General features: G+C 46.3%; 1 protein-coding gene across 1 annotated transcript; it reads right to left on the bottom strand.

Annotated features, from left to right (window-relative positions):
* Positions 1–10149: 10149 nt before the first annotated feature.
* Positions 10150–28244, bottom strand: LOC136579806 (ankyrin repeat and SOCS box protein 12-like). Its single transcript, XM_066579862.1, has 3 exons — positions 27438–28244; positions 23160–23335; positions 10150–10442 (listed from the first exon to the last, which is right to left on the bottom strand). The coding sequence occupies exons 1-3, from the start codon at positions 28045–28047 to the stop codon at positions 10425–10427; spliced, it is 804 nt and encodes a 267-aa protein (XP_066435959.1). The 5' UTR covers positions 28048–28244; the 3' UTR covers positions 10150–10424.
* Positions 28245–72089: the final 43845 nt, after the last annotated feature.

Here is a 72089-nt window from a genome sequence, read left to right on the forward strand (position 1 = left end):
AGAGTAGCCAGTCTCTACTGTCATGATGTCCTCGAAGGTAGGGTCGGCTATTGTCATCATGTCCTTCAAAGTTTTTATTTTAGGGCGTAGGGGGTTAATTATGGGCACGGGGCTAGATGAAGGCTTCCATTCGGGAGCATCTACCATATCGCTTATTTTAAACTTCCCTAAGGGATCTGTCCTCCCGTACCGGAATGTCCCCAAGCAGTAAATCCTCTCGTCCCCTGGGCTTGGATTTTCTATGGTTAGTGTAAGAACCATATTAAAACCAAGCAACATACTAAGTTCAGCCTTCCAATTCCAACTATCCTTATTATTCTTAAGAAGGGTCATACGGCTAATCAGGGATTTCCCGCTCTTATCTTTCTTATTTAAGGCACTTCGCGGTTTACAGGACCAGTCTGTTCCTGTGTTCCATCCCACTGATCCCCAATAGCGGCAGACTTCTCCCCAGATGTTATCGGTGACACAAATATATTGTATTCCCTGGGTATACAAGTCATATAGACAGCTGGACCGGGCTGTATCCGGCCCATTGTGGGGTTTTGTTTCTAGACACGGGACCACAGTACAATAGTCGAAGGAATATATGGCTACTTGAGTGTTAGATGACTTATACCAGATGGTAACAGTACCCTCATATTCCTCTGACCAAGGATTCCAGTTGCCACACTCCTCTCTCGTGATTACTTTTCAAGATCCACCTCCCACTCTGACTAGCCTCAACCAGAGTAATGTCCACAGCATGACTAGACCTGGTCTCCCGGATCTGAGGCTTTCTTACAGTGCAAAGCGTGGATCCAAGTGAGTCTTCTGGCTAGTTTCACAGCTGTGGCAGTAGTCAGAAGCACCAGGTAGGCACCATCAAATCGAGGCTCTAGAGGGTGGTTCCTGAGGAACTTCTTGACATACGCCCAATCCCCAGGCTGCAAGGTATGTGTCCTGATTTCCGCCTCTGGATCTGGAATGGAAGAGAACACCTGTGCGTGGACCTTGGTTAGTTCTTTGGCAAGGGAAGTCACATACTTGGTCAAGACATCAGATTGTAATTGTAACTGTTGGGGATAGTAGCAACCTAGCCTTGGGGCTGACCCAAACAGGATCTCATAGGGGGATAGTGCATGATCCCCCCTGGGTGTATATCTAACACTGAATAGGGCTATTGGGAGACAGTCTGTCCAGGGTAGCCCTGCTTCCTGCGTCATTTTAAGCATCTTGCTTTTTAGCGTGCCATTAAGTCTCTCTACCTTTCCACTACTCTGGGGGTGGTAAGGGGTGTGAAACAGCAGACTGCTACCGGGGGCCTGCCAAATTTCTTTTGGTGACATTGGCAGTGAACGCTGGGCCTTGGTCACTTTCAATGACACCTGGGACTCCGAACCTGCAAATGAGTTCTGAGAGTAGTTTCTTGGTAGTAGTCCTTGCAGTCATGTTGCTCACTGTGTATGCTTATGGCCAGCCAGAGAAGACATCTACCACTACTAGGGCGTATTCGTATCAACCGCTCTTTGGCATCTAGATGTGGTCAATCTGGATCCGTTGAAAGGGGTGCACGGGTCTGGCGAGATGTTTTGCGGGAACCTTCTCCATATGCCCTGGGTTACATTCTGCACAAGTAGCGCACGACTTACAGCATCGGTCAGTCAGAACTGAGATACCAGGGGCCACGTAGTACTTCTGAATGAGGGCGTTCATCAGCATTTTGGATAGGTGCGTGGGTCCATGAGCCCATTGTTCCACTGCTGGGTACAAAGATTTTAGAAGACAGGGTTTCTGTGCTTCTAAGAGGCTTCTTACATCTGGGGTGGTAGATACCTCTGGTCCCATCTGGGGAACCATTTCCATTGGCTGGTCCTCCATCTGAGTCCGACTTCCTCCGTCTGGACCTGCTGCTGCTTCTTTAGCTGCCATGTCAGCTAGATGGTTCCCTCTAGCTTCTGCTGAGTTTAACTTTCCGTGAGCCTTGACCTTCAGCACAGTCACTTGGGTAGGTAGGAGTAGAGCATCCATCAGATCTCTGATAGCTTCATGATGCTTCACTGGAGTACCAGCTGTCATCAGTTTTCCATATTAGTCCAAAGCCGTGGGCCACTCCTAGAGCATACCTGGAGTCTGTGTGGATATTTGCAGTCTTCCCTTTGGCCAATTTACAGGCTGAAATCAGGGCTTGTAGTTCTGCTTCTTGTGCAGACATCGTCGGAGGCAGTCTCTGAACTTGGAGGATGGTGTCTTCCGTAGTGATTGCATACCCCATGGGAAACCTTCCTTTGCTGTCAGCGTACCTGGAGCTGTCAACAAAAATTGTAAGTTCAGGATTCTGCAGAGGGGTATCCAGGACAGTAGGTAGATGTGAGGATTGTTGTTTCATGAGCTCAAAGCAATCATGTTCGGGCACCACCGGATCATTTGTTTCTTCTTCTTGTTTTTCTTCTTCTGACTCTACACCCCCCTCAGGAAGTGGTAGGAGAGTGAAGGGGTTGAGATTACGACATCAGTGTAGAGTCACATTATCCGGCAGGAGGAGCGAACATTGCAGTCTGAGGTGTCTTGCTGCAGAAAGATGTTTTGGTTGCGTTTGATTGAGGATGGCCATAATGTCATGGGGAGCTTGGACAATCAGAGGGTGTCCCAAAACGAGTTCCAAAGTTTTGTCCAACAGGACCTGAGCAGCATAAACGGCCCGTAGGCAGGAGGGCCCTCCGCGGGCTACTGTGTCTAGCTGAGAGGTGTAGTAGCCAACTGGCCTCATTCTGGGGCATATCCCTGCCGTTCGCTGACCAAAAGGTGGAAGTCCTTGTTATAGTCCGGCAGGCCCAATGCAGGGGCCGTGGAGATGGCTGTTTTCAGAAGATAGAAACTTTCCAGCACTGTGGATCCTAGAAGAAAGGGATCCATCTTTAAAGCATCGTACAGATGTTGCATCAGTAGAGAGACTTCTGGGATCCTTGATCTGCAGTAGGAAAGTAGGCCAAGGAAAGCCTGTAACCCCCGCGCAGTTTGGCACTTGTATCCTCTAGACTGCCAGTATCCGTTCGTGGGTGTGGTGCCTGGCCCCTTGCGTGATGCAGTGACCATGGAAAACCACCGAAGTGGAGCACCACTGGAGCTTGGATAGAGATGCTTTGCAACCTTGGTCAACCAGGAAGTGAAGCATGCTTTCCGACGCCGCCTCAGCTGTAGGGAGGTCGTCAGTGTACAGCAAGAGGTCATCAACATATTGTAGGAAAACCACCGTAGTGTGTTCAAGGATGGACGCTATAGCTTTGGCGAACTGGCTGGGAGAATTCTGAACCCCCTGAGGCATCACAGGTCCACATATATTGTCAGCCATCATGGGTGAAGGCAAAGAGAAATTGGCAGGACGGGTCCAACAGAATGCTGAAGAAGGCATTTGCAAGATCCACGACTGTGAAGTATGTGGAGGTGGGCAGTACCCCCGCCAACAGGGTGTGTGGATTAGGCACAAGGGGTGTGTCCAAAATGGTGGCCTCGTTCACTGCTCTGAGGTCCTGCACCATACGCTATTTCACCAGCATCCCCTTGGGTGTCTTCTTTACTGGAAACAATGGGGTATTGGAGGGAGATTCGCAGGGTATGAGTGCCCCATTTTCCAAGAGTGCCTTCACTTGCCCCGCGATGGCCTGTGAGACGGCAAGCTTGAGTGGATATTGCACCCGACGTAGGAGGTTGGCTCCAGGTTTTAGTTTGACTACCACAGGTGGCACTCGGAGTTTACCGATGTCTTCCAGGCCCTTGGACCACAGTTTATCTGGAATTCGCTGCAGGACATGGGCCAGCACTGTATTAGGGTTTTCTGTGCTGACTGCAGGAGTAAAGGTTCTGATGCCAGAATCATCGTATCTTCCTCTGACAAAGGCGATGACACCTTTATTCCTCCATCCTCTGTGTAGGTGATGGTGGCTTGCAGCTTGGATAGCAGGTCTGCTCCCAGCAGGATCACAAACCGTGCTAACACACTAGGGAGAGAGCCAATCTGCAGGGGTTTTGAAAGGGGGTGAGAGGTGGGATGTCCTTCTATGCCCATGGTCAAGATTTCGACATTGTCCAGCAGAGCCTTGAAAGGGAAATCCGCTTCCTTAATCACACTTCTGGCTGCACCTGTGTCCAGGAGGAAGGTAGTGGGACGGCCTGCAACGGAGAGGGTAACCGGGGCTTGTGGAACCGGCAGATCGATGTTGGTACCCCGCTGAGACATTGCCATGATAGACGCAGGCTTGCCACTGTCCTATTGGAGAAGGTCAGTGGCTGGAGAAGGTGGGAGAGGAAGTTGCTCTCTGGTGTGTGGGCCGGAACGTCGCTTCCTTGAGGCGCGGCAGTCACAGCGGAAATGTCCAGGGTGACCATAATTGAAACACGTGCGCACATCCAGTTGTCCAGGCTGTGGCATCCGGAACCTCTGCACGGATGGGTCCTCTGCCAGCATAACCAGTGAGTGTCCTTTTCCTTCTAGTCCTTTCGCTACCAGTAGCAGCATGTTCATGGACAGAGTCTTGTACTCCAAACGAGACGTGATGAGACCTTTCCTTATGGGTTCACAAAGTCCCAGTACAAAGGCAGATGAAAGTATCTGGGAATGCGCTTGGTTTGTGTGGAGAAGCCTAGGTCATTAAACAACTGAATCAGGCGAGTGTGGTACTTCTCCTCAGATTCCCCCATATCCTGGGTGATGTCTTGGATGGTGGTAGCTTGATCTGCAAGACGATTCTGGGCCCACACCTTGATCTGTTCGCAGAACCGGACACCAGATTCATAAGTAATGTCGCTCTCCATCTTCTGTGGGTCTAGGTGCTTTTCAATAACTGGCCAGTAGGTGTCTCCTGCTTTAACTTCAGTAAGGGTTTGGTGGTCCTTCCAGGTGGCACTAAAATTCTTCTGAATTTGCACCAGTCTCCGGTAAAAGGGCAACTGCTGTTTTTCCGGGTCAGGGAGACTGGTCTGAAGGTTGGATGCTTGAGTAAGGGTGAAAGAAACATACAACACAGGAGCGCCAGCTGGAGGCTGGACTCCTGCGGATATGGGGGGCTGTTGGCTATGGGCTAAGAGTGAGGGCCCTGGCATCCGGGCCCGCTGGTCACCACTTGTGTTAATAAAATGTTCAAGGAGATCCTGGGCACTTCGGATATCTCTCTGTACTCCTTGGAATTCCCCCATGAGGTAACATTAGCACTAGAGAGGATGGATTTGCCCATGGGTGGAATCCGTAGCTAGGGGCCAGGCTGGGGGAACCATCTTCCCCTAACATCATCAGGGGAAAGCCGCCGACATTGGACTGGTTAACTGGTTCTACAGCGCCTTTTGAGGACAGAGGCACAGTGTTGGATGGCACATGGAAACAGCCATCTGCATGCAGCACTGGATACAGGGGTGTCGGAGGATTAGGCTTCCCGGGTGTAGCAAGATGGCCACCGGAGGAGGAAGGGCCTGGGGCGGCAAGGCTTCCAGGTGAGGCAAGATGGCCACTGTAGAAGGAAGTGGCGGGCCTGGGGCAGCAGCACTTCCAGGTGAGGCAAGATGGCCCCTGGAGGAGGAAGGGGCAGGGCCTGGTCCTGTCCCGGATGGGGAGGGACTGGAAGTGGGCACAAGGGAGGAAGTGACATCAGGGTAGGGGCGGGGTGCCCCACAATTACTGCAGACATCATGCCATGTGGGATTTTGAACATTGCAAACACGGCAAGTCTAGCAGGGATGGCCGCCATCAAAGGAGGGGGGGGTATTGTGGACACAAAGGCATTACATTGTTCATGATACAAGTAATACACATCCCCCCTTGTTTACCTCCTCCTCCACCCAATTCTGCTTGTGAATCCCTTTTGCTACTCTATACCACCCCTCGGCAGCCTGCAGCACCCCCTGTCTGTCAGAGCCCCCTTTTTATCCCTAAAAACTTTCCTCCATTGTTCTAATCTTCCCCCATCCTGCAGCTTTTCTGATCCTTTCCCATTGTTTAGCAAACTCTGCTCCTTCCCCTTCAGCAACTAAATCATATGCTCTATGCCCCTTATCTTTGCTCACTTTGTTCCCCATTCTCTGGAATTCCTGAATAACCTGGATCTATGCCCAACCTTCTGAATCTGCTCAACTCTATTCTGCCTACTAATTCTATCCTGTCTGAAGTTTCTGGACACAGTAGTACTCCCCTTGTAAAATCTGCCTTCTTCAAATCCTTCCAGTATTACCCCTCCTTTCCCCGCAAATCACAATGCACATTAACTTTATAACACCGAACAAAAGGGACAGATGGGATTACTGGAGAATACCCACAGCGGCTTAAGGTATATGTCTCACCTACCTTTGTAACAGCCTTCCCTCTACTAGTAATCCCAAACAGCACACCCTGCACACAGTTTGGGCATGACATTTGGCTATACACAAAGACTGACGATTATATTCAGTGAGACCTCAACAGTATCTGGATTATCCAGCCGTCACACACCACGGCTATAATCCCTGCGTATCCTTCCTTATGTATAAGAGCATATACCGTGCTCGATCATACAAGTGAATACGCCTATTTTATTTTATTTTTTTCCTGGCCTCGCTCTCCGAGTGTATTAGAGAAAACCACGCACTATTACATAGGAGAGTGTGCCCCGGGGCGTTCCCCCCTTAAAGCGTATAGGAACACACTGTGTCCTACTATACAGCCCAAGTCCACCCTACTACAAATTAACCCTCACAGAATCTGTCTCTTGGTCTTGTGTACACAGTCTTCAATCGTCTCAAACACAACAGTCACAGCATACAGAATACCCCTAGACAGGTTACACGGTGGAAATCTCGAGTAGACAGAACTAAAGCTATTACCTGTCTTTCAGTGATTTGTTAGCAGTCTGGTGTAGGGACAGGCAGACGAACAGTTAAAAGTCAGTTCACACAGGTAGATTAACATAAAGCAATCTTACCGTGCGCTGCAGATTTTCGGGCCCCTGAGTTCTGCGTGTTATCTGCCGATCTCTGTATTTTCCAGACTGTGACTGATCACAATCTACTCGCCCACCCAGGGACGCCACTGATCTGGATACCAATTTCTCCAGCACCCAACACCCAAGATGGATACACTTCTTCAGTCTTACAGTATAGCAATGTGATTTAACCCTTAAGAGGCTGCAGAGGAGCTTTACATTAGACTAATGTTATAGCACACATCTTTCACCATGCCATTGTCCAGCAATTACCATAATGAAATTATGTGACCATTAGCCTCTACAGAGTTAAATCTCTACAGCTGCGTAATACATCTAGTTTATACGAATCAATAGACATTTTATCCTAACTAATCATCATGTATACTACACATTAATACTATTTTGTGATGGGCACAGCATGGGAACTGTTGTGTGGTACATTGAGAGGGCAATGGAGCTTGCAGCAGGATGTACAGTATGTGTATGGATGAGTCTTTGCTGGAACAAGTCCTCATGGTGGTCTGCACCCAGACGAATAAATTACATAAATTTATTACTACCGCGTTTCCAAAAAAATAAGTCCTACCCCGATCATAAGCCCTACCCTGATTTTCAGGAGAGGCTTGAAATATAAGCACTCCCCCACAAATAAGTCCTAGCTAAACTACATGAAAAAAACAAATCAATACTCACCTGGCATGCGGCATCTGAGTCCCTCACGCTGGTGCCCGGTGCTGCGGCAGGCTGCTGTGTCTACTGTGCTGAGATATCACTCTTTTTCTGGTGACGGAGCTTTAAATACCCCGCAACTAGCAAAGCGAGTGCTGTGATTGGATTGAGCGCCAGCCAATGACAGCTGACGCTTGATACAATCACAGCACTTTCTTTGCTTTAGGCGGGGAATTCAAAGCCCCGTCACCAGAGAATGATATCTCAGCACAGAGAACACGGAAGCCCGCCGCAGCACCGCTGGAGACCAGCAGCACGAGGAACCCACACGCCGGGGACCAGGTGAGTATTAGCCCCGCCTCTGAAAATAAGACACTGTGCCTCTGTTGGGGCAAAAATTAATATAAGACAATGTCTTATTTTCAGGAAAACATGGTAGGTCTACAGTGTATAAATATTTATTTCCTGGGACACTATGTGATATACTTTATTACTAGGTCCATAGTGAATTAATAATTATTTCTGGGAGCACAGTAAGTTAGTTTAGGGGGGACACTGTGTGGTGTTAATTATGTTCAGAGGAGTAAAATATGTCTGGCCCACAAACTTCGCATGGGCAACAATTAGCTGGGGAAGTCATGAAGGTTTGAACCAGATGGAGAAGAAAAGGAAGGACTCTAGAGAATGTTACCTGTAAGTCACTCAGTGTCATTGTGTGTTCTCTCTGTGTCAGAGACAGAATACATCAATACTGCACTCACATGTAAGCTCTGGAGCATTTTTGTTTGTGAAACAACAACTCTCAGCATATCCTCGCTTGCAGTTTTACACGGTAAAAACTTTTATATATTAACTGTTTTCCAAGCTTCCTAAGAAAGCTAAAAGATTTTGCTTGTCTATTCATACTAGATGTCTTTATAGGTCATTATTTGTCCCATGTTTGGAAAATTCAATAAAGATAGAATTAAACGAAAGCAATAGCTAGATCTCCCCCTGATGCTGACTAGCCTCTGTTACTATAATGACTGACTTGACTGGTCACCATCATAAATATTATCCTTACCTTCTTCCTATTATTTCTATTGGCAGGACTTGGGGGTGTTCTGGTTCTTGTTAAGGAGACCTAGTTGTGTATGTAGTTTTATTGGCAATGCTTCAGAATTGGATAGAATGGGACAAAAGCCAAAATTATTTCTGAATGGAGGCAAAAGCTGGCATCATTACTGACTGAGCCAAAGTGGGGATCATAACTGAATAAAGACAAAATGGGGCATCATTTTGATTGGAGGCAAGGATGTATTAATATTAAATGGGTCAAAAATGGTATTATTACTGACTGGGGGCCAAATAGGACATAATGGGGTAAAGGGAGCATTATTGCTTGCTGAAAGAAAAGTGGATATTATTACTGGATGGGGACAATAGGGGCATGGTTGCTGAGTGGAGGCATAAAGATGGCAATATTGCTAAGTGGCGGTACTTTTACTGTGGAGGGTTCCTATAAGCAGTACTTACTGTATGGAACCTACAGGAAGCAGAAGAATGGGGATACTACCACTTTGTTTATTATTAATCTCTGGGGCACTATAGAAGGGAGGATTATGTAGAAATGTCGATAACATAAGGAAGGTGCTGAAAAAATGGAGCCAAACATATCTCTGTGTCAAATTCTGCAAAGAAATTTGTGGCTGGGTAAAATCATCATGGCAGTCTGGGTCAGATACAGAAGAAAAAGGAAAGTGAACGACTCCAGACAGAGAGGTCGTCACGTGTGATTACTGGATACAATGGTACTGTAATCCCGTATAAAATTTACAAAGTGCCTGTGTAGAGCTGGTATATACCGCTATATGGTCACTGTATCTTGTTTTCTTTTTTCTGCAACAGTATGGTGGTATTGTGTGGTCAGAGTCTGGGGGATTACTTGTCTCTCATATGGTGTTATTATTGGTAATATTAACCTTTGTATTGATCCTAATTTAATAACAATATGGTAGCTTAAAGGAGATGTCCCGCGCCGCCTCGGGACAACCCCTTTAAAGAGTTAAAAATAGGTGATATCTTAATATATATATCTGCAGTCCTAACATACTCTGTGTTTCACAGAAAATGTGTGTCAGTGAATTATGGATGCTCTATAGCCTTCTTTTCTCCTATGTGGCTGTGGCTTTGATCCGTGCCTACTTGTGTTTGCCCTACTTGCTGCTGCTTTGGGTCCACCTAAAACATAAAGCTTCTATGTAACTTTTTTCCCTGAGCTTCATTAGGTTCCCAATCTGCCTCTGTCAATGTTTTACCTTTTATAGGATATTTCTATCTGAGTCTTTGGTGGCATAATGAACGTATGTGTGCAAATCTGAAAGATTCAGGTCCAAATCTGATAGCTGCAGGTCCTGGTTGAGACTTATGGGAACAGTCAGGCAGGCTTCGCTATTTCGTTTCTCATGGATTTGCGATGAAATTCTTAAACAAATATACCACTTTAAAAAGTCTTACAACATGACTAGTGCTGCTATACGAAGACTAGGGTGTTAGTGAGTCTAAAATAATACACTTTTTGATGTTCTCCAGCTAGGAGTCTTGGTGCGCCCCTTTATTTAGGTGGTGATTGCTGACAAGCATTGTAGCTTTGTGTGATCTTATTGTCATCAGTCCACAATAAATGCAGGATTAGATAGGAAGGTAAAGGCAGTATGATAGGATGTGCACAGTAAGTTAGGGATTCTTTGGTAACAAAATATCAGTATCCCCTCCATCCACGGTGGTTACTATGAGCAGTCACTGGAGGTCCTCTCATCTCTTTGGCTTCCTGGTGGTCCATAAGATGTATTATGGACACACGGAAATCTGTTGAGACAAAAGCAGACATTCAGTTGACGCTAACTGGTGGATGAACAGAAAGAAAAACAGGCGAAAATGGTACAACTAATACTAGTAGATATATGGACCGACAAAGATATGAAGTGGGAAGAAACATGACATCTTATATTACAGATAATCTAAACTTTTACTGTATCTCAGATTACATTCACTCCACGTTTGCATCATGTATGCAGACATTCTGGTATAAATATCTAACATACCTGCAGGCTATCAGTAGCCAAATACAAGTCATACCAGTGACTTTTATCGTACATCTGGATGATATTCTTTGGTGTTGGTTTGTCTAAACTGTATTGAAAATCTATGCTATGGAATATGCAAGTATCCAAAGAGAAATGTGTTGTATGTTTTTTCAATGGGAATCAATGTCAAATGTATACAACTGTACAGATGTAACATGGTATGCCTTACAGTGACTAAATGTGCAAAGTTCATTAGTGAATATATCAAAGTATACAAGATATAGTGTTGGATATATCCACAAGATATGCCATAAATGTCTGATAGGTAGGATTCCAAACTTTGGGATCCTCACCTACTGGTTGTACAGAGACCCCTGACACCTGTTTTGCAGGCTGTTTTGCAGGGTCAGAGAGCCTCCACATTCAGGCAGAGATAGAACTGGAGAGGACTGTGTAATCCCATGGATATGGCATAAATGTGTTTGCTGAGAAAACAAGTACTAAATTGAGAGTACAAAAATACCACCACCACATCTGCAGTGGTTAAAATCAGGTCATTATCCACTCCAGCTGGTGCCATTGGTTCTACAATGCCACAAGAGTATAATAAAACCACTAGTTCACCCCTTCCAGTTGACACAATCCTATCATATTCGCATCACCAAGGTTACCCCACCACCCATTCTTTTTTAGAGTTAACACCCAAACTCTCACATCTTGCTTCAAACAGACTCCATGGAGAATAGAACCTACTTTCCCACAGAGATCAAGACCGAACCTCTGAGGCACAGATACAACAAAAAAATACACAGATAGCTACCATAGGGAGCTCCCCTCCAATAGTACGGGGCAAGATCACACAGTTCTACACACCATCAATGGGAACACAATAGACCTGAAAGAGGGCAGAACAATGAGAAGGAGAAAAAAAGGGGAAGAAATAGGAATAGACCACAACAAATAAAAGACCAACCATCATTACCATTCACTTTGAGTCCAGAATCCTATAAGAAATTTGGTATTTACAATCTATGCAAACACCAATTGAGCACCTTGGAGGTGGAGATTCTGTCCCAAGGCCTATCATTTTGTCCCTCTAGACCCTCAGATCCCTTCCAGCTCTTTGTCAACCTTCGCCAAGTTACAAGAAAACATACTCTACAGAGACATTTTCCAGTCTAATTCAGCTTTGTGTGATGCATCTGTATATCCACAGAAAGAATTTGATTTAATCGACCCTATTCCCATAGACCTGAAGCCAAAAAAGTCACTTTTATCCATTAGATAATAAAGGTCAGTTTATAGAAATGTTTCACAGTCAAGTCATTGAATTCAAGGAATGGCTGAGCACTGCCTCTGATTGGCTGAGCGCTCTGACTAATCACAGGCAGTGCTCAGCTGTCATTCAATGAATGGCTGAGCACTACCTGTGATTGGCTGAGCGCTCACCCAATCAGACCAGCACTTTCAAGAGGTGGGGATTTTAAAATCACCAGCCCAGAGACGCACCAGAGCCCCGACAGCGGAAAAGAGGTGATGTTTTTTTTTTTCCTAATTTTTAACAGCAGCTAGGGATGATTTTCAGGGAAGGGCTGATATTTCAATCCCTTCCCTGAAAATCACTGTGGGGGTTGCCTGCAAATCAATATCGCGTTTCTTTGCCACAGCTGTCATAGCTGTCATAGCTGTGGCAGGGGATTCCTTCATATCCGCAGGGAGTCCCATCATCACTGAACACTGTGACAGTGCTGTTGCAGTGTTTAGTGATGAGGGGACTCCCTACGGGGAATCTTTATGTGCACCTTCCCGGTGCACGGATGTCCTATCTTTTGCAACTGCGAGTATTGCGGCTATAAAAGACAGCCATGTGAACACATCATAGGAAACCAATGGTTCTATCAGCCACGTATTTTCTTGCGCATGTAGGTGCGCACAAAAAACGCTCATCTGACTTTACCCTCAAAAAGAAAGATATGTTCTGGATCTTTTCCCTGATCTGTTTGGTGCCCAAAGGCTTGATCGAAATTGTTGAGAAAATCTGATTTATGATTTACGGGTCATGTCTCTTCTTATTTGTTATGGCATTTTGAAAAAATGTTTTGCAGGATTGAATTAATTTTTATTTTATTTTTTTGTGTTTTTATATATATTCTACATTATTTTTTACATATTTCTTATATATATGAATTATTAAATATATTTCGTCTTTCGGCAATGCTTTTTTATATATTTTTTATATATCCCTATAGGCACTGCTATAATTAATCGACAATGCAATCTTTCTTATTTTTATATATTCAACAATGCAACTGTTTATTCATTTGTCTTTTCTGCATTTAAAAATGATTGTGGCACCAATTCGCCTTTATAATTCAACATTACTAATCATGTGTCTTAATTTATGTGTCATGTGACACTACATCACGCCATAAAATTTTATTTATAAATCCATTTTTCCATCAACCCAGTAGTTTGCTTATATACAAAAACATTTTTTAACCATGTGTTTACAAACATATGGCTTTAACCCCTTAATGACACGGCCTATTTTGGCGTTGGGGACCAAAAGAGTTTTTTTTTTTAAATCTCCATGTCCACGGCCGTATAAGGGCTTGTTTTTTGCGTGGCGAGCTGTAGTTGCTATTGGTACCACTTTTGGTTACATAGACTAGATTGTAAAACTTTTATTATTTTTTTTATGATCGTAGGGAGAGAAAACGCATCAATTCTGCCGTTGTAACCAGTACGGTTACAACAATATCAAAAATCTTATATTTTTGTTAGGTTTTTCTACTTTTCCACAATAAAAACCCTTTTTTTGGAATTTTTTTTTTCTAAACTCACTGCATTCAAAGTGCTATAACTTTTTTATTTTTCCATGGACGGAGCTCTCTGAGGGCTTATTTTTTGCGAGACGAGCTGTAGTTTTTATTGGTACATGTGTTTTCTGATCACTTTTATTGCATTCTTTAGGAGGCAAAATGCAGAAAATTAGCATTTTGCCTCAGTTTTTTAGCATTTTTTTAACAATTTTTTCCGTGCAGGATAAAAAGCATGTTCAATTTATTGTACGCGTCGTTATGGATGAGTTGATACCAAATATGTGGGATCTTTAACTTTAAAAAAAACTTTTTATGCTAACATGAGAAAAAGCATAAAAAAAGTTTTATTAACATTATAATTTTTTGTACTTTATTTTTCTCTTATTTTTACACCATCTGTGTCCCTCTAAGGGACTTACACAGCAGGACTGCAGATCACTGATAATTCTTTCAGCTCTTATTGCATCTAGGGTAGGCCTCAAGGAGAGACCTCCTCCCCCCCCCCCCCACACACACACAATTAGTGTAATGGACTGTAATAAACTAAGTAAAATTCCCATTGCAAATATGTGCCTCTCCTCTACACTAACACAGCTTCTGGTGTGAAAGTGCTGACTAACTACTCCCTCTCCTCACCCCCTCCCACCGTGTTTCTAACATTTTACTAAATATGGCGCCTCCATCCAGGAATGCAACCGAGATAAGACCTCCGCTCCTGGAGGAAGAGACCCATATTAAGGCAATAACCAATCAGCTGCAGATTCGTACTTTATGACGTATTAACCATGCCCACTGTCCATAAAACCCAATGCAGCTTGATTAGAATAAAGAAGTTTCATTTAGCTGAACAGCAGGTTTCAGTGTGATTCTTCCGTGCATGCCCAGGCCGCAGGCCCTATACCTACTAATCAGGAAGGGGGAGGAGATTCATCATTAGTTATATTAGTACTAGAGATGAGCGAGCACCAAAATGCTCGGGTGCTCGTTGCTCGAGTCGAACTTTCCGCGATGCTCAAGGGTTCGTTTCGAGTAACGAACCCCATTGAAGTCAATGGGCGACTCGAGCATTTTTGTATATCGCCGCTGCTCTCTAAGGTTTTCATTGGTGAAAATCTGCAAAACCCAAGAAAGTGCTGGAAACGACACAGAAACGGATAGGGCAGGCGAGGGGCAACATGCTGGGCTGCATTTCAGGTTCCCAGGTCCCACTATTAAGCCACAATAGCGGCAAGAGTGGCCCCCCCCTACCAATTTTTACTTCAGACAAACCCTCATTAGCAAGGCACACCTTAGCTAAGCACCACACTACCTCCAACAAAGCACAATCACTGCCTGCAGGACACACCCCTGCCTCTTCTCCTGGGTTACATGCTGCCCAACCCCCCCCCTCCGCACGACCCAGTGTCCACAGCGCACACCAAAGTGTCCCTGCGCAGCCTTCAGCTGCCCTCATGCCACACGCTGGCCTCACAGCCACACCACCCTCATATCTATTTATAAGTGCGTCAGCCATGAGGAGGAACCGGAGGCACACACTGCAGAGGGTTGGCAGGGCCAGGCAGCGACCCTCTTTAAAAGGGGCAGGGCGATAGCCCACAATGCTGTACAGAACCAATGAGACATCCAATCCTGTGCCACCTCCGTCAGGAGCTGCAAACGTGGGCAGAGCAATGGGGAATCCGTGTACCACACAGTATTCATTCTGTCAAGGTGTCGCATAGCTCAATCCACACTGTAAGGGGAAAGCCGTCTGCGCTCTGCCCCCTACCCAAGTCAGTCAGTGTCTTTGTGCCAGACAGGTCAAACACCGCAATGGGAACTAAGTTTGCACCAACAGCATAGGGGGGTCCTAGGAAGCCCAAGACATGAACAAAAAATTGATCTGAGCGGCCAAACATGGCAGACTTGCACCGCGCCCACGACATAGGCCTCGGCCCACAGCTTCAGCAATCCTAGGCAGGAAGCGGACTGTCACTGCACCAAGGACATAGGCCTCTGCACAAACCCTCAGCAATCGCGGGCCTACAGCGGACTCCTATGCTAGCGTAGCTGTGCACGTCTCATTAGCGCTGTATTGCTCCTGTAGTTTGTCCCATTGCAGTGCCACGGATAGTAGAGCTAACGTCAGATTAAATACAGGTGGGCTTCGGCCCACACTGCATGCCCCAGTCAGACCGGGGTTTTTTATAAATAGTCACAGGCAGGTACAACTCCACAATGGAAATTCCGTGTGCACCCACAGCATGGGTGGCTCCCTGGAACCCACCAGCGGTACATAAATATATCCCATTGCAGTGCCCTGGACAGCAGAGCTAACGTCAGATTAAATGCAGGTGGGTTTCGGCCCACACAGCATGCCCCAGTCAGACTGGGGTTTTTTATAAGTAGACACAGGCAGGTACAACTCCCTATTGTGAAGTCCGTGTGAACCAACAGCATGGGAGGGTCCCAGGAAGCCACCGGCGGTACATAAATAAATCCCATTGCATTGCCCAGCACAGCTGAAGTAACGTCAGATTAAATGCAGGTGGGCTTCGGCCCACATTGCATGCCCAACCTGACCGGGGTTCTTAATACATAGACACAGGCAGGTACAAATCCCCTATGTGAAGTCCCTGTGGACCGACAACATTGGTGGCTCCCTGGAACCCACCGGCGGTACATAAATATATACCATTGCAGTGCTCAGCACAGCTGAGGTAATGTCATGTTTAATGCAGGTGGGCTTCGGCCCACACTGCATGCCCCAGTCAGACTGGGGTTCTTTATAAGTAGACACATGCAGTTACAACTCCGTGTGGACCGACAGCATGGGTGGGTCCCAGGAAGCCACCGGCGGTACATAAATATATCCCATTGCAGTGCCCTGGACAGCAGAGCTAACGTCAGATTAAATGCAGGTGGGCTTCGGCCAAGAATGTTTTCATAGTTGGAGGAGGAGGACGGGAAAGTTTTTGAGGCAGTACGTGTCCTGTCCCCGTCTCCGTGGTTATATGCACCTTCCCAGTGACCGCGTCGCTGAAAAGTTGTCGCGCCTTCGGAACCTAGTAGCGTGGCCTCGCCACCATCATGTCTTTGGGAAGCCTCCGTTTCCACTAACCTGTAACATTACAGTAGCAGCAGTATAGGCAGAGCCGAGAATTAGTAACATTTCAGCGGTAAGAGTATGCACAAACCCCTGTAACATTTCATTGACAGCAGTGAGGACAGACCCCACTAACATTTCATTTGCAGCAGTATACACAGACCCCAGTAACATTTCAGTAGTATCAGTATAGACAGACCCCAGCAACAGCAACGTAGAAGCAGTAGAGACAAAGCAGTAGATTCACCTTTCCCTGGCCAGTGTAGGGAGTGCGTAGTATTGGTAAGATTTCAGTAGTAGGAGTATAGACAGGCCCCAGCAACAGTAACGTAGAAGCAGTATGGGCAAAGCCCACTATTAGTTACATTTCTGTTATAGCAGTATAGACCTGCACCAGTAACATTTCCGTTGAAGCATTATGGGCAGAGCCCAGTATTAGTAAAATTACAGTAGTAACAGTATACACCAACCAAGGTAACATTTCAGGAGCAGAAGTATCGGCAGACCAAAGTAACATTTCTGTTGCTAAAGTATAGTCAGACCCCTGTAGCATTACTGTGGCAGAAGTATAGGTAGGCAGAACAGAGTTACATTTCTGTAGCACAAGTGTAGGCCAACCCCAGACACAGTGGTGTACCATGAGTGCAGGCGAAGCCCATAAAAATTACTTGGATTACATTGTAGGCGAGGGCCTGAAAAATTGTTGTACCGACAGTACAAACGTACCCCAGAAAAATTGCCCATGCCCAACCCAGAGGGCAGGTGAAACCCATTAATCGCTTAGCGTACTGTGGCTTAATTTGTAACTAGGCCTGGAGGCAGCCCAGTCTAAAAAACAAAAGGTTCAGGTGGAAGTTTCAATGCTTTAATGAGAATTGAAACAGATAAATATTATTTAGAAAAGTTATATGAGCCTTTTGGCCCACAGAAAAATTGCCCATTCGCGGTGATTACGAGAGGTTTCAGGAGGAGGAGCCGGAGGAGGAGGACGAATACCATACACAGATTGACAAAGTTCTTTAGGTAGCGCTGCTGTCCGCTGGTGGAGAAGAGAAGTCTGGGGAAATCCAGGCTTTGTTCATCTTTATGAGTGTAAGCCTGTCGGCGCTGTCAGTTGACAGGCAGGTACGCTTGTCCGTGATGATTCCCCCAGCTGCACTAAACACCCTCTCTGACAAGACACTAGCCGCAGGGCACGCCAACACCTCCAGGGCATACAGCGCGAGTTCGGGCCACGTGTCCAGCTTTGACACCCAGTAGTTATACGGAGCAGAGGCGTCACGGAGGACGGTGGTACGATCGGCTGCGTACTCCCTCACCACCATCTTCTTACAGTGCTCCCTCCGACTCAGCCTGGACTGGGGAGGTGTGAGACAGTCTTGCTGGGGAGCCATAAAGCTGGCAAAGGCCTTGGAGAGTGTTCCCCTGCCAGCGCTGAACATGCTGCCTGATCTCCGCGCCTCCCCTTCTACGTGGCCCTCGGAACTGCGCCACTGCCACTAGCGCTGTCAGATGGGAAGTTTACCATCAGTTTGTCCACCAGGGCCCTGTGGTATTGCATCACTCTCAAACCCCTTTCCTCTTCGGGAATGAGAGTGGAAAGGTTCTCCTTATACTGTGGGTCGAGCAGCGTGTACACCTAGTAATCCGTAGTGGCCAGAATGCGTCTAACACGAGGGTCACGAGAAAGGCATGCTAACATAAAGTCAGCCATGTGTGCCAGGGTACCTGGACGCAACATATGGCTGTCCTCACTAGGACGATCACTTTGAGTATCCTCCTCCTCCTCCTCCTCCTCAGGCCATACACGCTGAATGGAGGAGAGGCAAGCTGCATGGGCACCCTCTGCAGTGGGCTCAGCTGTCTCTTCCTCCTCAGGCTCCTCCCCCTCCTCCTCCTCCTCCTCCACGCGCTGAGATATAGACATGAGGGTGCTCTGTCTATCCAGCGACATACTGTCTTCCCCCGCCTCCGTTTCCGCCCGCAAAGCATCAGCCTTTATGCTTTGCAGGGAACTTCTCAACAGGCATAGCAGGGGAATGGTGACGCTAATGATTGCAGCATCGCCGCTCACCATCAGGGTGGACTCCTCAAACTTTCCAAGGACCTGGCAGATATCTGCCATCCAGGCGCACTCCTCTTTAAAGAATTGAGGAGGCTGACTCCCACTACGCCGCCCATGTTGGAGTTGGTATTCTACTATAGCTCTACGCTGCTCATAGAGCCTGGCCAACATGTGGAGCGTAGAGTTCCACCGTGTGGGCACATCGCACAGCAGTCGGTGCACTGGCAGATTAAACCGATGTTGCAGGGTCCGCAAGGTGGCAGCGTCCGTGTTGGACTTGCGGAAATGTGCGCTGACCCGGCGCACCTTTCCGAGCAGGTCTGACAAGTGTGGGTAGCTTTTCAGAAACCGCTGAACCACCAAATTAAAGACGTGGGCCAGGCATGGCACGTGCGTGAGGCTGCCGAGCTGTAGAGCCGCCACCAGATTACGGCCGTTGTCACACACGACCATGCCCGGTTGGAGGCTCAGCGGCGAAAGCCAGCGGTCGGTCTGCTCTGTCAGACCCTGCAGCAGTTCGTGGGCCATGTGCCTCTTCTCTCCTAAGCTGAGTAGTTTCAGCACGGCCTGCTGACGCTTGCCCACCGCTGTGCTGCCACGCCACGCGACACCGACTGCTGGTGACATGCTGCTGCTGACACATCTTGATTGCGAGACAGAGGTTGCGTAGGAGGAGGAGGAGGAAGAGGGTGGTTTAGTGGAGGAAGCATACACCGCCGCAGATACCAGCACTGAGCTGGGGCCCGCAATTCTGGGGTTGGGTAGGACGTGGGCGGTCCCAGGCTCTGACTCAGTCCCAGCCTCCACTAAATTCATCCAATGTACCGTCAGGGAGATATAGTGGCCCTGCCCGCCTGTGCTTGTCCTCGTGTCCGTTGTTAAGTGGACCTTGCCAGTAACCGCGTTGGTGAGGGCGCGTACAATGTTGCGGGAGACGTGGTCGTGCAGGGCTAGGACGGCACATCGGGAAAAGTAGTGGCGACTGGGAACTGAGTAGCGCGGGGCCGCCGCCGCCATCATGTTTTTGAAAGCCTCCGTTTCCACAAGCCTATACGGCAGCATCTCCAGGCTGATCAATTTGGCTATGTGCGCGTTTAACGCTTGAGCGTGCGGGTGCGTGGCGGCGTACTTGCGCTTGCGCTCAAACAGTTGCGCTAGCGATGGCTGGACGCTGCGCTGAGAGACATTGCTGGATGTGGCCGAGGACAGCGGAGGTGAGGGTGTGGGTGCAGGCCGGGAGACGGTCGTGCCTATGTCCTGAGAGGGGGGTTGGATCTTAGTGGCAGGTTGGGGCACAGGGGGAGAGGCAGTGGTGCAAACCAGAGGCGGTGAACGGCCTTCGTCCCACCTTGTGGGGTGCTTGGCCATCATATGCCTGCGCATGCTGTTGGTGGTGAGGCTGGTGGTGGTGGCTCCCCGGCTGATCTTGGCGCAACAAACCTTGCACACCACAGTTCGTCGGTCGTCTGCACTCTCAGTGAAAAACTGCCACACCTTTGAGCACCTCGGCCTTTGCAGGGTGGCATGGCGCGAGGGGACGCTTTGGGAAACGGTGGATTATTCGGTCTGGCCCTGCCTCTACCCCTGGCCACCGCACTGCCTCTTCCAACCTGCCCTTCCGCTGCACTTGCCTCCCCCTCTGAAGACCTGTCCTCAGTAGGCTTAGCAAACCAGGTGGGGTCAGTCACCTCATCGTCCAGCTGCTCTTCGTCCGAATCCTCTGTGCGCTCCTCCCTCGGACTTACTGCAATTACTACTACCTGAGTGATAGACAACTGTGTCTCATCGTCATCGTCCTCCTCACCCACTGAAAGCTCTTGAGACAGTTGCCGGAAGTCCCCAGTCTCCTCACCCGGATCCCGGGAACTTTCCAAAGGTTTGGCATCGGTCACGACAAACTCCTCAGGTGATAGAGGATCCATTTTTTCGCACTCAAGGCCGGGACCCGAGAACAGTTCCTGGGAGTCTGCCTGCTTTTCTGAATGTGTCATTTGCTGGGAGGGAGGAGGCTGGGAGAAGGGAGGAGCAGCAGCGAGAGGATTCAGGGATGCAGCAGTGGACGGCGTAGAAGTCTGGGTGGTCGATAGATTGCTGGATGCACTTTCTGCCATCCACGACAGGACCTGCTCACACTGCTCAGTTTCTAATAAAGGTCTACCGCGTGGACCCATTAATGGTGAGATGAATCTGGGGACCCCAGAAACTTGCCTCTCTCCTAATCCCGCAGCAGTCGGCTGCGATACACCTGGACCAGGAGCTCGGCCTGTGCCCACACCCTGACTTGGGCCTCCGCGTCCTCGCCCGCATCCACGTCCACGTCCTCTAGGCCTACCCCTACCCCTCAGCATGATGTATTACGAGTAGTGCAGAAACAGAACACTGTAATTAAATCTGCCGCTTATTGGCCTGTGGTTGGAGGCTGACTTTGCTTACGGACCGCACAACAGAGCCAGGAAACAATTATGCACAAGCCTGTAGTGAGACCTAGGTGCATATGACTGAGCTACTGGAATTCACAGCGAAGAACCAGTCAAGTAGCCAAAGGCCAGTGGTAGGCCTTAAGTATTTTGCTTTAATTTTTTTAAATGGTGAGGTGAAAAACCAGACAGACACCATATGCAGCGTATATATGTATACTCTTTCCCTCTGGCAGGATGACGGCGATCATGTAACGGACACAGCAGAGCCAGGAAACAATTATGCGCAAGCCTGTAGTGAGACCTAGGTGCGTATGACTGAGCTACTGGAATTCACAGGGCAGAACCAGTCAAGTGGCCAAAGGCCAGTGGTAGGCCTTAAGTATTTTGCTTCAATTTTTTAAAATGGTGAGGTGAAAAAACAGACAGACACCGTATGCAGCGTATATATGTATACTCTTTCCCTCTGGCGGGATAACGGCGATCATGTAACGGACACAGCAGAGCCAGGAAACAATTATGCGCAAGCCTGTAGTGAGACCTAGGTGCGTATGACTGAGCTACTGGAATTCACAGCGAAGAACCAGTCAAGTGGCCAAAGGCCAGTGGTAGGCCTTAACATTTTGCTTCAATTTTTTAAAATGGTGAGGTGAAAAACCAGACAGACACCGTATGCAGCGTATATATGTATACTCTTTCCCTCTGGCGGGATGACGGCGATCATGTAATGGACACAGCAGAGCCAGGAAACAATTATGCGCAAGCCTGCTGTAACGCTTAGCTGGGTAATAATGAGCGACTACTACTCCCAGCAGACACGCAGTAAACTGTACACGGTCACAGGCTTGGCTGGGTAATAATGAGCAACTACTACCCCCAGCAGACACGCAGTAAACTGAAGACGGTCACAGGCAGCCCAAATATAGTATTTTTTTCCAATTTTTGGGAAAAAGCCCACTGCCTATATAGCCTGTATATGGATTTCCCTGTTGGAGGATGACTGTGGTTATTGAAAGCACAGTGCAGCCAGAAAAAATAATGCGCAAGGCTGCAGTAACACCTAGCTGGGTAATAGTGAGCGACTACTACCCCCCAGCAGACACGCAGTAAACTGAACACGGTCACAGGCAGCCCAAAGATTTTTTTTCCAATTTTTTTGAAAAAGCCCACTGCCTATATAGCCAGTATATCTCTTTCCCTGTACCACTGTCCCTGCCTCACCAGTACTGCCCCTATACTCAGTAAAATGACTGCAGACTGAGGACGCTATGGTCTGCATGCCCGATATACAAAAAAAAAAATGTGCAAAACTGCTAAAAGCAGCCTCAACAGTACTGCACACGGTCAGATGTGACCCTAAGAAGGACCGTTGGGGTTCTTGAAGACGAAGATAACAGCCTAACACTCTCCCAATAGCAGCTACAGCAGGACGGCACTTTCCCTAATGTCTCTCAGCGTGCATCTGTGGCGAGCCGCGGCCGGCCCCAGTTTATATACTCGGGTGTCACCTGATCTCCCCAGCCACTCACTGCAGGGGGGTGGGATAGGGCTGGAACTTCACAGGAGGAAGTTGTAATGCTTTCCCTGTGTTTCTATTGGCCAGAAAACGGCACAAACTTTTCTGGGAAGAAATTGGAAGTGACTCGAACACCGCGTGGTGCTCGTCTCGAGCAATGAGCATCTCGAGTACCCTAATACTCGAACGAGCATCAAGCTCGGACGAGTACGCTCGCTCATCTCTAATTAGTACCAATCTATAACAATAGTAAGGTATCCTTCCTTATCCTTTCTATACCATTTTGAGACCTGTATCAGAGTTTCTACTGAGCATAAGTCTTTCTGTTTGCCATTTTGTCCTTCCTGCATTGTTTTATACACTTTCTGGTGTCTTGAGCCGTTTTCTCTCTACTTCGGTGGATACAAAAAATCTTGAACAGCTCACTCTCTATCCTAATAAGGTCATCTATATTAGCCTATGGTCAATTTTTTGAACTTGGCCATAGGTGAGATTTCTACTACCACCATTACCATCATCTTTTTGTATACTGACGTGGTCATTGGAGCGTCGTCCCTAAATTTATCTTATAAGATTAAAGCTACACATTATTACCTTAGGACGGATACATTGTACGGGCTCTTGTGGGCCGAACAGCAGATTGTGGTGCTGTAAGTATTTCGCCAGCTGATCAGGGATGTCTATCTGGTCAATGAGACGAAGCTTCCCCACTTGTTTTAGCCGCCTTCTTATGGCAATACGACACTGAGACTTCAGGGATCTCGGATGAGCTGTACAGAAGATAAGACCAGAGTACAGGATGACATTGCAGTCTGACACTACTGTACACTACAGCGATCTATACAGGAAGACATTATAGAATTAGCGCAAAGAAGGAAAAATGTGTTCAATGAGAGAGACAATAATCCATATAATGGGAATCTGAGTATAAAGCCAATAATCTGTTTTGTCTTTAAATATCTTTATTGTGTATGTTTTTCTTTTTTAAAGGTTTGATGTTCTTTGTTGTTCTTTGTAGTAGTTTCCTTCTATTATACTTGGGACATACAAAAGAAGAGGCAGTTACAGGGTTAAAGGTCCTGATACAGACCTAGACTTCAGGCCTGTATAAAAATGAGATGTCACATGGAGATTGTCTTCATTTTGTATCAAATAGGTAAATCTAATTTTTACTTGACCTTCTCTACACTTTGTACATTATGGCAACATTGCTTGGTCTGCAATATGGCAGTGTTACGAAGTGTTTGGTGGATCCACTGTGTCACCCTGCCGAGTGGAACAACCCGGCAGGATAGACAGCTGACACCGAGGTGAAGACTGAGGACATGCGAGTACTCGGTACAAAGAGGGAGAGTGGGCCTTGCCCTAAACTCAGATGGACTAGATATCCCCGTCCTGTTGATACTCCTGGTGGTGGAGAGATCCAGGCCCGGCTCCCAGACCTCCCTACCTACCTGGTGAGGATGGGAAACCAAAGATAGATCTACCAAACAGCGCAGACTTGCAGGAGAGGATGTAAGATGGAAACTGAGCCAGTACTGTGCAGAGGTCACAGATACAGGAAATAGAAATAGAAACAGAACCAAGCAGAAAGACATGCAGGGAACTGGGAACACACAAAGACACAATATAAACTAGTAAAGGCAACACATAAGACTGTATACAGACAGGATAGCTGCACCAGCATCTTGCATGAAGTCACTCAGGGAATGAACATCAACACCAAGCATTATGGGTAAGGTCTGAATGGTTTAAATAGGAAGCTGATTGCAAATCCCCACAGGTTGGGGGAAGAAGCCAGACAAAGTAACCCAGTGAATGCTGAAAGATATAGAAACAGACTTAGGAGACAGGACGACGCCTTGGTCTGCTGGACCTAACAGATGGATTGTTTAGGTTTACAGTGTTACATAATTGTTAAGGTGTACAATACAGTACAATCCTAAAAGGGGTTGTCCTGTTATCTCTCATTGGCTGCAATGGTCACCTCAGTTCCTGTGACGTCAAGGATCACAACGATCACCAGGACCACAGCGGGGCTGCAGCACTGGATCCTGGTACCACGGAAAGGTAAGTATGTTTCAGTTTATTATTTTAAACCCTTTTAGCCCTATTTAAGTGGAGTTGTCCAGTAACCAGACAACCCCTTTAAGTTGTCTGGTTGACTTGATGTCTTTCTGGAGAGGAAGGATATTATAGGCTATAAATCTAAGGTTATTTGTTAATCCGGGTATACAGGCAGGTAGGAACTATTAGGGGTTGATCCAGGGAACAGTCTGATTGCCATTACGGAGTCGTGAAGGAATTTTTTCCCCAAAAGGGCTAATTGGCTTCTGCCCTTGGATACACATAGACATGAACCCACTCCACTTAAAAAAATTCTTGCCCGCTTGTGTTATTTCATTTTTATGTGCCTTATTGCACTAGGATTGCAAATAACCAAGTCAATTGTCAGGACAACCATTTCAGACCACACACAGAAGTGCAACTTAGGGACTTCTCCCTAGTATATAAATGTATGCCCTGGCATTATCTATTATCTGAAGCATATTAGATCTTTTTACTCTGACATTTTTTTTCATTTTTAAGTTTTATTAAGAGTAAAAAGTAAAAAAATTATATATTTTTTACATTTATAATTGTATTTTTTAAAATTAGTATATTTACACTAAAATAAAGTACAGGTATGGGTTCCTCATTTTGTTTTGAACATTTTGATATATAATATGTATAGTTTTGAATTACAGGGCACATATGGTAGTGGTTTGCGCCGGTAGTGGGTCTTTTTTTTATGTATATATTTTTATTTTAATCTGTGATTTTTTTTTAACTTATTTTTGTAACTATTTTTTACCATCTTCATTCCCCGTGACTTCAGATAAGATCTCTGGGGAACATTTACATTGTCTTTTTTTTAATTTCACACCTTTCCACTGATGCTGGGGCATTTAAAGGTGCATAAGAAACATCCCCATGTAGTGACAATAGTCACTGGCACAGCTAGTCAGGAAAAAAAAGGGAGTCCCACCTTTCTCTTCACTCTTCTGCTCTCAGTTCCATTTGACAGGCATACTCACAAGCTCTTTACTTGCCATCCGGTCACAGTGGCTTTCTATACATGATATATCAAAGGATGGGAACAAGGTTCAAGTAAGAACTGAAACGTGTTCTCTGCATGTTCCTGTGATTGAGCACATTTTTATATAATAAACAGGAGTTTTTTCACACAAGCACTTTTGTTCCCATCCTTGGATATACAGCTAATCAGGGTCTGCTAGGACCCTGCAGTTCTACTGTGACAGGGGCATCCAGCGGTCATATGATTGTCAGGCCACATAGTGGAAGCACTATGTACCCGGGAAAGGAGAAGGCAGAAGCAGTTAAAAACTGCTTCTCCCTTGTCCTCAGGCTCCTGGGCTGAGTCTGACAGCTAAAGACCTGATTTGCTACTACTTTATTGAAGGAGCAGAGGCTTTAATCCCATACTGTACAATCGGCTGGGATTAAAGCCCAGGACCAAAGGCCATATATTTATTGCATCTGGTCCTTTAGGGGTTAAAAGATATCTTGTATTTTGCAGGAAGGACTTTGCATTATCTGAGAAATTTGCATACAGATAGAGAACAGGTAAGAATAGATGAGCCAGTGTTTAAGAGAGAAAGGCCCAATGCCCACGGATGGAAATTCCTTGGCGATATTTCCCGCAGAATTTCCGCCGTGGCACGCTGTCAGAGGATTGCATTCGTTTATGCAATCCTATGCAGACAGCCGTGATTTGACCTCGTGAAAACTCGCGTGGTATTTAAATCGCAGTATGTCCTATTTCTGTGCGAGTCTCTGTGAGGCTCACACAGAAACATTTCCGATGACGTGCCGGCTCTGCTCTGCACATGCACGACTGTGCACCAGCTGCACATCACAGAGCAGAGGGAGAAGACGCCGAACAGGTCAGTATGAGGTTAATGCGGGGCATCCGAGATTCTAGCAGCGGAAATCCGACTCGGCCGTGGGCATGAGGCCAAAAGGAAATAAAATTTTAATCCTTTCAGAACCTTGACTAGGCTCCAGGCTACCAAGCTAATCTATTGGCACCCCATAATCGCATTACGGGGCGGTAATAATTAAGCATCGGAGGGAGTCCACCCCCTTCATCTGACTGTTTAGACTTGCAGTAAGCATGGCATGTAATCAGTCTACTGCTGTGATCAGAGCTAGCTACCCTGTTTCCTCTGATAATAAGACCTAGCCTGAAAATAAGCATTACCCTGATTATTCGAGGGGCTTGAAATATAAGCCGTACCCTGAAAATAAGCCCTAGCAGCATTACATAAAAACAAAACCATTACCTAGCAGGCTCAGTCCAGCTCCTTCCTGCTGCTCTCCGGAGCTCCAACACGCTTCTTGCAGTCCTCAGCCGCTCACAGAAGATTACTTTCTGGTTACGGGATTCATAAGTCCCACCTCCAGAAAACCATGGCTCTGATTGGGTGAACAGTGCTCAAGAACTGATCAATGCAGCTCCTCAAGGAACCTATGCGATGGCTGTGATTGGTTCATCGAGCGCTGCACATTGTGGAGGCAGGATTTATGAATTGGCCAATCAATGGCATGGCTCAGCAGAACTCCAGAAAGCAGCAGGAGGGACCTGGAACGAGCGTGCTACGTGAGTATAATAAGACCTCCCCCAAAAATAAGACCTAGCACCTCTTTTGGGCAAAAAATTATTATAAGACAGGGTCTTATTTTCGGGGGACATGGTAGTTGTGGGAAGCTAAAGTAGAAGGTGAAAATCTTTACAGGGCGTAAAGAAAGAAATGAAACACAAGACTTCACATACAATATCCTCTATTGAGAAGAAACATATGTCATTACCCTTTTCTCTGTTGAGAAGTCTTGTGCCATCATAATCATGATGGAGGACTTTCTGAATATCAGGTAAGTACATGTTAGCACCAAACTGGATGAGAAGTTCCACAAATGGGGCTTCATAGTAACTTTCAAGACACATTCTTAGCATTGATGTAGCATCTGCAGTACCGGATAATAAATCACGGTGGGAACGGTTATAATCAGGGTCAGCCCCATAAAGAAGCAACATTTTAAAGCAGTCAAACTTTCCCAACTCTGCTGCAAAGCCCAAGGGGCTAAACCAATCCATAGGCACTTTATCGGTGTTTGCTCCATAATCCAACAGCAGCTTGAGCATTTTGACGTTCTTTACAAAAAGTGCCTCTAATACAGGCGGATTAAAACCCTCGTCCCGTAGGCTGGCTCCAGCTTTTAATAATTCTTCAACACATTCAATTTGTCCTTGTCCTATAGCATGGCTAAGAAAACCAGCTAGCTCTTTCCCACTGATAACTTCTTTGTCCATGCCCTTAGACAGTAACGCACGTAGTTTTTCTGGCTTACTTGCACGTATAGCAGTGTTGATTTTACTCTCCAGCGCTTTCTCCTTTCTAGACCTAAGAAAGGCTAACATGATGACTCTTTGTATCGAGGCAGAATGTCCGTGACCGTATATGTACAATACAAAGTAACGGGTTACATATCTCTGCGCTCTTCAGATGAAAGCAAAGTCTCCTTCATTTCAGAGTCTGAACAAGTTAATAAAGTCTCTTCCCAGCAATCCTCCGAGTCATTTCCTGAAGGTTTACTGTGCACCAACTGATTCTTCAAGCTGAAAGGACCTTGGATGACATCACAGCCACGTGACGGACAGGAGGCAATGGGTTGGGCAGAAGCAGAGTGCAGTTGTAGAAGCAGCTGCTGTTTATATAGATGACACTTGTTTGGAATGAAATTCATAAAATATCTGGAATAGTTATTTTGAAGCTGATTTAACACTTGTGTGTATATATATATATATATATATATATATATATATATATATATATACTAGCTGATATACCCGGCTTCACCTGAGTTAATTTGGTACAGGTGTTTATCTGTTGTTCGCACAGAAAAATTTAGGAAGTCATAGTTACTTCAGAGGAAACGAGGAATAAAATATGTATACACTTAGAGGAGCGTTGTATTCTCCTCAGACTGTATGTACCGATGTCCTCTGCAGAATATACACACATAGAAGTGAGGTAGATTCTCTTCAGTGTATATACACATAGAGGTCAGTTATATTCTCTCAGTATATACACATAGAGGTGAGGTAGATTCTCCTCAGTATACAAATCATTTCCCTAGGCTTTATGGTTTCTGAGAAAAGAACTATGTCATGTATCGTGGAGTTTCACAGTTTTTTATACTTAAAATTGAATATTGAAGTTGCAACCCCTATACTTTTCCTATTAAGATGTAAAGAATAGTTGAGGCAAATTTTATGTTTGCACGGTTCAGATATGTGCTATTAGTTACATTACATAGGGGGTCACTTACTTTTGCACTTACTATTAAATAATCAAGTTGTGACCCTTTTACTTTTCCTATGTAAGACCTAAACAAAGGTTGTGCCAAATTTCAAATTTGTACAACACCGGCAAGTTAGAGAATTAGATTAGGTACAATACATAGGGGGAGCACTTATTTTTGCACTTAGAATTGAATAATCAAGTTGCGACCCCTTTACTTTTGCTATAGGACCTAAAGAATGGCCATGCCAAATTTAATATTTGTATGACACTGGGAAGTGACATAACTTAGGGGGTTACTTACTTTCACACTTGTAATTGTAATTGTATAATCAAGTTGTGACCCTTTTTAGGACCTAAAGAATGGCCGTGCCAAATTTTAGGATTGTACAATAAAAGAAAGTTAGAGAATTACAGTAGGTAGATTACATAGCGGTTCATTTACTTTTGCACTTAGCATTGAATATTCAAGTTGGGACCCCTTTAATTTTACTATGTAGCACCTATAGAATGGTCGTGCCAGATTTCAAGTTTGTATGACATCGGGAAGTTAGAGAATTAGATTAGGTACATTACACATGGGTGAACTTATATTTGCACTTAGCATTAAATAATCAAGTTGTGATCCCTTTAACTTTCCAATTTAACACCTATAGAAAGTTCGAAAATTAGTTGCCAGTCAGTCAGTCAATCAGTGAGTGAGTCAGTCAGTAAGTGAGAACTTTTGTGTGTGTGTGTATAAATATATATATATATATATATATATATATATATATATATATATATATATATATATATATATATATATATCTGTGTGTGTATTTATATGTGTATATATATGTGTGTATATATATATATATGTGTGTGTGTGTGTGTATATATGTGTATATATATGTGTGTGTGTGTATATATATATATATATATATATATATATATAGTGTGTGTGTGTGTGTGTGTGTATATATATATATATATATATATACCCAACTTTGCCCGCGTTAATTTGGTAAGGTGTTTACCTGTTGTGCACACAAAAAAATTTATGAAGTCGTGGTTACTTCAGGGGAAACGAGGAATAAAATATGTGTGCGCATAGAGGAGCATTAGATTCTCGTCTGACTGAATGTAACAATGTCCCTCTGCAGAATGTGGTACCCCTCCCACTCTCTACTTTTTATCCTTAAAGATAATTAGAGATGAGCGAGTACCAAAATGCTCGGGTGCTCGTTACTCGAGTCGAATTTTTCGTAATGCTCAAGAGCTCGTTTCGAGTAGCGAACCCCATTAAAGTGAATGGGGGACTCAAGCATTTTTCAAGCTGACCCATGCTCCACATGGGGGAAGTTGTGAGAAACACCTGAAAACATGAGAAAGTCAATGAAACACCACAGAAACCGATAGGGAACGGCAGGGGCAGCGCGCATGGGTGCATCTGAAGCTCCCATGTCCCACTATTAAGCCAAATTGGGGGCAAGAACCTGGCGGTCACCCCCCTAATAATTTACTTGGGACAAACCATAAGCAGCAAGGCACACGCGATGGCACATCTTAGCTGCAACCAAGGCCAATCATCGCCTGCGGGTGACACCACTGCCTCTTTTCCTGGGTTACATGCTGGCATTGCTGTCCAACCCACCGCACGACCCTGCGTCCACAGCACACACAAAATTTTCTCTGCGCAGCGTTCAGCTGCCCTCATGCCACACGCTCACTTCATAGCCACACCACCCTCATGTCTATTTATAAGTGTGTCTGCGCAGGAGGTGTTGCAAAAGTAGCCACCACAGGTATACAGTGATCCTGTGAAAGTATTATGAAATCCGTTTCATTCCTGTGAATGCTCCAATCCAGTATCTCGGATAACTGTGGTAATTTATAGCATGAGAGATAATACATTCCCACCAACACTGATCCCCAAACCCCAAGCAGGAGGAGGAGGTGGCATAATAAGCCCGAGAATCTGTGACCAAGGTAGGACCCGCAATTCTCTGTGTTGGAAGCACGTGAGCGGGCCCAGGGTCAGCCTCGGTCCCAGCTTCCACCTGGTTGACCCAATGTGCCGTGAGTTACATAGCAATGGGAAATCCATGTGTCCCCACACAATTCATTCTGTGTATGTGTCAGATGGTTGAACAATGCAATGGGAAAGCCGTCTGCACTCTGCCCCCTACACAAGTCATTCAGTGTATTTGTGCCAGATAGCTAAAACACTGCATTGGGAAATCTTTGTGCACCCACAGTATAGGCGAACCTCTCAAAATGTTTTTGTAGCAAGAGTATAGGCGAACGCCTCAAACCTTTCAGTAGCAAGTGTATAGGCGGACCCCTCAAACATCTCATTAAATCAGTTTCCTTTCATCGCTCCAAAGACTGAATGAACCACGAAGAGATTCCACAGGCCAAACATGAAACATGGCACAGTTGCATTCCCCCCAGGACCTTGGCCTCTGCCCACACCCTCAGCAATCATGGGCATAAAGCAGACTCGGATGCTAGTACAGCTGTGAATGTCTCATTAATTCAGTTACGCTTCTTTTGATTGGTCCAAACCAGTGTCTCAGATAACTGTGGTAACACGAGAGCAAATACATGTCGACCAGCACACATACCCAGATCCCAAGCAGGAGGAGGAGGTGGCATAATAAGCCAGAGAACCCATGAATGAGGTAGGACCCACAATACTCTGTGTGGGAAGCACGTGAGCGGGCCCAGGTATAGGTGAACCCCTCAAACATTTATGTACCAAGAGTATAGGTGAACCCCCTCAAACCTTTCAGTAGGAAGTGTATAGGCGATCGCCTCAAACCTGCCTGTACCAAGAGTATAGGCGAACCCCTCAAACATTTCTGTAGCAAGGGTATAGGCGAACCCCTCAAACGTTCCTGTAGCAAGAGTATAGGCGGACCACCCAAACCTTCCTGAGGCAGGTGTATAAGCAGACCCATGAAACATTTCTGTAGCAAGAGTAGAGGCAGACCCCTGAAACTTTTCGGTAGCAAGACTATAGGCGAACCCCTCAAACCTTTTAGTAGCAAGTGTATAGGCGGGCCCCTGTAACATTTCTGTAGCAAGATTATAGGCGAACCCCTCAAACATTTCTGTAGCAAGAATATAGGCAAACCCCTCAAACCTTTCTATAGCAAGAGTATAGGCAAGCACCTCAAACATTTTGTAGCAAGAGTATAGGCAAACCCCTTCAAACCTTTCAGTAGCAAGTGTATAGGAGGACGCCTGTAACATTTCTGTAGCAAGAGTATAGGCGAACCCCTCAAACCTTCCTGTAGCAAGAATATAGGCGAACCCCTCAAACATTTCTGTAGCAAGAGTATAGGCGAACCCCTCAACCCTTCCTGTAGCAAGAGTATAGGAGAACCCCTCAAACCTTTCTGTAGCAAGTGTATAGGCGGACCCCTGTAACATTTCTGTAGCAAGAGTAAAGGCGAACCCCTCAAACATTTCTGTAGCAAGAATATATGCAAACCCCTCAAACATTTCTATATCAAGAGTATAGGCGAACCCCTAAAACCTTCCTGTAGCAAGAATATAGGCGAACCCCTCAAACATTTCTGTAGCAAGAGTATAGGCGAACCCCTCAAACCTTTCAGTAGCAAGTGTATAGGCGGACCCCTGAAACATTTCTGTAGCAAGATTATAGGCGAACCCCTCAAACATTTCTGTAGCAAGAATATAGGCAAACCCCTCAAACCTTTCTATAGCAAGAGTATAGGCAAGCACCTCAAACATTTTGTAGCAAGAGTATAGGCAAACCCCTTCAAACCTTTCAGTAGCAAGTGTATAGGAGGACGCCTGTAACATTTCTGTAGCAAGAGTATAGGCGAACCCCTCAAACCTTCCTGTAGCAAGAATATAGGCGAACCCCTCAAACATTTCTGTAGCAAGAGTATAGGCGAACCCCTCAACCCTTCCTGTAGCAAGAGTATAGGCGAACCCCTCAAACCTTTCTGTAGCAAGTGTATAGGCGGACCCCTGTAACATTTCTGTAGCAAGAGTAAAGGCGAACCCCTCAAACATTTCTGTAGCAAGAATATAGGCAAACCCCTCAAACATTTCTATATCAAGAGTATAGGCGAACCCCTCAAACCTTCCTGTAGCAAGAGTATAGGCGAACCCCTCAAACATTTCTGTAGCAAGAGTATAGGCGAACCCCTCAAACCTTTCAGTAGCAAGTGTATAGGCGGACCCCTGAAACATTTCTGTAGCAAGAGTATAGTCGGACCCCTGAAACATTTCTGTAGCAAGAGTATAGGCGAACCCCTCAAACCTTTCAGTAGCAAGTGTATAGGCGAACCCCTGAAACATTTCTGTAGCAAGAGTATAGGCGAACCCCTCAAACCTTCCTGTAGCAAGAGTATAGGCGAACCTCTCAAACATTTCTGTATCAAGAGTATAGGCAAACCCCACAAACCTTTCAGTAGCAAGTGTATAGGCGAACCCCTGAAACATTTCTGTAGCAAGAGTATAGGCGAACCCCTCAAACTTTCCTGTAGCAAGAGTATAGGCGAACCTCTCAAACATTTCTGTATCAAGAGTATAGGCAAACCCCACAAACCTTTCAGTAGCAAGTGTATAGGCGGACCCCTCAAACATCTCATTAAATCAGTTTCCTTTCATCGCTCCAAAGACTGAATGAACCACGAAGAGATTCCACAGGCCAAACATGAAACATGGCACAGTTGCATTCCCCCCAGGACCTTGGCCTCTGCCCACACCCTCAGCAATCATGGGCATAAAGCAGACTCGGATGCTAGTACAGCTGTGAATGTCTCATTAATTCAGTTATGCTTCTTTTGATTGGTCCAAACCAGTGTCTCAGATAACTGTGGTAACACGAGAGCAAATACATGTCGACCAGCGCACATACCCAGATCCCAAGCAGGAGGAGGAGGTGGCATAATAAGCCAGAGAACCCATGAATGAGGTAGGACCCACAATACTCTGTGTGGGAAGCACGTGAGCGGGCCCAGGTATAGGTGAACCCCTCAAACATTTATGTACCAAGAGTATAGGTGAACCCCCTCAAACCTTTCAGTAGGAAGTGTATAGGCGATCGCCTCAAACCTGCCTGTACCAAGAGTATAGGCGAACCCCTCAAACATTTCTGTAGCAAGGGTATAAGCGAACCCCTCAAACGTTCCTGTAGCAAGAGTATAGGCGGACCACCCAAACCTTCCTGAGGCAGGTGTATAAGCAGACCCATGAAACATTTCTGTAGCAAGAGTAGAGGCAGACCCCTGAAACTTTTCGGTAGCAAGACTATAGGCGAACCCCTCAAACCTTTTAGTAGCAAGTGTATAGGCGGGCCCCTGTAACATTTCTGTAGCAAGATTATAGGCGAACCCCTCAAACATTTCTGTAGCAAGAATATAGGCAAACCCCTCAAACCTTTCTATAGCAAGAGTATAGGCAAGCACCTCAAACATTTTGTAGCAAGAGTATAGGCAAACCCCTTCAAACCTTTCAGTAGCAAGTGTATAGGAGGACGCCTGTAACATTTCTGTAGCAAGAGTATAGGCGAACCCCTCAAACCTTCCTGTAGCAAGAATATAGGCGAACCCCTCAAACATTTCTGTAGCAAGAGTATAGGCGAACCCCTCAACCCTTCCTGTAGCAAGAGTATAGGAGAACCCCTCAAACCTTTCTGTAGCAAGTGCATAGGCGTACCCCTGTAACATTTCTGTAGCAAGAGTAAAGGCGAACCCCTCAAACATTTCTGTAGCAAGAATATATGCAAACCCCTCAAACATTTCTATATCAAGAGTATAGGCGAACCCCTCAAACCTTCCTGTAGCAAGAATATAGGCGAACCCCTCAAACATTTCTGTAGCAAGAGTACAGGCGAACCCCTCAAACCTTTCAGTAGCAAGTGTATAGGCGGACCCCTGAAACATTTCTGTAGCAAGATTATAGGCGAACCCCTCAAACATTTCTGTAGCAAGAATATAGGCAAACCCCTCAAACCTTTCTATAGCAAGAGTATAGGCAAGCACCTCAAACATTTTGTAGCAAGAGTATAGGCAAACCCCTTCAAACCTTTCAGTAGCAAGAATATAGGCGAACCCCTCAAACATTTCTGTAGCAAGAGTATAGGCGAACCCCTCAAACCTTTCAGTAGCAAGTGTATAGGCGGACCCCTGAAACATTTCTGTAGCAAGAGTATAGTCGGACCCCTGAAACATTTCTGTAGCAAGAGTATAGGCGAACCCCTCAAACCTTTCAGTAGCAAGTGTATAGGCGAACCCCTGAAACATTTCTGTAGCAAGAGTATAGGCGAACCCCTCAAACTTTCCTGTAGCAAGAGTATAGGCGAACCTCTCAAACATTTCTGTATCAAGAGTATAGGCAAACCCCACAAACCTTCCTGTGGCAGGTGTATAGGCAGACCCATGAACCATTTCTGTAGCAAGAGTATAGGCGAACCCCTCAAACCTTTCTGTAGCAAGAGTTTAGGCAAACCTCTCAAACCTTGCTGTAGAAAGAGTGTAAGCGAACCTCTCAAACCTTTCAGTAGCAAGTGTATTGGCGAACCCCTGTAACATTTCTGTAGCAAGAGTATAGGCGGACCCCTGAAACATTTCAGTAGCAAGAGTATAGGTGAACCCCTCAAACCTTCCTGCAGCAAGACTAAAGGCGAACCCTTTAAACATTTCTATAGCAAGATTATAGGCGAACCCCTCAAGCCTTCCTGTAGCAAGTGTATAGGCGGACCCCTGAAACATTTCTGTAGCAAGAGTATAGGCAAACCCATAGATACAAAACAAAAAGTAAACTGTCCCACCTTGCTTCATGTGCTGCAGCTTTGATCCCGTAAGCAGGTATACTCACACGCCTTCACATTGCCATCCGGCTGCTTTGGCTTTAGTTAAACACACATATTTCATATGCAGGAGTCCGGCTTTTGTGAGAAAAAAAACCTTGCTTTTATTCCAATAAACTTGTGCTCATAACAGACAGAGTACGCGTTTCGGTTCACATAGAACCTTGCTCACCTCTAACTAACAAACATTACACAGACCTTTAAAAAAGCTTAAAGGGGTTGTCCCGCGCCGAGACGGGTTTTTTTTTTTTTTAAACCCCCCCCCCCCGTTCGGCGCGAGACAACCCCGATGCAGGGGTTAAAAAAACAAACAGGAGAGCGCTTACCTGAATCCCGGCGGTCCGGCGTCTTCATACTCACCTGCTGAAGATGGCCGCCGGGATCCTCTGTCTCCGTGGACCGCAGGGCTTCTGTGCGGTCCATTGCCGATTCCAGCCTCCTGATTGGCTGGAATCGGCACGTGACGGGGCGGAGCTACACGGAGCCGGCATTCTGCACGAGCGGCCCCATAGAAGACAGCAGAAGACCCGGACTGCGCAAGCGCGGCTAATTTGGCCATCGGAGGCCGAAAATTAGTCGGCACCATGGAGACGAGGACGCTAGCAACGGAGCAGGTAAGTATAAAACGTTTTATAACTTCTGTATGGCTCATAATTAATGCACAATGTACATTACAAAGTGCATTAATATGGCCATACAGAAGTGTATAGACCCACTTGCTGCCGCGGGACAACCCCTTTAACATATAATTAATTGATTAAAAACACATGTGTTAACCCCTGCACTGACTCTCTCAAGTTGATTACTATGGTTCGTTCCTCCTGCAAGAACGACACATGTCTATTCACATATAAAGTATACATAGTAGAGCGATACAGAGATGAATATCTTAATGAACATGGTGGACAAATGTAGTGAGATAATTGCAACCTTAAAGGACTTGAAACAACTTACTTATTAGTCTATGCATATGTCATAAACAACTCACTTGGCAGTATATCAATAAGTGCATAAGTAATATACTTTATAAAGCAAAGCAATTCAATAAGGACCATCATATTAAATAGAAGTTCATTGTAATATACTGAAACAGCTTGTTTTATATGTCATTAACATTGCTATATATATATTTAATGACATGTAAAAAACGGCACACAAATAAATAAACAAACGAAATAAAGAGAAAAAAAAAGAAAAAAAAGAAAAAGGAGAAGGGAAAAACAGTGGATTCTTACCAATTTCGTTAGAACTAATAGATGTACATAAGATCTGTTCTATAATTCATTCCTTTAGGGTATCTGGTGTTCAGATTTAGAATCCAAAAAGCTTTCCTTTTAAAAACTTTTTCCGGGCTAACTATACCTTTTTTCTTATTCAGCACCCTTTCTATTCCAAAAAAAGAAAAATTATCTATGTTGCCTGCATGTTTCTCACAAAAGTGCCTTGCTACACCTGAGCTACTTGCATTACCTTTCTTTATATTGCGGATGTGTTCACTAACTCTTGTTTTTAATTTGCGTGTAGTACATCCTATATAGCTTACATTGCATTCATTACAACGGATCATATAAACTACATCAGTGGTATTGCAATTAATGGAATTCCATATTTTATATTCTTTTGTATCACTACTGTCAAAAAAGGTTTCCCTTTTGACAGCTAGGTGACAAACGGTACATCGTGAATTGCCGCAACGGTAAAAACCCTTGAATTTTAACCAATGAGATTTTTCTGTATTAGAGGAAAAATTACTTGGGGCTAGTAGGTCTCCTAAATTTTTATTTTTTCTTGCAACAAATTTTACTCCTTCATCTAGTATTTCATCAACCATATCATCCTGTCTGAGTATTGGCAGAAATTTAAAGAGAATTTTTCTGATACTATAAAAATTTCTGCTATATGCTGTGGAGAATACTAATCCTTTATTTCTCTTTTTTCCTTTTCCTTTAAATCTATCTATGAGTAGCTCTTCTCTATTTAGTGCTTCCATTTTAGTGCATGTCCTGTCTAGCAATGTTTTTTTGTATCCTCTCTGATGCAATCTATTTTTGATATCCATTTTTGTTATATTAAACACAGAGCTATCAGAACAAGATCTTTTTGCACGAATAAATTCTCCCATAGGGATGGCCTTTATGGTATGTTTAGGGTGACCGCTGCTAGCATGTAATACAGTGTTACCTGCTGTTTCTTTCCTATAAAGTTTAGTTTCAATACCTGTAACAGAATTACCTTTTAAGGTCAAATCTAGAAATGGCACTTCTTCCTTATTGTATGTAACAGTAAATTGCAAATTGACAGAGTTGTTATTAATGTATCTGCTAAACTGATTGATTTGTTCATGACAACTGCCTTGTACTGCGCCTTCGTCCCAAATTATTATTACATCATCGATATATCTAGCATACCACACCATGCGGCCAACAAAAGGATTATTATGATTAAATATAAAACTATCTTCCCACCAACTCATAAAGAGATTGGCTATCGCCGGAGAAAATTTGGAGCCAATCGGGGCTCCAGAAATCTGTAAAAAAAATTCCTGATCAAATGAAAAAAAAATTATGTTTTAACAAAAATTCGGTGGATAGAAGGATAAATTCCTTCAATTCATTATTATAATTGCTGAAATTTTTTAAATGAAACCGCACTGCCTCTAAGGCCGCATGGTGTGGTATGCTAGAGTAGAGATCCTTGACATCACACAAAATCCAATGAAAACTATTACTCCATTCCAAATGTTGGAGTTTTTGTATACTATGCTTACTATCTCTTAGGAAACCTGGAGTTCTGCATACTAACGGTTGCAAGGATCGGTCCACCCACGAACTTAGACGTTCACAGGGTGAACCGATCCCTGCAACTATCGGCCGTAACGGGGGTGGAAATACCCCCTTATGAATTTTAGGGAGACCATGGAATATAGCCATGGTTGGATTTCTGGGGAGTAGATATGAAATTTCCTTATCATCCAAAACACCTAATTCTTTTCCTATATGCAGCAACTTGTCAAGTTCCTTTAAACAATCTTGTAATGGATTTGTTTTAATTTGTCTGTAAATCTCTGTATTGCAGAGGATCTTCTTGACAAGTGTCGCATATAGGTCAGAATCTAATAGCACTACATTACCTCCCTTATCTGATTTACGTATCACCGCATTTTTATTTTCCATAAAGTTTTTTAAACCAATTCTTTCTTTTACAGTAAGGTTGTCTTTTTTCTTTTTATTCAACTCGTTGGTTTCCTTGATCTTCATTAATTCTTTTTCTATAGCCCATTGGAATGCATCCATATGCTTAGTTTTGGCATTCAAAGGGTAAAATCCTGGGTTAGGAACATGGAAGTCAATCTTGTTGATATTATCTGTAACTATCGATTCATCCTTATTTTCTCTTTCCAGTTCCATAAGATCCTTTATAGCAAGAACTTCTTTAAAGGTGCAATCATCAAATTCATTGGTATGATGAAAATTAATAGGGTTTCCTTGGGACTCCGTACCGGCTTCCCGTGTCTTATCAAAAAAATGCCTTTTCACAGTCAAAGATCTCACAAATCTGTTGACATCTAGCAGTGTTTCAAACAATGAGAAATCATTCTCAGGGGAGAAGTTCAGACCTTTACTCAAAACGCATATCTGTTGTTCTGAGATAATTAGAGGTGTTAGTACAATGACATTTTTGTTTACAGTCTCCGATTTCTGCTGGGATATCTCCTTGTTAAGGCTGTCTCGTTTTTTTGCATTCTCTTTTTCATGTTAATCCCTGATGTACTTGGTTCAGGGCTCGACATACTGCAGCTTGAGGTACATGTGAATCTCTCAAACATTTTTGTAGCAAGAGTATAGGCGAACCCCTCAAACCTTTCTGTAGCAAGAGTATAGGCAAACCTCTCAAACCTTGCTGTAGAAAGAGTGTAAGCGAACCTCTCAAACCTTTCAGTAGCAAGTGTATTGGCGAACCCCTGTAACATTTCTGTAGCAAGAGTATAGGCGGACCCCTGAAACTTTTCAGTAGCAAGAGTATAGGCGAACCCCTCAAACCTTCCTGTAGTAAGAGTATAGGTGAACCCCTCAAACCTTCCTGTAGCAAGACTAAAGGCGAACCCCTTAAACATTTCTGTAGCAAGATTATAGACGAACCCCTCAAGCCTTCCTGTAGCAAGAGTATAGGCGAACCCCTCAAACCTTTCAGTAGCAAGTGTATAGGCCGACCCCTGAAACATTTCTGTAGCAAGAGTATAGGTGGACCCCTGAAACATTTCTGTAGCAAGACTATAGGCAAACCCCTTAAACCTTTCTGTAGCAAGAGTATAGGCGGACCCTTGAAACATTTCTGTAGCAAGAGGATAGGTGAACCCCTCAAACCTTTCAGCAGCAAGTGTATAGGCGGACCCCTGTAACATTTCTGTAGCAAGAGTATAGGCGGACCCCTGAAACATTTCTGTAGCAAGAGTATAAGCGGACCCTTGAAACATTTCTGTAGCAAGAGTATAGGCGAACCCCTGAAACATTTCTGTAGCAAGAGTATAGGCGAACCCCTGAAACATTTCTGTAGCAAGAGTATAGGCAAACACCTCAAACATTGCTGTACGAAGAGTATAGGCGAACACCAGAAAAAAATTTGTTTGCCAAGAGTATAGGTGAAGGCCAGAAAAATTAGTTGCCTAAGAGTATAGGCGAGGGCCTGAAAAATTGGTGTACCAAGAGTACAAGTGTACCCCTGAAAAATTGCTTAACCCCGAGCGCAGGTGAAACCCATAAGCATTTTTTAAAGGTACATCTCGTTGTTGCTTAATTTATAACAGAGCCTGGAGGCAGCACTCCGAAAACATTGGTTTTAACAAAGCATTTTGGCCCGCAGAAAAATTGGCTGTTCAGCGTGATGACATGCTGCTTGAGGAGGAGGAGTAATATCCGAGAGGGATAGAACAAGCTATTTCTCCCCTTTTTGGGGTGATAGAGGATGCATATTTCTCCTGTTGCAGCTAAAAGAATCTTTAGGATCCGCTGCTTTTCACCGGTGGAGAAGGGAGGTCTGGGGAAATCCAGCCTTTGTTGATCTTTATGAGTGTAAGCATGTCGGCGCTGGCAGTTGACAGGTGGGTACGCTTATCTGTGATGATCCCTCCAGCTGCACTAAACACCTTCTCTGACAAGTCGCTAGCGGCAGGGCAGGCCAGCACCTCCAGGGCAGGCCAGCACCTCCAGGGCGTACAGCACAAGTTCCTGCCACGTGTCCAGCTTTGACACCCAATAGTTGTATGGAGCAGAGGGATCACAGAGGATGGTGGTACAATTGGCTATGTACTCCCTCACCATCTTCTTACAGTGTTTCCTCTGACTCAGCCTTGACTGGGGAGTGGTGACACAGTCTTGCTGGGGAGCCATAAAACTGGCAAAGGCCTTGGAGAGTGTTCCCCTGCCTGTGCTGGACATGCTGCCTGATCCCCGCGCCTCCTCTGCTAGATGGCCTACTGAACTGCGTCTTCTGCCGCTAGCGGTATCAGACGGGAACTTTAGCATCACTTTTTCCACCAGGGCCCTGTGGTATTGCATTACTCTCGTACCCCTTTCCTCTTCGGGAATGAGAGTGGAAAGGTTCTCTTTATACCGTGGGTCGAGAAGGGGGTACACCCAGTAATCCGTGTTGGCCAGAATGCGTCTAACGCAAGGGTCATGGGAAAGGCAGCCAAACATGAAGTCAGCCATGTGTGCCAGGGTCCCAGTACGCAACACATTGCTGTCCTCACTAGGAGGATGATTTTCAGGATCCTCCTCCTCAGCCCATACATGCTGAACAGATGAGAGGCAAGCAGCATGGGTACCCTCTGCAGTGTGGCCAGCAGTCTTTTCCCCCTCCTCTTCCTACTCCCCCTTCCCTTCCTCGTCCTCCTCCAGAATGCACTGAGATATAGGCGTGAGGGTGGTCTGGCTATAAAGCGACATGCTGTCATCCCCCTGTCTCCTGTTCTAACCATAAAGCATCGGCCTTTATGCTTAAGCAGCGAACTTCTCAGCAGGCAAAGCAGCGGGATGGTAATGCTAATGATGGCCGCATCGCCTCTCACCATTTGGGTAGACTCCTCAAAGTTTCCGAGGACCTGGTAGATGTCTGCCATCCATGACCACTCCTCTGTAAAGAACTGCGGAAGCTGACTACCACTCCACTGCCCATGTTGCAGCTGGTATTCCACAATAGCTCTATGCTGCTCGTACAGCCTGGCCAACAAGTACAGCACAGAATTCTAGTGCGTGGGCGTGTCGCACAGCAGTCGGTGCTCTGGCAGCAGTGTCCTGACGGTGGCAGCGTCCGTGGTGCACCTTGCTGAGCTGGTCAGACAAGTAGGGTTAGTTTTTTAGAAACCGCTGAACCACCAGATTGAAGATGTGGGCCAGGCTTGGCACGTGTGTGAGGCTGCCAAGCTGCAGAGCCGACACCAGGTTACGGCCGTTGTCACACAGGACCATGCCCGGTTGGAGGCTCAGCGGTGAAAGCCAGAGGTTGGTCTGCTCTGTCAGACCCTGTAACAGGTTGAGGGCCGTGTGCCTCTTGTCACTTGAGCTGATTAGTTTCAGCACGGCTTGCTAATGCTTGCCCACCGCTGTGCTGCCGCTCCACGCGCTACTGACTGCTGGCGACATGCTCACACATCTTAATTGATAGGTGGAGGTGACGGAGGAGGAGGGGGAGGCTTTGGAGGAGATGGCATAATTTGCCGCAGAAACCAGCACCGAGGTAGGACCCGCAATTCTTGGTGTGGGTAGCACGTGAGCAGTCCCAGGCTCTGACTCAGTCCAAGCCTCCAACAAGTTCACCCAATGTGCCATCAGGGAAATAAAGTGTCCCTGCCCGCCCGTACTTGTCCATGTATCCTTCGTTTAGAGAACCTTCCCAGTAACCGCGTTGGTGAGGGAGTGGTTTATGTTGGGGGAGATGTGCTGGTTTAGGGCGGGGACGGCACACCAGGAAAAATAGTGGCAAGTGGGGACCGAGTAGCGTGGCACCACCACCGCCATCATGTTTTCGAAAGCCTTCGTTTCTGCAAGCCTGTACGGCTGCATCTCCAGGCTGATTAATTTGGCAATGTGCATGTTTAAAGCTTGTGCATGTGGGTGGGTGGCAGCGTATTTCCACTTTCGCTCCAACGCTTGTGTCAGCGATGGCTGAACGCTGCACTGAGAGACATTGCTTGATGGAGTGGAGGACGGTGGAGGAGAGGCTGTGGGTGCAGGCCGGGAGGCGCTCATGCCTGCGTCCTGGGAGGGGGACTGGATCTGTGTGGCAGGTTGTGGCACAGGGGAAGAGGCAGTGGTGTGACTCAGAGGCGGTGAATGGCCTTTGTCAAACCTTGTGGGATGCTTGGCCATCAAATGCCTGCGCATGCTGGTGGTGGTGAGGCTGGTAGTGGTGGCTCCCCGGCTGATTTTGGTGCGGTACAGGTTGCATACCACTGTTCGTCGGTTGTCCGCGCTCTCACTAAAAAACATCCACACCTTTGAACACCTAGCCCTCTGTACAAAGAGTTGCTACAAGGGGGTGCTGTGCGAAACAGTTGGGGGACTCTTTGCTCTGGCGCTGCCTCTTCCTCTGGCCACCCCACTGCCTAGTCCAACCTGTCCTGCTGCACTTGCCTCCCCCTCTGAAGCCCCGTCCTCAATAGGCTTAGCAAGTCAGGTGGGGTCAGTCACCTCATCCTCCAGCAGCTCTTCCTCCGAATACTCTGTGCACTCCTCCATCGGACTTACTGCCCTTACTACTACCTAATTGAAAGACAACTGTGTCTCATCATCCTCATCCACAAAAAGCTCTTGAAACAGTTGCCGGAAATATCAGCCTCATCACCTGGACTCCGGGAACTTTCCCAAGGATGGGTATCAGTCACGACAAACTCCTCAGGTGGGAGTGGAATCGTTTTTTCCCACTCAGGGCAGGAACCCGAGAACAGTTCCTAGGAGTCATTTGTATGGAGTGAGGAGGCTGGGAGGAAGGAGGAGCAGCCAGAGGATTCAGAGGTGCAGTCCCTAGGCCTGGAGTAGTGTACTGCGTAGAAGACTGGGGATTCAACACATTGCTGGACATGTTATCTGCCATCCACGACAGGACCTGCTCGCAGACGCGGACTCGCAAATTGTGATATGGAGCTGGGGAGCGCAGAGACTTGGCCCTCTCCTAATCCCCCAGCAGCCGGCTGCGATTCACCCCGCCAAGGACCTCGGCCTGTGCCCACACCCTCAATTGGACGCCCGCGTCCACATCCTCGAACCATACCCCTACTCCTCGTCATGTTGGATTAAGAATAGAGCAGGGCCAAATAAATTACCCCACTGTACTGCACTGAGAACTGGGGCTAATTTACCGCAAACAGAGACTTGTAGATACCGGAGTCTCTATGCTGTGACCAGAAAAAAATAAACCGCTGTCTTGCGCTGATACCTGGGGGTCATTTACCGCTCACAGAAACATGTAGATAAGAGAGACTGTATGGAGTGGCAGAGAACAATTAACCCAGTGGATAGTGCTGATAACTAAAGCTACCTCAACCGCCCCCCCCCCCAAGGAAAGGGTATTGTGAGACGCTCTGCACAGGCGCAGAAAACTATAGAGCCAGTGGATAGTGCTGCTGATAACTGGCTACTTCACTGCACCCAAGGAAAGGGTATTTTAAGACGCTCTGCACAGGGGCAGAAAGCTATAAAGCCAGTGGATAGTGCTGATAACTGCAGCTACCTCAACACTCCCCCAAGGAAAGGATATTGTGAGACGTCCTGGACAGGGGCAGAAAGCTATAAAGCCAGTGGATAGTGGTATCTGTGAAACGCTCTGCAGGGGCCCAGGGAATATTAGTGCACTGTTTAGCGATGAGAACTCTGCTGAATGCTCTGCACACACAGAACGTTAGCTGTAAAATGCTCTGCGGGGGCCCCGGGAATATTAGTGAACTGTTTAGCGAGGAAAACTTTGCCTAATGCACTGTACACATAGAATGGTATAGCTGAAATGCTCTGCAGTTGCCCAGGAAAAATTAGCGTACTGTTCAGCGATGAGAACTCTGCTGAATGCACTGCACAAAGGGAACGTTAGCTGTAAAAAGCTCTGCAGGAGACCAGGGAATATTAGCAAACTGTTTAAGGATGAAAACTTTGCCTAATGCACTGTATACATCGAATGGTATAGCTGAAATGCTCTGCAGTGGCCCAGGAAAAATTAGCGTACTGTTCAACAATGAGAAATCTGCCTAATGCACTGCACGCATAGAACGGTAAAGCTGAAATGCTCTGCAGTGGCCCAGGAAAAGTTAGCGTACTGTTTAGCGATGAGAACTCTGCCTAATGCACTGCACACATACAACAGTTTGGCTGAAATGCTCTGCAGTGGCCCAGGAAATATTAGCGTACTGTTTAGCAATGAGAACTCTGCCTAATGCACTGCACACATACAACAGTATAGCTGAAATGTTCTGCAGTGGCCCAGGAAATATTAGCGTACTGTTTAGCGATGAGAACTCTGCCTAATGCACGATACTCACAGAAAACTATAAAGCCAGCGGATAGTGCTGACAACTGCGGCTACCTCAACCCCCCCCCCAAGGAAAGGGTATTGTGAGATGCTCTGCACAGGGGCAGAAAACTATAAAGCCAGTGTATAGTGCTGCTGATAACTGCAGCTAATTCACTGCACCCAAGGAAAGAGTATTGTGAGATGCTTTGGACAGCGGCAGAAAGCTATAAGGCCAGTGGATAGTGGTATCTGTGAAACGCTCTGCAGGGGCCCAGGGAATATTAGCATACTATTTAGCAATGAGAACTCTGCTGAATGCACTGCACACAGGGAACGTTAGCTGTAAAATGCTCTGCAGGGGCCCAGGGAATATTAGCGAACTGTTTAGCGATGAAAACTTTGCCTAATGCACTGCACACATAGAATGGCATAGCTGAAATGCTCTGCAGTGGCCCAGGAAAAAATAGCGTACTGTTCAACAATGAGAAATCTGCCTAATGCACTGCACGCATAGAACGGTAAAGCTGAAATGCTCTGCAGTGGCCCAGGAAAAGTTAGCGTACTGTTTAGCGATGAGAACTCTGCCTAATGCACTGCACACATACAACAGTTTGGCTGAAATGCTCTGCAGTGGCCCAGGAAATATTAGCGTACTGTTTAGCAATGAGAACTCTGCCTAATGCACTGCACACATACAACAGTATAGCTGAAATGTTCTGCAGTGGCCCAGGAAATATTAGCGTACTGTTTAGCGATGAGAACTCTGCCTAATGCACGATACTCACAGAAAACTATAAAGCCAGCGGATAGTGCTGACAACTGCGGCTACCTCAACCCCCCCCCCAAGGAAAGGGTATTGTGAGATGCTCTGCACAGGGGCAGAAAACTATAAAGCCAGTGTATAGTGCTGCTGATAACTGCAGCTAATTCACTGCACCCAAGGAAAGAGTATTGTGAGATGCTTTGGACAGCGGCAGAAAGCTATAAGGCCAGTGGATAGTGGTATCTGTGAAACGCTCTGCAGGGGCCCAGGGAATATTAGCATACTATTTAGCAATGAGAACTCTGCTGAATGCACTGCACACAGGGAACGTTAGCTGTAAAATGCTCTGCAGGGGCCCAGGGAATATTAGCGAACTGTTTAGCGATGAAAACTTTGCCTAATGCACTGCACACATAGAATGGCATAGCTGAAATGCTCTGCAGTGGCCCAGGAAAAAATAGCATACTGTTTAGCGATGAGAACTCTGCTGAATGCTCTGCACACACAGAACGTTAGCTGTAAAATGCTCTGCGGGGGCCCCGGAAATATTAGTGAACTGTTTAGCGAGGAAAACTTTGCCTAATGCACTGCACACATAGAACGGTGTAGGTGAAATGCTCTGCAGTGGCCCAGGAAATATTAGCATACTGTTTAGCGATGAGAACTCTGCCTAATGCACTGCACACATACAACAGTATAGCTGAAATGCTCTGCAGTGGCCCACGAAATATTAGTGTACTGTTTAGCGATGAGAACTCTGCCTAATGCACTCACAGAAAACTTTAAAGCCAGTGGATAGTGCAAATAACTGCGGCTACTTCACTGCACCTAAGGAAAGGGTATTTTAAGACGCTCTGCAGAGGACCAGAAAGCTATAAAGCCAGTGGATAGTGCTGATAACTGCAGCTACCTCAACACTCCCCCAAGGAAAGGGTATTGTGAGACGCTCTGCACAGGGGCAGAAAACTATAAAGCCAGTGTATAGTGCTGCTGATAACTGCAGCTACTTCACTGCACCCAAGAAAAGAGTATTGTGAGATGCTCTGGACAGCGGCAGAAAGCTATAAGGCCAGTGGATAGTGGTATCTGTGAAACGCTCTGCAGGGGCCCAGGGAATATGAGCGTACTATTTAGCAATGAGAACTCTGCTGAATGCACTGCACAAAGGGAACGTTAGCTGTAAAATGCTCTGCAGGGGCCCAGGGAATATTAGCGTACTGTTCAGCGATGAGAACTCTGCCTAATGCACTGCACACATACAACAGTATATCTGAAATGCTCTGCCGTGGCCCAGGAAATATTAGCGTACTGTTTAGCGATGAGAACTCTGCCGAATGCACTGCACACAGGAAATGTTAGCTGTAAAATGCTCTGCAGGAGCCCAGGGAATATTAGCGAACTGTTTAGCGATGAAAACTTTGCCTAATGCACTGCACACATAGAACGGTAAAGCTGAAATGCTCTGTAGTTGCCCAGGGAATATTAGCGTTCTTTTTAGCGATGAGAACTCTGCCTAATGCACTGCACACATAGGATGGTGTAGGTGAAATGCTCTGCAGTTGCCCAGGAAATATTAGCATACTGTTTAGCGATGAGAACTCTGCCTAATGCACTGCACACATAGAACGGTATAGCTGAAATGCTCTGCAGTGGCCCAGGAAATATTAACGTACTGTTTAGCGATGAGAATTCTGTATAATGCACTGCACACATAGAACGGTATAGCTATAAAATTCTCTGCAGTGGCCCAGGAAAAATTAGCGTACTGTTTAGCGATGAGAATTCTGCTTAATACACTGCACACATAGAACGGTATAGCTGAAATGCTCTGCAATTGCCCAGGACATATTAGCGTACTGTTTAGTGATGAGAACTTTGCCTAATGCGCTGCACACATAGAACGGTATAGCTGAAATGGTCTGCACAGGCCTAGATGCTTTAAAAGAAAAAATTGGTGCACTACTGCTCCCAGCCAGCCACAACAGTAATGCACACAATGAGGAGTAGCCTTAAAAAGGACCATTAGGGTTCTTGAAGAGAGGATCCCTACTCTAACACTTTCTCTATATCAGCAGCACTTTCCCTAACCTCTGCCAGCATGCGTCTGAGGCGAGCCGTGGGCGGCACCAGTTTAAGTACTCGGCGGTCACCTGATCGGCCCAGCCACTCACTGCTGTAGACGTGCACAAGGCTGGCACGTCACAGCAGGAAGTGGTGATGCCTTCACTGCATGTTTATTGGCTAAAAAATGGTGCTAAACATGCAGGGAAGGGAAATTAAATTGACTCGAGTACCGCGTGGTGTTCGTCTCGAGTAACGAGCATCTTGAGTACCCTTATACTCGAACAAGCATCATTCTCGGATGAGTTTGCTCGCTCATCTCTAAAGGTAATGCCTCTTTTTTTTTTCAAATTTAACCCCAGACTTAAGGTTTCAGCTCCTTTTTAACCTGCTCCATCCCTGCAGCCCTTGGCCGCTTCCTTATGTACGTTACAGCCATTCACTATATGCGCGGAGAGGTCAGTTATATTCTCGGACAGTATATACACATAGATGTGAGGTAAATTCTCTTCAGTATGTACACACATATGTGAGGTAGATTCTCTTTAGGTATATGCACACAGAGGACTGTTAGATGCTCCTCAGTATATACACTCAGATATAAGGAAGATTCTCTTCTTCAGTATATACATATAGAGATGAGGTAGATTCTCCTCAGTATATACATATAGAGGTGAGGTAGGTTCTCCTCAGTATATACACATAAAGGTGAGGTAGATTCTTCTCAGAATATACATGTAGAGGTGAGGTAGATTCTCTTCAGTATATACACATAGACATTAGGTAGATTCAATTCAGTGTATACACATAGAGGTGACGTAGATTCTCCTCAGTATATAGACATACAGGTGAGGTAGATTCTCTTCACTATATACACATAGACTTTAGGTAGATTCTCCTCAGTATATACACGTTGAGGGGAGGTAGATTCTCCTCAGTATATACACGTAGAGAGGAGGTAGATTTTCCTCAGTATATACACATAGAGGTGATGTAGATTCTCCTCAGTATATAGACATAGAGGTGAGGTAGATTCTCCTCAGTATATGCGCACAGAGCGGCTTTAGATTCTTCTCAGTATATACACACATCCTGTTTCCTGCAAATAAGACCTTCCCTGAAAATAAACTCTACTCTGATTTTTCGGGGTGGCTTGAAATATAAGCCATACCCCAAAAATAAGCCCTAGCAGCATTACATAAAAAAGTCCATTACCTAGCAGGCTCAGTCCAGGTCCTTACCGCTGCTCTCTGGAGCTCCAACGCACTTCTTACAGCTCTCAGCCGCCCACAAAAGATTACTTCCTGGTTGCAGGATTCAAAAGTCCCACCTCCAGGAAGCGATGGCTCTGATTGGCTGAGCAGCGCTCGAGAACAAATCAATGCAGCTCCTCAAGGAACCAATGCGATGGCTGTGATTGATTCATCAAGCGCTGCATTGATTGGCTCAGCAGCGGTCAAAGAACCAATCATAGCCATCATGTTGTGGAGGCAGGATTTATGAATTTGCCAATCAATGCCATGGCTCAGCATGTCGGAGCTCCAGAGAGCAGCAGGAGAGACCTGGACCAAATCTGCTAGGTAAGTATAGGTAAGTAAGATATTGCCAAAAATAAGACCTAGCACCTCTTTTGGGTAAAAGAATTAATATAAGACAGGGTCTTATTTTCAGGGAAACGTGGTAGTGGTGATCAAGATTCTCCTCAGTATATACACATAGAGATTAGGTATATTCTCCTTCAGTATATACACAGACAGGTGAGGTAGATTCTCTTCAGTATATACTCATAGATGTTAGTTAGGTTCTCCTCAGCATATACACATAGAGGTGAGGTCGATTCTTCTCAGTATGTACACATAGAGGTGAGGTATATTCTCCTTCAGTATATACGCAAACAGGTGAGGTAGATTCTCTTCAGTATATACTCATAGATGTTAGTTAGGTTCTCCTTAGTATATACACATAGAGGTGCGGTCAATTCTTCTCAGCATGTACACGTAGAGGTCAGTTTTATTCTCCTCAGTATATACACATAGAGGTGAGGTATATTCTCCTTCAGTATATAGACATACAGGTAAGGTAGATTCTCTTCAGTATATACACATAGACTTTAGGTAGATTCTCCTCAGTATATACACGTTGAGGGGAGGTAGATTCTCCTCAGTATATACACGTAGAGAGGAGGTAGATTCTCCTCAGTATATAGACATAGAGGTGAGGTAGATTTTCCTCAGTATATGCGCACAGAGCGGCTTTAGATTCTTCTCAGTATATACACATATCCTGTTTCCTGCAAATAAGACCTTCCCTGAAAATAAACCCTACTCTGATTTTTCAGGGTGGCTTGAAATATAAGCCATACCCCAAAAATAAGCTCTAGCAGCATTACATTAAAAAGTCCATTGCCTAGCAGGCTCAGTCCAGGTCCTTACCGCTGCTCTCTGGAGCTCCAACGCGCTTCTTACAGCTCTCAGCCGCCCACAAAAGATCACTTTCTGGTTGCAGGATTCAAAAGTCCCACCTCCAGGAAGCGATGGCTCAGATTGGCTGAGCAGCGCTTGAGAACAAATCAGTGCAGCTCCTCAAGGAACCAATGCGATGGCTGTGATTGGTTCATCAAGCGCTGCATTGATTGGCTCAGCAGCGGTCAAAGAACCAATCATAGCCATCATGTTGTGGAGGCAGGATTTATGAATTAGCCAATCAATGCCATGGCTCAGCATGTCGGAGCTCCAGAGAGCAGCAGGAGAGACCTGGACCGAATATGCTAGGTAAGTATAAGGTAAGTAAGATATTGCCAAAAATAAGACCTAGCACCTCTTTTGGGTAAAAAAATTAATATAAGACAGGGTCTTATTTTCAGGGAAACGCGGTAGTGGTGAGCTAGATTCTCCTCAGTATATACACATAGAGGTGAGGTATATTCTCCTTCAGTATATACACAAACAGGTGAGGTAGATTCTCTTCAGTATATACTCATAGATGTTAGTTAGGTTCTCCTCAGTATATACACATAGAGGTGAGGTCGATTCTTCTCAGTATGTACACGGAGAGGTCAGTTATATTCTCCTCAGTATATACACATAGAGGTGAGGTAGATTCTCCTCAGTATATACGCATAGAGGGGAGGTATATTCTCCTCAGTATATACACGAACAGGTGAGGTAGATTCTCTTTTCAGTATATACACATAGATGTTAGTTAGGTTCTCCTCATTATATACACATAGAGGTGAGGTCGATTCTCCTCAGTATATACACGTAGAGGTCAGTTATATTCTCCTCAGTATATACACATAGGGGTGAGGTAGATTTTCCTCAGTATATACACATAGAGGTGAGGTATATTCTCCTCAGTATATACACAAACCGGTGAGGTAGATTCTCCTCAGTATATTCACATAGATGTTAGCTAGGTTCTCCTCAGTATATACAAATAGAGGTGAGGTCGATTCTCCTCAGTATATAAACCTAGAGGGGAGGTGGATTCTCCTCAGTATATACACATAGAGGTGAGGTAGATTCTCCTCAGTATATACACATAGACATTAGGTAGATTCTCCTCAGTATGTCGTGGATTTCCTTTTTGTGTCCACGGCCTACTCAAATAGGAATGTTTGCACCCTTCCAGATTAATTATGAATTGGTTATGCGCATAAGAAGATTTCACACTGACACAGGTTCAGCATGTATAAATTTCCCAATTCTGCTTTACTTGTGGGCGCGCAGCCTCTTTTAAAGAGTTTAACATATCTGCCCATCTGGGCAGGTCAAAGATTACATAGATACAACATATTAATTATTGGATAAGCATCTTGAAATTCTTCCATCATCCGGTCATCTGTTATTGCCCGTCACGTGGTATCAGTCCGGAGAGGGCAGGGCGAGATGAGTGGGTTGTCTTGGACCCACGTGTGTTTGCTCCGATATGATTGGAGGTTACAGCTTGAACTATTAATTGCATACATTTCCCATGTTATTTGCATAAGTTTCCAGTAAAACTGCTTTGGTTATTATTGCGGTAGCTAAAAACAGTACTGCTTCAGACTGGTTGTTTATGTCTGATTTTACCCCTGCTAAAGTTACTAAGAATCGGGAAATAGAGCGTCCTTGCTAAATGTTAAATGCTAGCTTCTGCTTGCATCTATAGGAGTTTAGAGAATGGAAAGTTTCTGAATATATTGGATACACAAAAAAACAAGAAAGAATGGTTGCGCCAAATTTCAGGTTTGTGCGATACAGATCTGTGTTATTAGTTACATTACATAGGGGGTGACTTTCGCGCTTAGAATTGAATAATCAAGTTGTGACCCCTTTAATTTTCCTATTTACGACCTAAAGAACGGTTGTACCAAATTTCATATTTGTGTGGTACAGATGTGTAGTGGCCCCGAACATCATCCTGATCCCCTCCATAAATGTCATACATGTTTTGTCTCATGTGGATGCACTGTGCAAAGCTGTCATGTCATTTTCTATATGTGTGTTGCACAGCTGCAGCGTCTGAAGGGTTAACTGCAATAAAATCTTTTCCGGTCAGCTCTGTCTGCTGAATGTATCTATTCTCTTGTGTCATCTGGTAGTGATAGTCAGCTACCGACATGGTGAGAGGATGCATCTATATGCACTCCTTACTCAGTAAGTAATGGTCGTTTTCTGTGATTAATGCCTTGCATTTATTATCTATCATTCACATGCAGCGTGGCTTTAACCCTTTCCCGCTCAAGGACGTATATTTACATCCTTGAGCGTCGGGGTATGTATGCCGTAGAAACAAGACGCACTGAAAGATGGCGGAATGTCGTTTTGTTTTTCATTTAACTACACTTATATGGTACTTTAAATAGCACCATTAAAAAACTACAACTTGTCCCGCAAAAGCGAGCCTTCGTACAGTGACATCGATGGATAAATAACGGAGTTATCATTTTTTAAAGGGGGGAGGAAAAAACTAAAATGGAAAAAAAAAGGGCCGTGTCATTAAGGAGTTAAGACTTCAGGGGGAGCCCAGGGTGGCAGTACCAATGCGGTTCACTGATGGAAGTGCAGGGTAACCCGCTAAATTATTATGGCGTCATTAATAGGTTGCTGGTCTGCATGGTGAACAACCTATATCAGAATGGTCTGGCACTTTGTATTGATAGGGGCCAAGAGGGGCTGAAGGAGTTAATATATGTTGCTTAGTAATCCATTTGAATCAAAATGAATATATTGCAAATATATATGTGTAACAGAACTCATGACTATTGAGAAACAGGTTTCTACGCCTGATCTAAGTGGAATCAGGAAGTTCCAAGAACAGATGTCTCGGAATTTAGCAAGAGATGGCCTAACCGCAAAGAAATTGTCAGCTCTCGTTCTCTAAAAATAATGTGCTTGTCTAAAAGTCATGTGAAATCGGCTATTTCTTAAATGTCATATATCACAAGGTTTTGTCGAATGATTAAGTCATACGGTTTTTGTTAGATGTATGTGAAATCACGAGGTTATTCCCTGTTTTACCACAAGTCGCGTCCCTGCGAGGGCGATCTTCTATAAAAACAGACGATGCAAATAATAAACGCAGAGTTCATTGCTTCACCATATACCGTGTATGGTCAGTACTTTGACTCTCAAGGAGTGCTCCTACGTAGGTCAATTTGAAACCGGACAACATCACTGACCAGTCTGTTTGAACAGACTAACCCTCCACAGTTCTTGGCGCCCAACTAGGGGGCGGGGCTTATCTTTATAGGACATCGCAACCAGTAGACTGAAACCAACTCCTGGCCCGTTGACGTGGATACTGGATCCTGAGACCCCAGACTGAAAACACCGGTGTAAAGGTAAGAGCTTGTCTTACTATTATACAGTGGATTCTTTTGATCTGTGTCTAACGGACTAGAGGTTAGTTTGTTGCCTGTTTCAATATATTTTCTGCCCCGTCCATATTTTAGAGTGAATAAGTTCATTTAACTGTCCTAGACGGAAGAACTCACTCATTGGGACTTAAAGAGTCATGTTGTCTGTATTGGAGATTGAAATAATTGTTATTGTTATAGTCTCATTTCTGGCAGTCATATTCTTACTCTGGATCTGTTATAATATTACTAAAAGTTCCCTAAGAGGCGAAGTCTGGTCTCCCCTGAATCCTAGTGTTTGAAGTTGACCACGTTTTAGTTCTGTAAATCTATTCCGGGACAGGGAACTGTGTGTTCCCAGATAGTCTCAGTGATTATCTTAGTTTACTGTGTGAAATATACGTCCTGTATACTTAGTGAAGAATAGTTGGAAACTGGTCAACATGGGGTCTGAACAGTCCAAGACATATCAGACTCCTATTGAAATAATTAAAGATAGAGAAGGGGAGGACATTTGCAGACAAGCCTATAAAGTTTACAAACGTATAGGCCTCAAGAAGGCGGGAACATTCAATTATGAATTTTGGTCACAATATGAGGATAAGCATAGAAAGGAAATAAGAAATAAAGGTTTGGAAAAAGGCATGAAAGCCATCCTGGACTGCTCTAAAACAGCAGAAGACGAACACTGGGACTCCGAGTCCCGAGGCGAGGGCATTTTAGTTTATTGTCCTATGGCCAGGCCACCAATAGACGTTCCCATGGAAACCCCTACAGTTCCATTGGTCCCTCCTGTCGTCAGGGCCGCTCCACCAATGTCTCCTAATAATCCCTTTAATTCTCTGTATCCCACTTTGCCGCCCCTACCCCCTACGTATCCACAGGCTACTGCCCAGATGGATACACCTCCCTACAGCCCTCAATCAGGATCCCCGGGCCCTGAAGTAAATAGAGGTCCGGCTTGGGACTGTCCACGTTGTGGTCAACAGAATGCCTGTTTTAGAGAACTCTGTACGGTATGTGGGACTCCACGTCCCAGGGACCAGTGTAGACAACCGGTTCCCTTGTTCCCAGTTACAACCTCCACTACCCATTATAGAGAAACGGTCAGACAAGATGACACTGACAGACCATCGTCTTCTAATGACAGACCCACGGACGCACATAGACCAACTCCCGGGTCTACAGTCACTACATGGCGACCCTGGAGCGCCACAGACCAGATGGCACTGTGTCAGCAACTGCCCGATCCCCAGACAGAGACAGCAGCTTTCCATAGAAAGTTGGAAGTCATACAGAAAAACTACTCTGCCACTTGGACAGACATGGAATGTCTTATGAATGTAAAATGTCCTCTGGGCCTTTACAATAGTATTGCTCAATTTTGTGGTCTTGAAGATCGCCCAGATGACCCCCAGACATTACTTAGTGGTACTCAATATGTAGACAAGGTTAAGGCCTGGTTTAAGGATAAAGCCCAAGAGAGACGTACAGCCCTAACCCAGTGTAGACAGAACAAGGGCGAGTCTATTGAATGTTACTTTGGCCGTTTAGAGGAAGTAGGCAGAGATCTGGGTCTGTATGATTGTCCAAAAGTCATACGTAATGCTGCTTTTTGTGAAGCCTTTATGCAAGGAATAGATAAGCGCCTGTCCGAACGCGTTAAAGCATGTACCCCCGATTGGCGACAGGCCAGACCGCGTGATCTATATAAGAAAGCTGTAGGATTTGTCATGGACACAGAAGACCACGCAAAGGGTGTTATGGTTAAACATTACACCATGGAGAGGGACACAGTCCGACTTACAGACCCCAGGCGGGAGACCCGTAAGTGTTATAACTGCGGGAAGACTGGACACTTGGCCCGTAATTGTAGGGCCCCTAAACGCCCTAGACAGAACATGTCAGACGAAAGGGGGCAACAGGGAAGTACGGCCAATACCACATCATCCCGCCCACAGGGAAACAACAGGTATACCAATTACCAATGAAGGTCTGGCACTCCTTCCCCCGTGTCCCTTATAGTTACTGACACATGTGGACCACAAATTTTTCAGCCTTTAAAAATCCAGGGGAAGGAGGTGCCCTTTTTAATTGACACAGGGGCCACTAAATCATGTGTCAGTGTCTCACAAGTCAATGACCTTAGCATTCCCCTCTCAGACTCCATAGCCATAGCTGTTGGAGTGTCCGGTGAACCAACACCCATGCGTGAGACCGAGCCCATAGAAGTCTCCTTTCAAGGGTCACGAGTCCTCACTCGCTTCCTGGTGTCACCCGCTGGGGATTGCATCATGGGAACCGATGTGATGGGACCCCTGGGGTGCTGTATTCAGCTCCATCCTTCCGGTGAGGCTCATGTCAGTACCTCCGCGGCCGACCACCAGGTATTCTGTCTCAAGGCAGCAGACTTGGTCACTCCGCCTCCTTCTTGTACTGTATATGTGTTGACCCCAGAAGATACACAGGTTCTCTCAGCAGTACCAGAGATCATATGGGCAAAAGGGAAGACAGACTTGGGGCGTCTCCACGTACCCCCAGTCATGGTGTATCTCAAAGATGGAGAAAAAGCTCCCATGATTCGTCAGTATCATAGCCTCCACTATTACAGAGTTATGTGCCTTGAATGCTTTAAAACCTTGCGTCTCACCCGCCAACACGCCACTCTTCCCGGTTAAAAAGAAAGGCAAGAAAGGTGAACCTGATACTTACCGGATGGTTCACGATCTAAGAGAAATCAATAAGGTGACCATCCTAGAAACACCTTTGGTCCCCAATCCCTACACTCTGTTGTCCACCATACCATCCGGAACCTGTTGGTACACTCTGATCGATCTCGCCAATGCATTTATGTCCGTCCCGCTACACCCCGATTGCCAGTACCTGTTTGCCTTCACGTTCCGAGGAAAACAGTACTGCTGGACTGTCCTACCACAAGGGGCACAAAACAGCCCAAATCAATTCACCCGATGTATGATGCTTGTACTTGATGCATGGACGGTCCCACCGGGTGTGGCCCTGCTTCAGTATGTTGATGATCTCCTACTCTGTGCACCGGACAGACCTGCCTGTGTTGCGGCCTCACTTAGCCTCCTTTGTTTTCTTGCAGACAGTGGGTGTAAAGCCAGTAAAGACAAATTACAGTTTTGAAAATCTCATGTTGTGTTTCTTGGTCACTACCTAGGTCCTGGTACAAAACACCTCACGCCAGAACGTACCAAGGTGGTGGAGGACATGCCACTCCCCGCCTCCCATGCTCAGTTGCGGACATTTCTGGGGTTAGTTTCATATTGTCGGCCATGGATTTGCTCTGCCTCCATGACCATGCAGCCTCTGTACGACTGCCTGAGTTCTAAGCCATTTGCTTTGACTCCGGAAGCCGAGTCAGCTTTCCATCAGCTGAAAATACAGATTACCAGTGCTCCAGCACTAGGTCTACCAGACTATGATAAACCCTTCCAGATGTTCGTGACTGAGATGGCGGGACATGCTACTGCCGTCCTCACACAAGAGCATGGTGACAAAAAGCGCCCTGTAGCATACTACAGTGCACATCTTGACGCAGTAGCCAGGGGTTCACTCTCCTGTGTACGAGCAGTTCTGGCAGTACAAGCACTACTTGAGAAAGCTTCTGAGGTGGTCCTAGACTACCCTCTTGTGGTCCTCACGCCCCATGACGTACATGGAATTCTGACACAGGTGAGCCGTAGACATTTGTCTCTTGCTAGACAGATCAAAATGGAACTTGCAGTACACTCTTCATCCAATGTCTCATTTCAACGTTGCACAACTTTGAATCCGGCCACCTTACTGCCATTAGGTGACACTGATTCAAATGGGGGAGTAAGTACAGGGGACCAGCTTTTCGCGAATTCCCTGACTGATGAGGAGGAGGCCTTTGACGCAGAACACCAGCATGACTGTGCTGCTCTGATGGAGCAGGAGACAGCTGGATTTGCTCATGTCACAGATAAGCCACTCCTGAACCCCCACCTTGAAATGTTTGTGGATGGATCACGATACCAGAATGAGATGGGCAGATTTGTGACAGGGTTTGCTGTAGTATCAATGAATGAAGTACTGATAGGCCGCGCCTTGCCCCCACATATGTCAGCACAGGAAGCGGAGCTGTGCGCTCTGACCGAGGCCTGCAAGTTAGCCCAGGGAGTCACTGCTAATATCTACACGGACTCCAGGTACGCGTTTGGCGTTGCGCATGACTATGGGCCGATTTGGCGCGCGCGGAGCTTTTTAACAGCTCAAGGCAGACCGATAAAGAATGGTGAGGCAGTAAGTAGTTTAATGTCAGCTATCATGCTCCCAGAGCAGGTGGCAATAGTGAAAGTCAAAGCACACACTCAGGGTGACTCCTTGGAAAGTAAGGGCAACGAGAAAGCAGACAAGGCCGCTAGGGCCGCAGCCCTGCTAGATTGGAGAACACCCGTGTGCAGAGTTCAGACCAGGTCCTGCCCAGCAGAGCAGGATCCTGAGCCCCCTGTCAAGGACCAGACCCTCTCTGTCCCACCACAGAAGGAGGTGGACCTACTCCCCTCAGGGCAAGAGCAGGAGCGCTGGGCAAGTGCAGGGGCAGTGAAAGAAAAGGAAGGTTGGATGATGGGTGCGCGTATGTGTTTACCTGCGGCTGCCTATCCTAGTATGGCCCTTTTGGCTCATGGAAAGGTGCACGCTTCGCGCAATGCTATGGTCGCCCTGGTGGAGAAAATGTGGTACGCTCCGGGATTTGACAGGATGGCAAAGGCATACGTCAAGGCTTGTGAAATCTGTGCACTACATAACCCCGGTCAAGTAGTAAAGACCCCTCGGAAGTGCACTCCGCGACCTTTGTACCCCTTCCAGAGACTACAGATAGATTACATCCAGCTGCCCAGGTCAGGAAGGTATGAGTATGTCCTGGTATGCGTTGACCTCTTTTCTGGGTGGGCTGAGGCCTACGCGGTCCCGAAGGCCACTGCCCAGGCCACTGCAAAAAAACTTGTGTCAGAGTTAGTGTGCAGATTTGGGGTACCAGAGACCATTGAGAGCGACCGAGGTACTCATTTTACTGGCGAGGTAATGCGAGAAGTCATGTCGGCCCTAGGGGTGGAACAAGCCTTTCACACCCCCTATCATCCGCAAAGCTCCGGAAAAGTGGAAAGACTCAATGGCACCCTCAAACTAAAAATTCAGAAAGCCATGGTTGAAACGGGAAAACCTTGGCCCGAGTGCCTACCTTTGGCCCTCTACTCAGTACGGACCACGCCAAATAGGAAAACAGGACTGTCCCCATATGAGATTCTCTTTGGCTCCGTGCCTAGGTTAGGACTGTATCATCCACAAGCTCTATCCCTGGGTCATGATAAAGTTACTTCCTTTGTGCAGGACTTATGCCAAAAGCTAAAAATAACGCACAACCTAGTTTTCTCTTCTATTCCAGACCCTGATAGTTTGGAAGGATCCCACTCTCTGAATCCTGGAGATTGGGTGGTGGTAAAGAGACACGTCAGAAAGACTTTGGAACCTCGCTTTGACGGACCATACCAGGTACTGTTAACCACTCCCACTTCGGTCAAGTTAGAAGGCAAACCCACTTGGATTCATGCCTCACACTGCAAGAAAGTTCCAACGCCTCAGCACCATGAGGGGGGTGGAAAATAAGCCCAACCCAGGGTGGGGGAGGGGGATGGCAACCTGGACACCAGCGCTGATAGTCTGGATAGGTGTATTATTTACCCTTTGTCTTCTTGGACTACTCTCTTTTCGGGACAATTCCTCACCAACTGTCGATGTAAGAAGAAGATGGACTGTTTGGGCGGAAGGACACCCCAACATGTGGGAATACTTTGCAAAAGACGTACTGAATATTTCCCATATGTGCATGCCCAACCTTCGGAGTGGGGAAGATATTTTACGGACTTGCTTACTGTCTATCCCCACCCCAGTAAAGACACTTCGCGATATATATTCAATAGTGCATAACGATAGTGATGTAGAGGAGAGCAATGTTTTCCAGGAAAATACCTTTCTTAATGTATATGAATATTGTCCCTATTGTGATGCGGTCGAACATACACTTTATATTTCACACAAACAAATGTTAAGAGATTTGTTTAGATTCATGAAAACAATAATGCATTTTAAAAAGTCAGATGTCGGCTTTGATCTTGGGACTTGTTCCGATCGCCATATTTGGGGTCAGGAAGGAATTTTTCCCCTTTTATACAAGGATAATTGGCTTTTTCCTAAAAGGGTTTTCGCCTTCCTCTGGATCAACTCAGCCTCAAAATTCCCCATAATTGTCATGCAAAATAGAACTGGATCCTGTGTGTGACTTCCTGATGTCCAAAATGGGGGAATGATAGGGGCCAAGAGCGGCTGAAGGAGTTAATATATGTTGCTTAGTAATCCATTTGAATCAAAATGAATATATTGCAAATATATATGTGTAACAGAACTCATGACTATTGAGAAACAGGTTTCTACGCCTGATCTTAGTGGAATCAGGAAGTTTCAAGAACAGATGTCTCGGAATTTAGCAAGAGATGGCCTAACCGCAAAGAAATTGTCAGCTCTCGTTCTCTAAAAATAATGTGCTTGTCTAAAAGTCATGTGAAATCGGCTATTTCTTAAATGTCATATATCACAAGGTTTTGTCGAATGATTAAGTCATACGGTTTTTGTTAGATGTATGTGAAATCACGAGGTTATTCCCTGTTTTACCACAAGTCGCGTCCCTGCGAGGGCGATCTTCTATAAAAACAGACGATGCAAATAATAAACGCAGAGTTCATTGCTTCACCATATACCATGTATGGTCAGTACTTTGACTCTCAAGGAGTGCTCCTACGTAGGTCAATTTGAAACCGGACAACATCACTGACCAGTCTGTTTGAACAGACTAACCTTCCACAGTTCCCACTGTGTGTGGGAGTATACGCTAAGCAGCCACCCCCCTCTATATCAAGAGGCAGTGTGAGTGGCTGTCTTAGCGGTGTCCTGCACAGGTGTTATTCGCTCCTCCATTTGGTAGTCAGCTACCTGCATGGTGAGAGGATGCATCTATATGCACTCCTTACTCAGTAAGTAATGGCTGTCTGCTGAATGTATCTATTCTCTTGTGTCATGTAGTATAAGTGAAGGTATTAATGTGAGTGTCTGAGAGCAGGAAAGGAGTCCATTTTCAGGAGGAGAGAGTGCTAACACAGGGCTGCATGAAAGCACCTATAGCTTCGATGTAGGTGAAGATGGAGGAGGAAGAGCAACATCTCATAGCATCTGGAGATGGATGTGAGAGAAGTGAGTTCCAGAAACAGAGAGAGCGCACTACCCCAGGTTGCTAAAACAGGTACCTACTCACAATACAGGCGTTTTTCCTGTGCGGCCGTCCGTCAGTTAGGATCACCACACAGAGGTACTTTATTGGCTAAGCCATCTTGAATAAGTGTTCTTGTCAGCGTGTATGCGGAGTGACCCCTACCCTTTTACCTCCTCTGGAGTGCCCCCAATCCAGACATATATATAACATGGACTATAGAGCTGTATTGATCCTGTGCATCCTCCCTACCTCTGAATTTTGGCCTGTCTTTTTGCTAAAAGTGAATTGTGCATGCATTGCCTGCTATTCAAGTTTATTTCAAGTAAAAGTCATACCGAGTCCTATCCGTTCCTAAGGACCCGAGGTACTAAACACAAGTCTCTGTGTTTATTACTCTGTCGCATAGAATAACGGTGTGTGGGAATGGTGGCATCACGAGTGATATCTACTACAAACCCCCTCATCCCCTTTATTGGCACTCTTTGCCAAAGGAGTGTTGAAGCTTGGCCGGTAATCTACACTGACCTTGGCAGCGTGTCATCCCTATGGGACCCGAGCATGGTAAGTGCCACCATCACACGTCAGCACTTAACCCTCCCAAAACTTTAGCCAGGTGCCCAGGGTCACCCCTCTGGGGTGTTGCAGATGTGTGTTATTACTTACATTACATAGGGGGTCACTTACTTGGTGCTTAGAATTGAATAATCAAGTTGTAACCGACTTTTCCTATTTAGGACCTAAAGAATGGTTATACCAAATTTAACTTTTTTAGGACACCGGGAAGTTAGAGAATTAGATTGGGTACATTACACAGGGGTGCCAATACTTTTGCACTTAGCATTGAATAATCAAGTTGTGACCCCTTTAATTTCCTATTTAGGACCTAAAGAATGATCGCGCCAAATTTCACATTTGTACGACACCGGGACGTTAGAGAATTGCTGGCGAGTCAAACAGTCAGTCAGGGAGAGCTTTCGCCTTTATATATAAAGATATAACCCCATAATTTAAAAATAAACACATACATCCGTATTGGTAATTTCATACAGTATAAGTAAAGTGATCTGAAACCAAAAAAGAAGAAACAAATAAGAAGTTACCCTGAAAATTGTTACATTTTAATTCCTTAAGGGTAGACCATTTTGGATATCCCTTTTCACATGCCTATTTAGGGTTTATGATATCGGGGATCTCTTTGTTAGAGATAGCGGAGAGCATAAAGAGGTTGGCCAACAAAAATAAAAGAGATACTGAGCAAGCACGAATGCAGTAACGCTGTCCCACTCTCTTCTCACTTCCTTAGCACCTTTTCTGACAAGTAGAGAAGACGCTGCCACTTCAGAAAGGACCCTTCCACCAGAGATATCAATCTGGTAGAGACTATCACATGTAATGGCAGTGGCCTTTTTTGGGGGTAGCCAATCTAGAGGGGGTGGCTAATCTATAGCAAGAGAGAACGTAAAGGGACACTAACTTTTAAGAGAATTTGTTCTCACCTGATAGCTTGTGTGTATCATCAATCTTGTAATATACTTTCATTAAAAGTTTTTCTATCTTACAACAGTCAATCATGTCTAAAGTGCCAGCCCCTGCAATCAACCATCAATCTGTTGTTAGGCATTCAGCTTCTTTAGCAAGTAGGACTTTTGGATGTCTTCTTAGCTATGTGCGACAGGCTGTCTTTAAAGGCTGTTCCCCTGCTCTCACACTGTCTCAGATCTGCCGTCAGTGTGTACACGGGGAGATGAGCATAAGTTGTCGGAAAAGTTAGTGTCTTCTTAAAACAAGGATAGATAAAGCAGAAGAGGAAGAGAGAGAACACAAAAGAGACTGAAAATGAGACAGAGTAAAAGATGGTGGGATCAAGTCCTGTTGTATACTTGGTTTGCCAAAAATGCTTGGGTATACCACACTAATGTTGCCAATCTATTGTGTGCTATGAAGGCTTTTACCATATGAAACTACAGCTTCCAGTATGACCTGAACAATGATAAGAATATACTGAGAGTTGTAATTTTACAAACTAGAATGGCTGTGTGGCCCTCACACATGAACACAATGATACTGATAGGACGCAGCCAAAGACAGAATGCACAATGTCACTGACTCATGGATGATGTACTTTGAATTTGTTAATTTTCTTTTCCATTTCGTCCAGACCTTCATGACTTCTTTTATTCATATGCTTTTCTCTGTAGAATTAACAACACAGATATGTTAGGCTCCTCTGGAAACAATAGCACCACATACTGTGTCACCTGAAAACAGCTCTATTCATTGTGCCCCAGAAATATATTATAGCATCCACTGTGCCCCCAAAAATAAAATATAATAACTGTGACCCCAGAAATAAATTATTTTACAGTGTTACCAAAGGATATAACTAGAAAAGCCTGGGCCCCTAAACAATTTTTTGAATGAACCCCTCTCTTCGACATACAAATATGACTGCTGCAGGCAATTACTTCTTCTGTGTTTACCAAACATCAGGCTGGTATGCAAATAAACAAGACTAATGGCACTGAACTAGCGGGGTATCAGAATGGTGAGCTCACCTTAGTTTTTTATTTTAAACATTTCCTGCCCACTTTCCACTTTTTTTGTTTTTACTTGGAAAACCTCATTAGGGATCCCAAAATTTAAAATCTACAACCTTTTTATTTCTCTTTAAATGTGGTTATAATGTGTGGGGAGAATGTCTTCCTTCCCACCACTACAGCTGCAGCAGCTGCTCAGAATGGCAGCTTTGAAGCCTTAGTGTTATGCTCCACCCCATGGAGGGACTCTTGATTGAGGAGGAGTCCAGCCTTCCATGCGCCTGTGCATGAGAATGAGTTGTATAACGAGCAGGGACAGTGCATGGAAGCTCTGATGAGTACAGTGCTAAGCCCCACTCCTTGGAGGATGAGTCCAAAGCCTCCAGAAGTGTTCTATAAAAAGATTTAAAGCTGTGTCACAAGAATAGAGTGAGGAAACAGTAAGAGTGAGCAGCAGCAAGATTCGTTAAGGGGCAGCAGTGGCAGTAATAGAAGGAACCAGCAAAGCCAAGGAATTGGCAGAGGCCATTCATAGAGACTATCAAGGCTCAGAGGTAGCAACTACCAGATGCCTTGATGACTCGGGAGCCAAAGATGAACTATTTGGACCATTAAAGCAATGGTCCTTACATTGTGTGAAAGGAGAGGGAGGCTCCCTTCCCACAAGCACCTGTCGGAGGCTTCGATAGGTGTGTACATCAAATTTAGTGCAGATGAAGATAGAAGCAAAAGCGAATGGCCAAAGGTGCATTGAGCAAGCATGAATTTATTGCTACCCTTGAGACTACATAAAATCCCTGACCATGGTGGGGAATGAGGACTCACTGGGACTGTGATATCATTATTGTAGTTATGACGCCATAGTATGGGTAACGGGTGAATACAAAGTCTGGCAGGAAAGTTCTTATAATGTTGTTATGTAGTTATGATGTTAAGTGGATGATGGTACGTAAAATGAGTATGTTGATATGTAATGGCGCAGTATGGCAGACGATATAGAGAGGTGCTGTTTCAACAAGATGTGTTGTGACTAGAGATGAGTGAGCATACTCGGTAAGGTCAGCCCCCCGAACCAATCAGCTGCAGATTCGTACTTCATGACGTATTAACCATGCCCACTGTCTATAAAACCCAATGCAGCTTGATTAGAATAAAGAAATTTCATTTAGCTGAACAGCAGGTTTCAGTGTGATTCTTCCGTGCATGTCCAGGCCGCAGGCCTTATACCTACTAATCAGGAAGGGGGAGGAGATTCATCATTAGTTATATTAGTACTAGAGATGAGCGAGCACCAAAATGCTCGGGTGCTCGTTACTCGATACTAACTTTTCGCGATGCTCAAGGGTTCGTTTCGAGTAACGAACCCCATTGAAGTCAATGGGCGACCCAAGCATTTCTGTATATCGCCGATGCTCGCTAAGGTTTTTATTTGTGAAAATCTGGGAAATTCAAGAAAGTGATGGGAACGACACAGAAACGGTTAGGGCAGGCGAGGGGCTACATGTTGGGCTGCATCTCAAGTTCCCAGGTCCCACTATTAAGCCACAATAGCGGCAAGAGTGCCCCCACCCCTCCCAACAATATTTACTCCTGAAAAACCCTCATTAGCAAGGCACACATTAGCTAAGCACCACACTACCTCCAACCAAGCACAATCACTGCCTGCGGAACACACCGCTGCCACTTCTCCTGGGTTACATGCTGCCCAACCCCCCCGCACGACCCAGTGTCCACAGCGCACACCAAAGTGTCCCTGCGCAGCCTTCAGCTGCCCTCATGCCACACGCTGGCCTTATAGCCACACAACCCTCATGTCTATTTATAAGTGCGTCTGCCATGAGGAGGAACCGGAGGCACACACTGCAGAGGGTTGGCAGGGCCAGGCAGCGACCCTCTTTAAAAGGGGCGGGACGATAGCCCATAATGCTGTACAGAAGCAATGAGAAATCCAATCCTGTGCCACCTCTATCAGGAGCTGCACACGTGGGCATAGCAATGGGGAACCCATGTGCCACACACTATTCATTCTGTCAAGGTATCTGCATGCCCCAGTCAGACCGGGGTTTTTTATAAATAGTCACAGGCAGGTACAACTCCGCAATGGGAATTCCGTGTGCACCCACAGCATGGGTGGCTCCCTGGAACCCACTGGCTATACATAAATGTATCCCATTGCAGTGCCCTGGACAGCAGAGCTAACGTCAGATTAAATGCTGGTGGGCTTCGGCACACACTGCATGCCCCAGTCACACTGGGGTTTTTTATAAGTAGACACAGGCAGGTACAACTCCCTATTGTGAAGTCCCTGTGGACCCACAGCATGGGTAGCTCCCTGGAACCCACCGGCGGTACATAAATAATTCCCATTGCAGTGCCCAGCACAGCTGAGGTAACGTCAGGTTTAATGCAGGTGGGCTTCGGCCCACACTGCATGCCCCAGTCAAACTGGGGTTCTTTAGAAGTAGACACATGCAGTTACAACTCCGTGTGGACCGACAGCATGGGTGGGTCCCAGGAAGCCACTGGCGGTACATAAATATATCCCATTGCAGTGCCCAGCACAGCTGAGGTAACGTCAGGTTTAATGCAGGTAGGCTTCGGCCCACACTGCATGCCCCAACCTGACCGGGGTTTTTAGTTCATAGACACAGGCAGGTACAACTCCCTATTGTGAAGTCCGTGTGGACCCACAGCATGGGTGACTCCCTGGAACCCACCGGCGGTACATAAATAAATCCCATTGCAGTGCCCAGCACAGCTGAGGTAACGTCAGGTTTAATGCAGGTGGGCTTCGGCCCACACTGCATGTCCCAGTCAGACTGGGGTTCTTTATAAGTAGACACATGCAGTTACAACTCCGTGTGGACCGACAGCATGGGTGGGTCCCAGGAAGCCACCGGCGGTACATAAATATATCCCATTGCAGTGCCCTGGATAGCAAAGCTAACGTAAGATTACATGCAGGTGGGCTTCGGCCCACACTGCATGTCCCAGTCAGACTGGGGTTCTTTATAAGTAGACACATGCAGTTACAACTCCGTGTGGACCGACAGAATAGGTGGGTTCCAGGAAGCCATCGGCGGTACATAAATATATCCCACTGCATTGCCCAGCACAGCTGAGGTAACGTCAGATTAAATGCAGGTGGTCTTCGGCCCACACTGCATGCCCCAGTCTGACCTGTGTTTTTAATACATAGACACTCGCAGGTACAAATCCCTAATGTGAAGTCCCTGTGGACCCACAGCATGGGTGGCTCCCTGGAACCCACCGGCTGTACATAAATGTATCCCATTGCAGTGCCCTGGACAGCATAGCTAACGTCAGATTACATGCAGGTGGGCTTCGGCCCACACTGCATGCCCCAGTCACACTGGGGTTTTTTATATGTAGACACAGGCAGGTACAACTCCCTATTGTGAAGTCCCCATGGACCCACAGCATGGGTGGCTCCCTGGAACCCACCGGCGGTACATAAATAAATCCCATTGCAGTGCCCAGCACAGCTGAGGTAACGTCAGGTTTAATGCAGGTGGGCTTCGGCCCACACTGCATGCCCCAGTAAGACTGGGGTTCTTTAGAAGTAGACACATGCAGTTACAACTCCGTTTGAACCGACAGCATGGGTGGGTCCCAGGAAGCCACTGGCGGTACATAAATATATCCCATTGCAGTGCCCTGGACAGCAAAGCTAACGTCAGATTACATGCAGGTAGGCTTCGGCCCACACTGCATGCCCCAGTCTGACCGGGATTTTTAATACATAGACACTGGCAGGTACAAATCCCTAATGTGAAGTCCCTGTGGACCCACAGCATGGGTGGCTCCCTGGAACCCATCGGCGGTACATAAATGTATCCCATTGCAGTGCCCTGCTCAGCAGAGCTAACGTCACATACAATACAGGTGTGCTTCGGCCCACAGTGCATGCCACAGTCAGAGTGGTAATATGTACCTTAACAGTAACCGCGTTGGTGGGAATGTGGTGGCGACTACGGACCTAGTAGCGCGGTTTTATTTAGTTGGTTTTCGGAATGTGGCCAGGATTAAGTGGGCCGTGGCGGGGGGATGGTGGGGGGGCTCTCTTGTTGTGTCGGTTAAATTCTTGGACTGCCACCAGACGGACCAATGCAAAGGTATTTGCCAAGAATGTTTTCATTGTTGGAGGAGGAGGGGGATGTTTTTGAGGCACTACGTGTCCTCTACACGTGTCCGTGGTTATATGCACCTTAACAGTAACCGCGTTGGTGGGAAATGGCCTCGCCACCATCATGTCTTTGGGAAGCCTTCGTTTCCACACCCCAGTGACATAGCATTAGCAGCGGTATAGGTAGAGCCCAGAATTAGTTACATTTCAGTGGTAGCATTAGAGACAGGCCCCAGTAACATATCCCTAGCAGCATTATAGGGGGAGCACAGTATTAGTTCCATTTCAGAAGTAGTAGCAGTCCAGACAGGCCCCAGTAACATATCACTAGCAGCAGTATAGGGGAGCACAGTCTTAGTTCCATTTCAGTAATAGTAGCAGTCAAGACAGGCCACAGTAACATTCCCGTTGCAGCAGTTTAGGGAGATAACAGTCTCTTTCACATTTCAGTAGTTGCAGTATAGACAAGGCCCCAGTTACATTTATGTAGCAAAAGTGTAGGCCAACCCCACACACCTTGCTGTAGCATGAGTGCAGGCGAAGCCCATAAAAATTACTAGGATTACACTGTAGGCGAGGGCCCAAAAAAATTGGTGTACCAACAGTACTAATGTACCTCAGAAAAATTGCCCATGCCCAACCAAGAGGGCAGGTGAAACCCATTAATCGCTTTGGTTAATGTGGCTTAATTTGTAACTAGGCCTGGAGGCAGCCCAGTTAAAATAAAAATTGGTTCAGGTGCAAGTTTCAACGCTTTAATGAGAATTGAAACGTATAAACATTGTTTACAAAAGTAATATGACTGAGCCTTGTGGGCCTAAGAAAAATTGCCCGTTCAGCGTGATTACGTAAGGTTTCAGGAGGAGGAGCAGGAGGAGGAGGATGAATATAATACACAGATTGATGAAGCTAAAAGGTCCCCGTTTTTGATGGTGATAGAGAACGATGCTTCCATCCGCGGGTGCAGCCTACGTATTGTTTAGGTAGCGCTGCTGTCCGCTGGTGGAGAAGAGAAGTCAGGGGAAATCCAGGCTTTGTTCATCTTTATGAGTGTAAGCCTGTCAGCACTGTCGGTTGACAGGCGGGTACGCTTATCCGTGATGATTCCCCCAGCCGCACTAAACACCCTCTCTGACAAGACGCTAGCCGCAGGACAAGCAAACACCTCCTGGGCATACAGCGCGAGTTCAGGCCACGTGTCCAGCTTCGACACCCAGTAGTTGTAGGGGGCAGAGGCGTCACGGAGGATGGTAGTGCGATCGGCTACGTACTCCCTCACCATCCTTTTACAGTGCTCCCGCCGACTCAGCCTTGACTGGGGAGCGGTGACACAGTCTTGCTGGGAAGCCAAAAAGCTGGCAAAGCCCTTGGAGAGTGTTCCCCTGCCTGATCTCCGCGCCTCCCCTGCTACCTGGCCCTCTGAACTGCGCCTTCGGCCACTAGCGCTGTCGGATAGGAATTTTACCATCAGTTTGTCCGCCAGGGTCCTGTGGTATAGCATCACTCTCGAACCCCTTTACTCTTCGGGTATGAGAGTGGAAAGGTTCTCCTTATACCGTTGGTCGAGCAGTGTGTACACCCAGTAATCCGTAGTGGCCAGAATGCGTGTAACGCGAGGGTCACGAGAAAGGCATCCTAACATGAAGTCAGCCATGTGTGCCAGGGTACCTGTACGCAACACATGGCTGTCCTCACTAGGAAGATCACTTTCAGGATCCTCCTCCTCCTCCTCAGGCCATACACGCTGAAAGGATGACAGGCAAGCAGCATGGGTACCCTCAGCAGTGGGCCAAGCTGTCTCTTCCCCCTCCTCCTCATGCTCCTCCCCCTCCTCCTCCTCCTCCTCAACGTGCTGAAATATAGACATGAGGGTGCTCTGACTATCCAGCGACATACTGTCTTCCCCCGCCTCCGTTTCCGAGCGCAAAGCGTCTGCCTTTATGCTTTGCAGGGAACTTCTCAAGAGGCATAGCAGAGGAATGGTGACGCTAATGATTGCAGCATCGCCGCTCACCATCTGGGTAGACTCCTCAAAGTTTCCAAGGACCTGGCAGATGTCTGCCAACCAGGCCCACTCTTCTGTAAGAATTGAGGAGGCTGACTACCACTACGCCGCCCATGTTGGAGTTGGTATTCCACTATAGCTCTACGCTGCTCATAGAGCCTGGCCAACATGTGGAGCGTAGAGTTCCACCGTGTGGGCACGTCGCACAGCAGTCGGTGCACTGGCAGATTAAACCGATGTTGCAGGGTGCGCAGAGTGGCAGCGTCCGTCTTGGACTTGCGGAAATGTGCGCTGAGCCGGCGCACCTTTCCGAGCAGGTCTGATAAGCATGGGTAGCTTTTCAGAAAGCGCTGAACCACCAAATTAAAGACGTGGGCCAGGCATGGCACGTGCGTGAGGCTGCCGAACTGCAGAGCCGCCACCAGGTTACGGATGTTGTCACACACGACCATGCCCGGTTGGAGGCTCAGCGGCAAAAGCCAGCGGTCGGTCTGCTCTGTCAGACCCTGCAGCAGTTCGTGGGCCGTGTGCCTCTTCTCTCCTAAGCTGAGTAGTTTCAGCACGGCCTGTAGACGCTTGCCCACCGCTGTGCTGCCACGCAGCGCGACACCGACTGCTGGCGACGTGCTGCTGCTGACACATCTTGATTGCGAGACAGAGGTTGCGTAGGAGGAGGAGGGTGGTTTAGTGGAGGAAGTATACACCGCCGCAGATACCAGCACCGAGCTGGGGCCCGCAATTCTGGGGGTGGGTAGGACGTGAGCGGTCCCAGGCTCTGACTCGGCCCCAGCCTCCACTAAATTCACCCAATGTGCCGTGAGGGAGATATAGTGGCCCTGCCCGCCTGTGCTTGTCCACGTGTCCGTTGTTAGGTTTACCTTGGCAGTAACCGCGTTGGTGAGGGCGCGTACAATGTTGCGGGAGACGTGGTCGTGCAGGGCTGGGACGGCACATCGGGAAAAGTAGTGGGGACTGGGAACCGAATAGCGCGGGGCCGCCGCCATCATGTTTTTGAAAGCCTCCGTTTCCACAAGTTTATACGGCAGCATCTCCAGGCTGATCAATTTGGCTATGTGCATGTTTAACGCTTGAGCGTGTGGGTGCGTGGCGGCATACTTCCGCTTGCGCTCTAACAGTTGCGCTAGGGACGGCTGGACGCTGCGCTGAGAGACATTGCTGGATGGGGCCGAGGACAGAAGAGGTGAGGGTGTGGGTGCAGGCCGGGAGATGGTAGTGCCTGTGTCCTGAGAGGGGGGTTGAATCTCAGTGGCAGGTTGGGGCACAGGGGGTGAGGCAGTGGTGCAAACCGGAGGCGGTGAACGGCCTTTGTCCCACCCTGTGGGGTGCTTGGCCATCATATGTCTGCGCATGCTGGTGGTGGTGAGGCTGGTGGTGGTGGCTCCACGGCTGATCTTGGTGTGACAAACCTTGCACACCAGAGTTCGTGGGTCATCTGCACTCTCAGTGAAAAACTGCCACACCTTTGAGCACCTCGGCCTCTGCAGGGTGGTATGGCGCGAGGGGGCTCTTTGGGAAACAGTTGGTGGATTATTCCGTCTGGCCCTGCCTCTACCCCTGGCCACCGCACTGCCTCTTCCAACCTGCCCTACTGCTGCACTTGCCTCCCCCTCTGAAGACCTGTCCTCAGTAGGCTTAGCAAACCAGGTGGGGTCTGTCACCTCATCGTCCAGCTGCTCTTCCTCCGAATCCTCTGTGCGCTCCTCCCTCGGACTTACTGCAATTACCACTACCTGAGTGACAGACAACTGTGTCTCATTGTCATCGTCCTCCTCACCCACTGAAAGCTCTTGAGACAGTTGCCGGAAGTCCCCAGCCTCATCCCCCGGACCCCGGGAACTTTCCAAAGGTTGGGCATCGGTCACAACAAACTCCTCCGGTGGGAGAGGAACCATTGCTGCCCATTCTGGGCAGGGGCCCAAGAACAGTTCCTGGGAGTCTGCCTGCTCCTCAGAATGTGTCATTGTAATGGAGTGAGGAGGCTGGGAGGAAGGAGGAGCAGCAGCCAGAGGATTCAGAGTTGCAGCAGTGGACGGCGTAGAAGTCTGGGTGGTCGATAAATTGCTGGATGCACTTTCTGCCATCCACGACAGGACCTGCTCACACTGCTCATTTTCTAATAAAGGTCTACAGCGTGGACCCAT

The sequence above is a fragment of the Eleutherodactylus coqui genome, chromosome 10, assembly GCF_035609145.1.
Source record: "Eleutherodactylus coqui strain aEleCoq1 chromosome 10, aEleCoq1.hap1, whole genome shotgun sequence".
Classification (NCBI taxonomy): Eukaryota; Metazoa; Chordata; class Amphibia; order Anura; family Eleutherodactylidae; genus Eleutherodactylus; species Eleutherodactylus coqui.

Excerpts from the sequence above, each read along its gene's own strand:
- LOC136579806 (XM_066579862.1), bottom strand. The coding sequence starts at position 28,047 with ATGTTAGCCTTTCTTAGGTCTAGAAAGGAGAAAGCGCTGGAGAGTAAA. Across the intron at positions 23,336-27,437 it reads ACTTCTCAACAGAGAAAAGG|CTCATCCGAGATCCCTGAAG; the intron begins GTAATGACATAT and ends TCTTCTGTACAG.